This window comes from Xenopus laevis, chromosome 7S, assembly GCF_017654675.1.
Source record: "Xenopus laevis strain J_2021 chromosome 7S, Xenopus_laevis_v10.1, whole genome shotgun sequence".
Lineage (NCBI taxonomy): Eukaryota > Metazoa > Chordata > Amphibia > Anura > Pipidae > Xenopus > Xenopus laevis.
In genome coordinates, this window is record NC_054384.1 from 92,363,612 (window position 1) to 92,435,700 (window position 72,089).

Consider the following 72,089-nt stretch of genomic DNA (forward strand, 5'->3'; position numbering starts at 1 on the left):
GGAGCTTATTTTTGAATTCCAGGCTTGGAGGCAATTTTGGTTGTATAAAACCAGGTGCACTGCCAAACACAGTCTCCTATAAGCTGCCAGTCCACATAGGGGCTACCAAATAACCAATCAAAGCCCTTATTATATATTTTTTTAAATACTTGTGTTGCTCCCCAAGTCTTTTTACATCTGAATGTGGTTCATGGTCATGGGAATTTTTTCCCCCAAAACACATCAGTTAATAGTGCTGCTCCAGCACAATTCTGCACTTTTCTCAAAAGAGCAAACAGTTTTTTTGGGGCTAGATATATTGTCAGTTTCCCAGCTGCCCCCAGTCATGTGACTTGTGCTCTGATAAACTTAAAAAATACACTTGCTGGTTCAGGAATGAAACGTTATATTGTAGAATGAATAATTTGCAGTGTAGACAGTGTAATTTAGAAATAAAAACATCATAATGTGCTTAGAATAGGACTCTCGTCAGTTTTACATCCACTTGTTTTAAAGGTTTACTTATCCATTAAGCTTCCAAGACTAAGCACATATGGACAAATTCTGCAGCACGCCAAAGTGAGCTTGTGTACTATATAATATATACTGAGCCAGGCCAGGAATTAACATGCCTCTATGCAGCAGTTGCACAGGGACTGTGTTGTGCTGGCAAGAGATACCCTCAAACAGTCACGTTTGGCATCAGATTGCAGGCCAAAGGCACCAAGACTTGCTGTCTCTGTTTTTTATGTGGGCACACGAGTCTATGCATTATCTTATTTTATTTTCTTCTACGCATCTTTTTTTCTATTAGTTTCTGTTTTATTCTCATTCTACTTTTTCTCTTCTTCTCACTGCTCTCCTTTGCTGTTTTTCTTCCTTCTTCCAGCCTTTTCTCCTTCCATTTCTTTCTTTAACATTTTTTCCTCTTCTTTCTTATTCATCCCCTTAGTTTCTGCCTTTTACATTCCACTCTCCCCTTTCTCTTCCCCAGTTTATTATCATTTTCTCTGTTGTTCTCCCTTTATTATCCCCCTTTTCCAATTTCATATGCTGTCCTTGTTTCATCAACCCAGGCCTTTTCTGCTATTCCATCCTCCTGTTTCTTTGGCATCTTGATTTTGTATTCATGTGTATTAGTTATTGTAATGGCCCTATTTGTTCTATTAATATATTGTTCTACTGTATAGTGCCGCATACATAAGTAGCGCTATATAAATACAAATAAAATACTTGTGTGTGCATTCACAGTACCATGTACTTGAGTGAACAAATGCCAAACAGGATTTATATTCTTTGTGAGACGGGCAAACTATAATGTGTCCACCTCCATTTGTTTTGTACAGAATAAGACTCCCATTTGTTATACCTTTATAACAGGGTTGGACTGGGCCGGCGGAACAACAGGAAAAAACCTGGTAGGCCCTGGCTCTTGTGGGACCTGCCGGCCCGCGCTCCCTGGATAAAATTAAAACAAAACAAACGCATGGAGCGTAAAAAATGGGGCGCGTCATGCAGAAAAACCCGGAGGTGGATTAAAAAATGCGCATGCACGGCGGGGGGCCCTGGAACAGCAGCACCGTTGGCCCCTGGGCCCCCCAGTCTGACCCTGCCTTTAAGCTGCAATCAGAATCACTCATTTATTGATTGTTTTTTGAGGACGTAACCCCCCCCATTAACACCCAGATAGAAAAATGATAATGACTCATAATTTTTAATTTTTTTATTGTTTCTTTACAATTGTAAACAGCTTTTAAAAATCTCCATTAAAACAGAAAAAGAAAATAAATGGACATACATACCAGATTGGTATTTTTCTGTTTTTTTTTTCTTCTCAAGCATATTGGGAATATTGATTTTCAAAAAATACAATTTTTAGAATACTATCCAGTTTAAATGGGAGAGCTGTGCTTAAAGAACTACAACAGCCAGGCAACGGTGTTGGACACAAAGGTAAAATAGCCAGAGTACAAAAATGTAGCAAGATACTGTATAGAAGGTACAAATAAAAGGAAATCAAACATCCACTTTTATTCACTTATATTGTGCGAAACCCGTTTATGATCAGTGGATTCAAGCTGACAAATCCTGTACAACCACAATCTAAACATCATATGGGGCAGTTGCTCTGTACCAAAAATATACTCTGTAAAAAAAATTTGAAAGAAATTTTTTTGGAAATTTCTTAAATTGTTGGTTCTCTTCATCATGACAATATTTGATCATTTTTAAAAACATCCCTGCTTAGATACGGCCACCCTACATATTCGGCTGCTAATTCGTGGCAATTTTAGGCACAACATGGGTGGGCAAGAAGAGAATTTTCAAAAAAATTGACATGCTCTCGGTTGATTATTGGAATCTTGCTACAGGTATTGGACCTGTTATCCATAATGATCGGGGGCCTGGTGTTTTTCAGATAAGGGATCTTTCCATTATTTGGATCTCCATACTTAAAAATAATTTAAAGATAAAGTAAACCTAATAGGGTTGTTTTGTATCCGGTAACAATTAATTATATTTTAGTTGGAATTGCTTTATTATTACAGAGAAAAAGGAAATCATTTTTAAAAATATTATTTTATTAAAATGGAGTCTGTGGGAGACGGCCTTCCTGTAATTCAGAGCTTTATGGATAACCGGTTTCCAGATAATGGATCCCATACCTGAATTTGTGTTCTCTTCCCAGTAAAGCACTAGGGAATAAACATTGTCCGTCAATGCTGGTGCTGTGAGCCACAAAACCATTAGCCAGACTGGTATATAAAAAGCCTCCTTACATATGCAGTTTGGGGCTCATTTATAAACACTGGGCAAATTTGCCCATGGGCAGTAGCCCATAGCAACCAGTGATTGGCCTTTTTTTTAGTAAGCTGCTGGTTAAACAACGAATGCAAGCATTGTATTGGTTGCCGTGGGTTACTGCCAGGGACTAATTATTAACATGTTTAGATATTGATTTATTTTTTGGGTGGTTTTCAGATGCCTGCCCTCTTGCTGGGACAAGATGCCCACCCTTGTTGTACAGTTATGTATCACCTTGTCTATAACGTTCAACATAACACAATACACAGGGGAAGTAAGAATTTGTTTCGGAGCTGCCAGCACTCATTCAGTTTATATGTTCTCAATGGTCTCCACCTGTGTATGTGACATCATTGCTGTCATGACATCAGGACTATGTGTCAGTTAAAGCATCACATACCTTGCTATGAGATTAAACCCTTGTTTACTGGATGTTTAGCACTGAATGAGGCCTGGGAAGATCACTATGGGTCAAAATAGCTTAAAATAACCCTAGAGGCACTTGTTCATACTCAGTATTGTATTTAGTGCCAAAATGGTGGAAATATTCGACATAACAAAAGAAAATGACAATTCGATCAATGGGTACATGGAGCCGAGTCTTCCCGGAAGAGAAGGACACATGGTTATCTCAAAAGCAGGTTTTGAAGTTCAAGGACATCGTATTTTATTTCTTATTTTCGTAAAATAGATCATAGACCACATGTGACAAAATATTTACTTTTACAGATTCATCAAAATAGAATTTCAGATTTACAAAATATTCCCTAAAAGACATACAATGTATCCCTACCTGCCAAATGTCTCTACTGGGGTAGCCCAAGTACCCAAGAGGGGGTAGAGTAAGGTTCTCAAGCATTGGGCTATGGCCTGAGTCGATCTGGGATTTGTGCTACAACTGGGACAGTTAACAGGCATGTGTGGCCTAATGATAATGAAGGCAGAGCCTAAACAGGAGATTTGTTTTTTTTTCCCAATACAATAAAATGTTGTTTCTTTATTTGGATCCTGTACATATAAATCTGTGCTGTTATGGCATGTGGCAGATTATTTGTAGTAAATTAATCTGGTCTCCCTAAATGATGGGAAATTCCTTATTTTACAAACTTAATACCAATTTTTAATCTAGAAATGGAACATATTTACAAAAATGTGTCTACAGATGCCAAAGCCAAAGCAGACACTACAGATAATCTTGATATCGCCATTCAAGTGCCATTAAAGGGTAAGTTACGAACATCAACATATTTCTCTGTATTAGGCAGTTTGCAACAGTCTGTCCTGATTCGCTTTGTGATTAACATTTCCTTCCGTACAAAAATAAAACATTCTTACATTTCTCGCTAAGCTGAGCCTATACCGCTCACCCAAAGTGCCGTAGAGTGCAAAACTTGCAAAATATATTAGTTTTCTTTCCAAAAACAAATAAACCTATTATATCTCTCTCTCATATATTTTCTCTGTCCCATGGATCCACATGGCCTTTAACCCTCTTGGCATCAGACTGGTCTTTGTAACAAGACCTTTCTACAAGAAGAGGGTTTGTAGTGATTGTCATTTTTATAAGGAAATACATCAAAAATTATAGTTCCCCCCCACATCACAACAAAAGTGTCATTCAGTTTGGTAAGCGCCTTCAAAATCCAACTTTTAATTAATTATTGCAGTAGATTTTGTTTCCCCAATGGCATAGGTACAGAGGTTGGGAAGATGATTCCTAGGGGGTCCATGTACACAAACAAATAGATATAGAGGATATAGAATGGACATGGGTGACATGGGTATATTGCAGAGTTTTGCCCTAGTCGGGGTCCTGCAACCACACAAGCACCGGGACCCACTGGCCTTTAGTTATGGCCCTATGTTTACCCACTGGCACCTTTGCAAAATCAACTGGAATGCTGCACAAATCAAGTGAACCCCAATAAGACAGCAGTAATCAATTTATGCTTTGCGGGAGAAAATCAGATTTTCAAGAATTTTTCGGACTTTTTGATCTGATTTTCACCCCCGAAAACTTCGGGGTATTGGCCAAAACCCAGCGCATGTCAAAAAAATCACTGAGAATGCTCCCATTGACTTTTATGAAACCTCGACAGGTCTGAGATGCCGGATTTTCAGATTTGGACTTTTCTATCCTCTGGGTTTAATAAATTCCAAAAAATTCGTGATTTTTTATGTCAAATTTTCTAAAAAAAAAAAAAAAAATCACGACTTTTAAAAAATGTTTTTAAACTTTAATTGTCAATACATTAAACTGTTTTGGTTCCCATTAGGACCTTTCTCAAGGATAATACAATGCCATTTCACCAAACTTTAAATACCATTATCCTCTGCCATTTCACCAAACTTTAAATACCATTATCCTCTGCCATTTCACCAAACTTTAAATACCATTATCCTCTGCCATTTCACCAAATTTTAAATACCATTATGGTATTTAAAGTTTGGTGAAATGGCATTGCATTATCCTCGAGAAAGGTCCTAATGAGAACAGAAACATTGGACTTAATGTATATGTTCATAACAGAATAGGTTTTAGGCATATTTCTGACTGCTAGGGATTGCTGATTATACACTGCACAATAATTGAGAATGGAAGCCAACACTGAAGAATTAAATGTAGTATATTTTACAGTGGAAAGGTATAAAATATAAATTTAAAAATACAAGAATGCCAACCAAATGAGGAAATACAGTTTCCACCATCTAAAAAATAATATCCAGCCACCCTTTCCTCCCCAGTCAGCAACTCATTTGAATTTGTTGCATGCTGGAAGTTGTGCATTAATATCCCAGTTCATTTTTAAGCACCCCCTTTAAATAACTAAATCAGGCCAGTTGGTCAACTTGAGACTTTTTCCGGGGACATAATTTTCGTCCGACAGGGTAAAAAATAGGCCCCTGGAAATCAACCAACTCTGAGCATGATGCCCATTAATACCAAGGGTAACAAGATCTAGGTGTAACCTTTATTGCTTACAAACATAAGCTCTGGACCATAAAATAAATATATTAAACATCTTTCTATAGTATATAATATATGTTTATATATTGTTTTTTTTCTCTACATATATATATTCTCTTGTGCTGAATATAACCTTAGTTTGGCAGCGTTAGAAAAAAAAAGGAAAGACACATATATATATTTAGAGATACCATAACACATTCATTCAGTTCTCAGCATTTCCCACCAGCAGAGGGCTGCTGAGTATTCTTGTTCTACAACAGCTGGATTGCCAACGGCCGTCTATTGTTGCTATGCCTTTATCAGCAATGGGCCTAATGTGCTTAAGGATGTGCAGTGACTGTAAGTCTTGGAGTCACTGTTGGATATAATAGGTGTCTGTTTTATTATAATGGGTATATCAGTCATCCTACCTGTATCGTAGGCACCCAGGAGTATCAGTTGTGGCAGAAAACCGACCTGCGCCCTTTTACACAAAAATAAAATTTACAGTACACCTGCACTTTGCCCTGTACTAGAGGAAATCATTTTTCTTACCCTTTATTTTTTATAGTGCTGAAATATTCTTCAGCATTGTAAAGACATCATACACCATTCACACCAGTCACTGCCCCAGCAGAGCTTACAATTAAAGAGGCCAGCCCTATCACATCATATTTAGAAAGGAGCCCTCTATAATCTCCTTGCAGACAGTGCCTTGGACAATGTGCCAAATAAGTCTAACATAATCTGCAACAGGATTTCTATGCCCATAACGATTATCCACAAAAAGTTACTCCCGGTATAAATGGGGGAAAAAAAAGAAAAAAACGACTACATTTGTCCAGTGGTGATTCAATGACTGTGTCAAGTGACACCTTGTGGCCAAAATACATATTAAAAAGTGCATTCAGTGTAACCTGCTGGAAGTGTTCAGTGAATCCCACTGCATTACAAAGTGCTACATGCAAAACAGATTTCTCTATAGGGTCACAGATTTGTAGAAAACATGAATAAAACAAGGGGTCATTCAAATGATACAAAATAAAAACCTAAGCTATGGCTTCTCGCTTGTAAGGTTAAAATTACAGATCGTGATCCTCATTTGCCAATGAGACAAGAGAGGAAGAGAATGGCCTTTTAGGATGTAGAATAAAATAGAATGATTAGCTTCATAGATACAACGCCTTCACATAATGCCATTGCATATGATTTTAATGCAGCATGATCCAATCAAAAAGAAAAAACTGACTGATTGCACGAAAACCTATAACGGTTGGATGCAATGCCCAGAGTGACCCCGTTAAAACTGAACACACTGTAAGCACACACTAAATATTTGACAATTGATAAACTGTATATGCATTTTGCATGGCTGCACTGAAACTATGCAAGGTGCGTCCAGTTTTGCAGGGATGGCAATGTTGGGTTTGATTGGTTGGATCAGACCAAAACATTAATGTGCACAAGACTGGTTTTAAATGGAAAACTGAAAAAGTAGAAGAGGCAATTAGCTGCATATTTCAAGGCTTTGTAGTTAGGCGCCATTTCTTCCCTAATTGGCAGGGCCGGATTTACATAGTGGGCGCCCCTAGGCCAACTACCGTTCGTCGCCCCTGTCCCCTCCAGGGGGACAGGAGCAATGGGGATTGGTGCATGGGGAATTTAAAAAATGACTGTATCTCCTGTGCATCCCCAGTGTTTTTGAACCAATATGGGTGTGGTTGGGCAGCATGCCGCCCCCTAAAATCCTGCCGCCATAGGCCCGGGCCTAGGTGGCCTTTCCACAAATCCAGGCCTGCTAATTGGAAAACAAAAAAGGGTGCATGCAAAAAAAAGCCTAGCTCTTGGGAACTGAGATGCTAGGCAGCTTGACACTTCCATCCATAGAGCATGGGCACTAGCACCAGGGACACAAAGGCACCTTTCAAACATATAGAAATATATATTCTCTTGCGAGTACACAGGGGAGTTAAAGAAATAGCTACACCATTTCCCCTTCCAGCAAGCACACAATGGGATTGGCAAAAGTGCAGTTAGCTGAAAACTAGAGCTAAAGTGTTCATTTATGCCATAAAATCTTTTCAGAGCCAGGTTTGTAAATCAGCCCCAATATATTGGATTGTTTCATACAACTTTAGAAATGGTTTGCAAGTTATTGTAAAGATCTGTAGGATTATTGTAGCAGTACATTCAGTCTAGAAGAGGCTTGACATTTGCTGTGATAGGTTCTTCTTGTGGAACCCACATCTTGTAAAGCTGGTATTCAGTTTCAAAAGAAACATGGGCCAATATTTACCTATGTGGGAAATCTAAAAGTTCTCTACCTGACCAAGGCCAGCTGTAGGAAGGGTGTTTCTCTTTCAAAAAATAAAGAAGAGGCTGCAGACAATTTTCTCCTTGGAAGAAACGTGGTAGTCAAAACGCTGAAGGTGACAGGCCTAAAAGAAGATATATACAAGGATAGGACAGACACTGAAAAGTAAATCAAAGCCCTATAGTTCATATGTAAGAACTTGTCATCTAGAACATCTAGTAAAGATATAGGGAAGGTGAGAGGAGACTCGTAATGCCCCCAAATCAGCGATTTACCCAGAGAATATCCGGAAGATGACGCAGTCTCCTCCAGTAGTACCGTATGAATTCAATTATGTTTCTTCTTAATGAATGAAAGCTCTCCATCTAGTTCTGTGCCTTTTCTCTATAAGTGGATTATTCTAAGCCATCCTAAGTCATAAATCATCTAAAAAGTTATTTAATTCCCCTGTATACGGCACGTGCCATTTGCAAATTCAAAATAGAATTGTAACAGTTCAGAAAAGGTTCTGGGACCAGTTGATGCTTATAAAACAGAGTTTCCAAAAGAATATGGGTGCTACCAATCCCCTTTAGCAGGAGGTTATGGTGTTTCCTTAAGAGAGAGGTATAGATTTTGGCCTATATGACATTAAGAATATAAATACAATATTAATAAATTCTTACAACCCCCAACCTGTCTATCTATAGACTGTAATGGATGCCTTATGAAGTTGATTCATTTCAAATGACAGAGTCTCTCTTTTAAATTATCAAAAGTTATATATATATATATATATATAGAAATATACATTTTTTCAAACAATGAATTGGTGTCTGTACCATTGGGTTGCACACTCAACACTTTTGTCCTCAAAACAAAAACCCAAGAAGTGAAATCTAAAGAAAGAAAATGCTACCAGAGAGTCGAGTGCAAGGAATATTTGATACCAGGTAAAGAACCTTGACGTGCTCGCTGGTGTATTGGTTAGTGCTTGTGTACAATATGGCAGAATCAGCTTTTGGCTTCCCCTTTCCAGTTAAATGTTCTCTTTTCTTCAAGCTGCTGGTGATACCCCATGTAGCAAATTAGTTCAACAAAGCACCCTCTTCCTTGGAAAGCAGGAAGTCCTGACGGAATGCTGAAATTCAAAGGAAGTAAAGCAGAACAAAGTGCTAAACATCAGTTGTTTTCCACATGTCCATTATGCCCTCTGTCTCTTCTTTAATAGTCAATGAAAAAAAGGGCAAATCTTGGGGAGACAATGTATGGGATGATGGGGGAAGATTCTTGTGAAGTTGTGTTAGTCCGTGCAACCACGTGGAACAGCTACACAATAACTCACATCTTTACAAGGCTCCATGCTGTGACTCATATTTGGAAAGGATGTTCCGGTAACGTGAGAGTTCTTGACGGATTCTGGACACCTCTTGACGCAACACTGAATTCTCCTTCTCCAAGAAGGCAGCCCGCACTGTGATCTGGTTCTCTTTCAGTCGGCGAGCATCACGAGAGCGCTTGGCAGCCTCGTTGTTTTTGTACCTTCTGTTCCAATATTTTTCATCCTGTGGGTTTAATAAGGTATGGATCAAGGTTAGAAGACATCTAGGTCAGTAAAACATAATGCCAATTATGAAGCCTCATTTATTAAAAAAATGTAAAACCAGAGCACTGAAGCAACTATGTGAAATCTAAAGTCCTTGTCCAGTTTTGCTAATGAGCAAAACATTTACATAGAGACAGTTTACAGGACCCATACATCTCCACAGTTTTGCACATCTGGTCACCACCCTTTTTGGGCATTCCCAAATAGAAGCCATGCAACATCCAGTACCTTTTCTGTGCATATGCATTTAAAACAAGGGGTGCAGAATATGGGTTTATTTATAATTTAGGTGTGAGAGGAAAACATACTGGCTACAATGCTGTTTGTGGGTATAGCATACCACTTAATGGTCCTTTCTAAACTCTTTCCTGTTCCAGCTGACTGTTTTGCTTTAATCTAATTGGACACCAGCTCCTTTGTCTTCCCAATAAGTTACGATTAGAAATAATATTGGCAGAGAAGAAACTATGAACTAGGGTAAATTCTGACCCACAACAGTTCAGGGCCCAAGATGCTATTAAAGGAGAAACCAACCCTTAATAAAAAAAAACCCTACCCCCCCTACCGTACATATTCCTTGACATATAAGGCTTCATGGTGTTAAATGGTCTTAGAGCCAATTGGCCAACCAGAAATTTAGAATCTATGAAGCTGGCACTATGATACTTTGGAACCAGCCCTGTAAACTCTACCCAGCACTTAAAGAGTTAATTAAAGGTTTTCTGAATTGTATCTGCTTTAGATCATTTCCCCGCTCCTACCTTCTGTTCGTGCGGCACCTGGATCTTTTTTGCTTTTTTCATAATCGGTTGCGGTTTTAGGTCTTCTTCAGAAAATCGATGCTTTCTGGGGTCAAAGGTCTCATGTCCAGGCACACTTGACAAAGCGAGATCGGCAGGATCTAGATCAAACTTCGAAATTACTTCTATCGATTCTGGATCCACAGGACTGGGGCTGTCTCTGGACACAGGAGTCATCTCACCTTCAGTGCAAAATAGATTCGGTTAGCAACAAGGTACAACAGAGTATCAATGTTAGAACATAGAGAAGAGAGCAAAACCATCTTAATTATTCTCCAGTGATAGTCTTACCAACATAGTAGAAATCTAAAACTACCCATATGGATAAAAGTTAGTGAATACCTAATAAATCTGCATAGTTTCACAGTAACTAGCACTCTACCACTGCTAAGTGCCTCCCTAGGTGGGTCAACTCATAACCTAAGATATGGGGACACAGGAATTGTCTGTGGATGTTAAATAGATATTTTACAATTACAGTGACCCACATTTGATAGTCTATCATATAATATTGCCCCTGATTCCCAGCCATAGCAGTCAGGAAGCATTAAAAATGCCAAGTCAGAGAGAGGAAGAACAGCAATGTAAATTATTGAAAAACCATAGAAAAACAAAGACCAAATGCACAGCTGTATCTTGATGATCATTATAATTTCCTGCCATAAAGTCTAGAGCAATAAAAGTACAGAACTGTTCTATATTGCTACGGGTTTTATATCTTTTACCACTCAAAGCAGTTGCACAAAACAGATACAATAACAAGGTTTTTAGCAATAACCTACCTACCTACCTCAACTGCAGAAGCACTATGATCATGTGTGTTAGTAACGGCGTCACATTTAGTTATGAAAAGGTAATATTTAACATAGAACATTGCTAAGGTCAGCAAGCATATACCTGGGATAACTTAAGCTAGCCATAGATGTAAAGATTTTTTAAAAGATCTTTTCGTTATCTTTAGACCAAGCTTATCTTGAAACGATCGTCCATCAACTAAAAAGACCATTTCAAGCGATATTGTCTAGTTGAAGCCAGGAAAACTGAGGGGAGCTGCCTGCTTGGCCCTGCAAACAATTGGACAATAGATTTCACTGTGACCGATGAAAATGTTCTAAACTGCCCGATGAATTTACTGACCGATGTCGGGCGAAATATCGTTAGATGCACGATCGTTCGATTCCCACTAACCTCACGACGGCTTGGTTGGATTGCACTAAAATCGGTCGTTCATCAAAGAAAAATCTTTGCGTCTATGGGGGCCTTTACACGCAAAATCTTGCAATACTTGTGATACACAGCAAGTATAAAAGCAATTCAAGTGTGCAAATTGAGAAGATGGACGGCAGGTCTATTTTTACTTCCAGCTTCCTTGCTTAAAGCCGAGCACTCCCACGCCACAGCACTGGAGAGCCGTATGTGATGAAGCTTCAGTCTTGAATATATAAATACTGTCACATTCGCTTCCACCCACCAGCCCACTGCCTCCCTAGTAAGCACTTCAATGTTCTCAATGTCCATTCCCCCAATTAACTTGGAAGTGCCACTGTTTTTGTTGGTCTAAGCAGTGGCAAAGTTTGGCCCCACAGAACAGTAGTTCTGTGTAAAATCTAAATCTTGACCCTGTGAACTTCTCTGCCTATAATAGTCATAGGGATAATAGTCTCTGGGAAGGGAGTGTGACTGTGGGATAGCAGGTATAGTAGGGAGAGATGGTGTCTATAGTAACAGTGGGATAATAGACTCTGGGAAGGGAGTGTGACTGTGGGATAGCAGGTATAGTAGGGAGAGATGGTGTCTATAGTAACAGTGGATAATAGTCTCTGGGAAGGGAGTGTGACTGTGGGATAGCAGGTATAGTAGGGAGAGATGGTGCCTACAGTAACAGTGGGATAATAGTCTCTGGGAAGGGAGTGTGACTGTGGGATAGCAGGTATAGTAGGGAGAGATGGTGCCTTTAGTAACAGTGGGATAATAGTCTCTGGGAAGGGAGTGTGACTGTGGGATAGCAGGTATAGTAGGAAGAGATGGTGCCTATAGTAACAGTTGGATAATAGTCTCTGGGAAGCGAGTGTGGCTGTGGGATAGCAAGTATAGTAGGGAGAGATGGTGCCTATAGTAACAGTGGGATAATAGTCTCTGGGAAGGGAGTGTGACTGTGGGATAGCAGGTATAGTAGGGTTAGATGGTGCCTATATTAGCAGTGGGGATAATAACATCTAGGACAGGAGTGCCCATACTTTTCTAATGCGTTGTCTACATTTAGTGATGTTGTCCCATTAGGATCTACTTACATAAAAATATTGTTAGTATTCTGTTCCATGGAAAATATTACTTAAATATTTATTGATGGGAAATTGTATATTGCTATAATTAACAAACAACTATTTCTTATGTAACCGTAACATAATAAATATCAGAATGAAAATCATGAAACAGGAGGGTGATTTAGACAAGCTGTTTGTTGACAGTGTCTTGAGATCTACTGATCACCAGCTAAAGGTCTACTGGCAGATCCTGATTTACCTTTTGGGCACCCCTGATCTAAGAAGTAAACGTGGTTGTCAATTAGCACATACAGCCCAAGATTGACAGCAGAATGCTTAAAATGTGGCATAGATGTACAACAGAAATACAGCATTTAAAGAGTGCTGGAATTTGTTATACTCTCCCACATTGACCAAAGTCACTAAACTTTTACCCTGATCTGGTGCTCCAGCCAGTGATACTTTGCTTCATAGCAGTCTCAGGTGTTTCTTGTAGCAGCTTGGCCAGTACTGTGCTTGTGCCAAGGCCAGGTTTCCAAATTAGTGACTTTTGACATGGGGGGTGGGGGTGGGGGTGGGCTTGAATAAGAAATTGGCACACACAATTTACTTTACTTGTCATTTAAGAACATACTAATCACAATGATAAGGGAGTGGGAGTGGAAGAGAAGCCCACTGATGCCTGCCATCGAATCCTGCAAGTGCACTTAATCTGCCTAGCAACTCGGACAGTGATGGCAATTCAACCCTACGTTTCATGAACCTCCATCCCTTGCTTGGCTGGCATCCCACAGTTACTCCGTAATATGACTGCACATTTGAAATTCTCTGTACCTTAAAAATACAGTCAAGTGTAAAAAAAGATATGTATAACAAAGGTGTGCATCTTTTTAATGCCATAACTGGTTCTAGAACGTCACCTAAAAACCTAAAGATACCTAAACACAGTTAGATATTGATGTTGGCAGTTTCCAGGCCCACCCCCAGAGCCGAATTGATGATCTCCTCAACTGACAACTCATGGAAGTTAATTCAGATCACAGGTCTATATGCCCCCACCTATGCTGGACTTGGATTTAAAATAGGCCCTGGCTTTTCAAGAACACAGGAGGCCTGAACAGCCTCCACCAGCCCACTAAATAGTGACTTTCTATGGCATCTTACAGCAGTCTCTGGCATTTGCTACAATACTCAGATTTCCATCCATCCATTATGTGTTATCTGATTGCTGCCCAACTGGATTAGCCCATTTGGCCCGCCATTTACATTATCAAACCTTGCCAAAAAAGCATCATTCTATGACTATATTCTGTTTAATTCAAAGTCAACCCACCCCCTCCAAGAAACTATGTCGAATGAGTGACCTGTGCTATAAATAGGGCAGAAAACGCACTGGGAACACCGGAGGGACAAGGCTCTGGAATAACTTCTCTATAAACAGTTCCTGGAGATGCTGCAAAAATCCATTTACCTTAGAAAAGGCTCCTAGATTTTATCCTAGCCAGATGCACAAAAGCTCATGAAAATATATTCTTTTTATTAAAATTGCTGAGAACCACCGCAGGGAATGATCCATCTCCAGCGTGCGGTGGTTAATGCCGGAATAACAGCGAGTTCCATTGCTATTTCCCTGGTGATTGGCTGGGCTGCAGAAGGCAGAGGAACAGCTGGGCTGCTGTCAGATTAGTAGCAGACATGGGAATGCACGTGTGTGGGAGGGGATCAATTGCTGCACGAGCAGGCACACACACACACACACACAGTAAGGATGAGATGATCTCCTGCCGTCCTACCTCAACTTCTAATCCATAGACACCCATAAACAAGGGATGTCCCGTGCTCTAATGCTGCACATGTTCCACACATCCCCTGGAATTCCTGCAGTCACCAACACAATTGCATATGTCAAACAAATCCACAACTTTGTTTCCTTCCTTCCTAATAACATATCAGGGTAGAAGGCATGGGCCACTGAGGGGAAGGAAAATGTGAACTGAAACTCACAGTCAGTCCTTCTATTCAGGCCCTCTCCTATTCATATTCCAGTCTCTTATTCAAATCAGGGCATGGTTGCTAGGGTCATTTGGGCCCTAGTTACCAAACTGCTTAAAATGCAAATTGAAGAGCTGCAAATTATCTCAGAATATCAGTCTTTACATCATACTAAAAGTTATCTCAAAGGTGAACAACCCCTTTAACACAGTAAATATTTTATCTCAAAGTAAAACTGACTCCTGTGCTTATATCCTTTCAGTATTTGAAGAAAAATTTACTTTATCAAATTTCCCTGATTTTACACAATTTTTTCCTGGTCCCCTGAAAAATGTAAAATGGGGGTTCTACTGTTTTGCTGGGCCTAGGGTTGCCACCTGCCCGGTTTTGACCCGGACAGCCGTTTTTTGAAGGGCTGCCCGGGTCAAAACTGCCTTCCCTGGTTTTCCAAATTAGGAAAACCGGGCAGGATTTCCTATGATTGACGCGGCGACCGGCAAATTGCAGTTTGCCGCGTCACAGCCCTGTCCCTGACATCACCGTCATGCCCCGCCGCATCACTGTCACAAACCCCTGCCCGGAATCCACCGGGGCGAAGCGCTGGCAATTCTAGCTGGGCCCCATATCAGATTATTTTTCAGACCCCCAGGTTGACTAGGGTTGCCAACTTTTCTGGAAAAAAATACTGCTCTTTCTATATATTTATCTTTTTCCAGAAAATTGTTCGGGATACAAGGAAAAACTCACAAATAACTTCAGGTGAAATACAAAAAATACTGGGGGAAAATTTGCCCAGAAGCTGCTCATGGGACGTAGTTGGACATTCCAACATGACAATGATCCAAAACACGAGGCCAAGTCGACCTGTCATTGGCTACAGCAAAATAAAGTGAAGGTTCTGCAGTGGCCTTCTCAGTCTCCTGACCTCAATATCATTGAGTCACTCTGGGGAGATCTCAAACGTGTTCATGCCAGACAGCCCAAGAATTTACAGGAACTGGAGGCTTTTTGGCAGGAAGAACAGGCAGCTTAACCATCTGAGAAGATAAAGACTACCACAGAAGACTTCAAGCTGTCATTGATGTTAAAGGTGGGCAATACACGGTATTAAGAACTGGGGTATGTAAACTTTTGATCAGGGTCATGTGGGCAGTTTGTGTAGCGATTATAATTTAAAAAGAGTACACACAGTTGTTTGACAATAAATGGCTTCAGCTATGAGTGAAAGAAACGTTTTTGTGTTATCATTCATATTCTCTGAAAAATGGTTAAGAAATCATAAATTCTGCCAGGGTATGTAAACTTATGAGCACAACTGTATATGCATAGAAGAGCTCTGCTAAGGTGCATAGGACATGTCACTGGCCTTTGTGGGATAGTGGGACATTTCAAGCACTTTATTACCCATGATTCCGTGCGGCACTGAAACAGCGCTTCCATTTAACCTGAAGGGGGAGGGAGCAATGAGCGTGGCACTGCACGAGCCTGGCTGCTCTAATCTGCTCTCGTGTCTCTGCTCCTGCAGTAGCCCAGCCCCTACTCGCACATGTACAGCTCCCGCTGCCTGTGAGTGGATTTCCCCGGCTGGGAGGAGGGAGGGAAGCGAGGAGCACATGGCGCAGGAGTGTGAGCGGGCCCCGGGGAAGGGAAGGGCGGTGCAAGGGAGAAGACTTGCACAAAGGGATCAGGCTGAGCGATGCTAATTGATGTGAAATCCTAAATTCCTTAGGGGACAGGGCCGACTGGATGCAGCATATCCGAGCTGCTCAGTGCATTTGTGGCTGAAGCTGTGCTGCCAATAGGGCCTTCCTATATATTTATCTTTTTTCCCTATTAATAACATTGGGATCAACCGTCATTTTTACCGGCCAGGTCGATAAAATACCGGCCAGGTGGCAACCCGAGCTGCCAATTGCCAAATAGACGGTTAGTTACACAAACACATTGTCCACCTTTTAGTCACAGGGACATAAAACGCTTCCCAGCATCCTCAGCGAAGATGATGCGTCTCGCAAGTAGCACGATCAATTTCTGAGCGATTTCTTGCTGTATGCCTGTACCTCATGTAAAAAACACTAATATTTAGGCTTTAGATTGATCCCCAACCTTTTTTTTTACCTGGGAGCCACATTTAAATGTAAATAAAAGTTGGGGAGCAACACAAGCATGCAAAAAGTTCCTGGGGGTGCCAAATATGGGCTGTGATTGGCTATTGGTAGCCCTTATGTGGACTGTCAGCCATCAGGAGGCTCTGTTTCTTTAAGCCAGGAATCGCAAAATAATCACCTGCTTTAAAAGTCACTGGGAGCGATATTCAATGGGTTGGTGAGCAACAAGCTGCTCCGAGCAAATAGTTGGGGTCCCCTGATTTAGATGTAGAGTACATGGCAGCATGGAGACCAGCAGGGCCTGCAGCTAGGGTTGCCACCTTTTCTTAAAAAAAATACTGGCCTTTCTATATTTTTATGCATTTTCCATATTAATAACATTGGGATCAAGCTTATTTTTTTTACTGGCCAGGCCGGTAAAATACCTGGCAGGTGGCAACCCTACCTGCAGCATGACTAATGCACAGTGCGAGGAGGGGGGCAATGGCAGGCAGTTTAGGGGGGCTTTTAGTATGAGGGGGGTTTAATTCTCCTTTAAGGGGTAAGGTAGAACACATAGTAAGAGCCTCATCACAACTTCTAGCAACCTTAGGCAATGGATGGTGGGGCCTATGTGTTTTCTGCTTTTTCTACCCTTCCTCGTGCCCTAAAGAAAGATCTGGTATCAGTATCTCTTTGGGCCCCAGTCTAATGTTCCTATCACAAACATATATTGTGGTCAAAAACATCAGGAGCCAATTAAATGTCTGTATGTATCTGGAATGTGAGAGGAAATCCTCACAGAGAAGAAAGGGGTTAAGGTTAGTAAATAGCACAGAGAAACAGCCTTGGAATGAACCGTACTGCGGTTTGGGGTCTGTTCCAGTTTCTAAGCATTTCTTTCTGCAGGCAATCAAGTCACAGGCAGCTGTTTGTCTTTAATAAAAAAAAAACACAGCACAAAGTATGAGAATCTAAGGCAATTGCTGCCATCGTCATGCCAAAAAGTGCCCACTATTGCATGGAAACTGGGACCCAGGTTGGTCTCTGCAGCAGAACTGCTGAACAGCACAGGCGCCATAAGATGTTAATCAGGGTCAATATAAGGCAGCATTAAATACCAAGGCAAGGCATCCCATAATCTAACCTATGGACTTGTACAGAGTAAGTAACCTATGAACCTATGGAGTAAGTCACATCAGAATTAGTCAGGTCTTTATAAAGTAAAACGTTGGCTTGTGGGCTATGTGCCCAACTACCACATAAATCAGTCAACTGCTCTTGAGCAGCCAATTGCTGTGAAACAGGATCAAAAGCCTGTGCACTTCTGTGTCTCATTCAGTTGATTTAAGGTGACATTGAGCATGACATGTACCCTGAGATATTATTTTTTAAACGGACTGCCATATAAAATTGTTCCAAGAGTGTAAATGCTTCAGTGTCTTTAATGAAATGTTCATTTTGGCTGCCAAATTCTTGCTATACATAAGATCCAAACTCGACCCACCAACCCGCATCTGAAGGTCTAACCCTCTGGTTGTCTGCTCTTCTTTTGGGTAACCCACAGGTATCCAACCCATTGTAGGACTCAGCGGCATCAGTATCAGCCTGATAAGCACACTAAAAAATATCATCTTACAATTGTACAATGAGCACTTTCACTGCAAATAATATGGATTAGAGTCCTGCACAGTAGAGTCCTGCAGCGGGCCACCCCAAAAGTCCTCCTACCCACACCCAAATAGTTAACTCACCTTCTGACTCAGTACCCACAAAACCAGAAGTGACATCATAGTGGAATGGAAGTGATGTCACTCCAGTGCCAGATCAGAAAGGCAAGGGAAAAAAACATGCTGTATTCTCAGGAGACAGTGGGAGGGCTCAATCTGGCGCCCACAAACTGCCTACATGGGCAGGGAATCAAGGACTTGACCGTTTTGCATGTATTCAGTGGGTACGCAACCCAATGCAGGACTCTATTATGGATATTTTTGTGCTACAGCTTGATCCTGTAATATAATCCATATTATATTACGTATATAAGTGTATTGCTGTGATCACACCTTTGTTTGCTATAGTCTAATACAGTGATCCCCAACCAGTAGCTTGTGAGCAATGTGTTGCTCTCCAACCCCTTGGATGTTGCTCTCGGGGTTCTCAAAGCAGGTGCTTGAAAGCAAGTTTTAATTGCATAAAAATTAAGTATAGTGCCAAGTAGAGTCTCCTTATAGGCTGCCAGTCCACATAGGGGCTACCAAAAAGCCAATCACAGCCCTTATTTGGCACCCCAAGGGACTTTTTCATGCTTGTGTTGCTCCCCAACTCTGTTTACATTTGAATGTGGCTCATGGGTTAAAAAGGTTGGGGACTAATACATCAGGCTAGCCACACACCATATACCATTGAGCTTCACAGACTGGAAAACGTTTATCTGTCCGTCCCTCCTGCCTTTGCACAGGTATTGTAACTTAGGTCAACTCAGACCTGGACAGTACAAAGTGTGGCAGCTCAAGGGACACAGGGCTGGCAGTTTAGGGAAACCTATTGACCCCCCTGACCCCAAATTTGCCATCTAGTCACCACTTGTTGGGAGAGCCTTCTTGCAGTGCACAAACCCATTAATTTGGGCAACAATGTAGCTGCTTTGAGAATTAGAGGAAAAGCATGGTTTTATATGTAGTCAACCAAACACTGACCCCAAAAGTGTTACACCCTTAGGTTCCCTGTACATGGGCAAATTATCCATTTAATACATTATTGGATGCATTGGAATAGAATGAAAATGGAGCCCAAAATATCCCATTCAGAAATGGACAAGATGGAGAGCCCCAGGCCCCTTGCTATTGTATTCATGTATATACACATTTGCTCATGGGCACATTTATCTCTTCTCTGGATAAAAACCTGTACAAAAAAATCCTCACTGTTAAATCTGCTTTTCTTTGAATTTTGTAACTGGATAACTGTGGGTTGTAGACAAAGTGCAAAAACAAACGGTGTGTGTGTGATTAACTGCACTTTGTATAAGGATCCTGTGGGATGGACAAGATTCTTGAGCAAAGGGACACTTGAGTGCCAACAGAAAGAGAACATTTACTTGGGTGCCAAATAAATGACATGGCACAAATGCAGGTATTATTTGAGAGCTCACTGCCACAGAGACAAACAGCTCAGCTCATTGCTTCACATAACAAGATTGTGCCATGTGTTCCCTCTTACAGTTCTCTACAGCGGACTATTATACTATTGTGCAAAGAAATGTTGCCATGGTAAAGCTGGCCAGAGACGCAAAGATATAGTCAAACAAATCAAAGTTTTGTACGATTTTCGGGCTGTGTGTGGATTGTCCCCACATTTTTCTTACCATGGCAATCGATCATTTAGTCATTGGAACAGGTTAAAAGATTTCTGTCGGCTAATGATAATTTCTCATTTGACGATATCAACAGGCGACTGTCACTACTATTTGTTGGACATAACTTTTGCACGATTGTTGTCACGGGCAGAACATTGTCTGATTTATTCTTTTACTACTTTATTTAATCTGAATGGTTAGTGGCAGGTTGGAAGATTGTTCGTCCGATACAAGGGTGAAATCTGTACGTCTATGGCCTGCTTGAGGGGTTCTATCCCATGGTTAGGCGATAACTTGGTTATTAGTTTAATAGGCTGTATGACTATGGCATTATACTTGAAAATGCTTCATTGAGGGGGCAACATGCACTGGATTTTATAACTTTGTGCACAGCACTGGATAGTACATGAGCCCTGTTATCCCACAGCCACAGTATCTTTTAAAGACTATTATACTCACTTCTACTATAGGTACTGTAGTACTGAATTTTGGATATTCAACAATAAGCCCATACACGCAATGGGTTAACAGATATTTGCCTTTCCATCAATGGCAACTGTGAAGGTGCAAGCCTGGACAACAGTCATCCTGCCATAAAACAATCCTTGTAGCTACAGTAATGTCCATATCAAAGAGATGCAAATAACTGGACATACTGGTGTGGGTGCAGGGATAGCAAGAGTTCCCATGGGAATGACACTCTGCTGGATCAACAAAGGGACACCTGGAGCATTGGGTTATGGGATTTCTTTCACAGTGCATCCTAACTTGATTTCAGTCCCTTGTCTATCTAAGAAGAGATGAACCATCTTCAAGAAAAGCTAACATCGACCTGATTGGCTGGGACTGTCTTTTGGGTGTGGCTGTTTTGGAAACAGGGTAGTATGTTTGTTTGAATGGTCTTCCTTATGTGTATATAAAGAGCGTTGTAAATACTTTATTAGTCAGTCACTTTCCACTCCCTTACATTGCATCCTTCCCTATCCCTTTCTACCTCCCTCCATGTTAGTTAGTTCCCTTTTTATGTTATACCTTTTAGTTCCTTTGTAAATAAATACCACTTATTTAAAGATCAGTCTGTCTCAAGTCATTAGCCTGGCACCTCAAAATAGAGCAGATCCAACATATTGGCACCCCAGATTTGACGATTTCAACTAAACCCATCATCGTAAGGAAAAGGAATCTGCTTGGCTGAGAAGATTTGAGAAGCCTGAGACTGATGCGTTAAAGGTCTGACCAGAAAAGAAAGCCTGGAGCCTAACACAGGTAAGTATATGTTTCTTTTATCTAATTTTAACTGAAGTTATTGTATTAGAAACGTTTCTGTTTTTTTTAGTGGAAAGAAGTTAAGGAACACTTTAAGTAAGGTAGTAAGGTCAGTTATTGTGTAGAAACTAAGGTATAGTTTGTTGTTGTTGTGAAGTTTAGTGTTTGTTTGTGTAAGTAATTGTTTGTAGTGTGTATTGTTTTGTTGTAAACATGGAATTTGTTGAAAGATATGTAAACAAATATGCTTCAGCTGATTACAATTCATGTGCAGATGAGTCTTTGACACATCAGTTTAAAAGTCTACTGACACAGTGTCAAAGTTACAACAATAAAGTAAAATGTAATCATCTTGCAAAAATGGTAAAGAAAATTAAAATGGCCAATGAAATATTAGCATTATTAAAGATGAAAGTTATTGCTGAGAATAAGGCAGAACAGTGGAGAAATGAGAAGGTCCAGTTTAGAGAAGACTTGGAAAAGTTTGGTGAGTCACTTATTGTAGCAGCTAGCACTTCAGAAGAGCATATTTCAGAATTAGAAGAACTGAGGGAGAAGGTAGAACTGTTAGCTAAACAGAATGATTTGTTAGAAGAAAAGTTGAAGGATTGTGAGGAGAGGTGCAGGCTCAGAGAACAAGAGGTGATATCTTTAGAAAGCAAGGCTGGATATGAACTAAATGTCCCAGTAAGTGTCTGCCCTGTTACTGAGCAAGAGATAAAAGATGGAGAACAAGGTATAAGACCACAAACATTACCTAGTCCAACTCTCTTTAGCCCCCAATCAGAATGTGCTAGACAACGGATCAATAATACATATGTGCCAACTGATAATAATATTCATTCAAACTCAGCAGCACTGAAATACAAGAGGTTATAAGTTTGACCCAGATATTGGGAACGTTTGACACTAATTTATCCCCTACTAGCCTTTCCAATAAATTGGAAGCTGTGGTCAAACAATATAACCTTGGAAATAAAGATGCATGTGCCTTGCTTAGAGCATGGCTCCCATATCAGTTGGCTGCAGAACTTAGGCCTCCGGTTGGTAAGCACATTGGACATTGTCCAATATCAATGAAAATTGGGGAAGTACCCACTGAAAGGTTAAGAGAGTTGCAAAGGATTTTGGGTGGGCGAGATATAAGAGGTACAAATGCATTGGAGAATGCAAGGTATAGGAAAGGAGATGATCCAATGTTATTTTGCACTGATTATCTCTCCCTATATAAAGTTGTATTCAACTGCCCTGATATGTTGCCAGATGAGCCCAATTTCCTCTACTCAATGGCAAATAAATGTAATGTTGATTACAACACAAGAACTGCCCTTAGGTATGCCACCTCATACAACAACTTTATAAATACACTTAGGGATTGGTCTCAGGAGTCTTTTGAATTCGAGAGACATATTTCTGTTGCTTCTAAAACAACCAAAGCAGGAGATTTCCACGGAAATGTTACAGTTGTGGTAAGTATGGTCATATTGCTCGATTTTGCAGAACTTCTGCCAATCAGCATGATACTTACCCAATCCATTCAATACAGAGACAAGAGGGGGGATGCACAGGAAATCTAAATGATTATCTCCTAGACCATAGCCCTCCCTCAGAGCCTGAAACTGTTGTCTCCTCTGATAACATAGACACAGGTTCCAATAGTGCAGGAGATCAAAAAGAGAGCCAAAATGAGCCCAAAGGGAATTTCACACACTTCCCTGTAAAACAGGAAAAGAAGGGACAACTGCCCCACCCTTTATGCCTTGGGTGAACATTCCACTGTGGCTTTACAGCAGTTGGTCTCACATTGCTATGCAAATGCTAATGGCCAACTTAGCACAGTTGCCCAGGGTGTACCAAACACAAATATGCCTGTTTTCTAATGACAAGGAATGTGATGGAATTAAACTAGATATGGCCATGACCACTGTATAATGGATATGTACTATGTATTTGTAATGTTATGTATATTAATTATATGTATGTTTCTTTTTCAGAGTACTAGTGGAAGAACGATTGTCCATTTATCCTGTAAAATGAAGAAGATACTGTGATTTTAAAATTGATTTTTGTTTCAACAGGTTGTAGATTTGTTTTAGCACCTGATGACTTTGTGTCTTACACTAAATAACCCTGATTAACTGGATAACTGTTTTAAAACCACGTGTACAATCAATGAGCTCAATAGTAAAATAATTGTTTGCAAACAATTTAAAAAACAATATTTAAACTCAATAACATCTCTTCACAATACTGGTGTCCTTGGTATATTATTAACTTTATTGTCCACAGGTATTTGTTTTTGTTCATGTACAGTATTTGTGTTGTTAAATGTAAATGTGTTTATCTTTGTTTTACATGTTGTCTCTGTTTAGTGTTTTGTGTTAGTTTGTATACAGTTAATCAAAACACTGCTAAAAATAGCAGACCGTGTAATTTTGAATTTTTTTTTCCAATTTTTTTTTTTTTTGCTCTCTACTTGAATAATGGTACCTACGTTTTTCGGTACCAAATGGGGGGTGATCATAGTTTTTCTTTCCTAAAGCCCACCAAAAGATACATGAAAATGTTTTTACAATTTTTATTGTTATTTTTGTTTTTTTTGCAGCTCTCATTTTATGTTATTTTTTTTAAACAGAATGTATTGAACAGATAATAATGCTACGCATATGGTCCTGCTCTTGCTCTTTTATTTAGAGGATCCATGAAACTACATAGAAAAAATTTGGGCCCTGGATCAACTGAGTTTGGTTATATTTTGAAAGGCAAATGTGTTTAGAACTTTTGAATTTTATTAAAACAGGTTTCAGAACAACATTACTCACACATTGTTTAGGTTAAATGGAAAACATAGGGTACAACTTTCGTCATAGAATAAGTATGTTTATGTGTATATATATATATATCACTATAAGTATGTTATTAATATTTATGTTTTTAGTTAATGATGTGGTTCGTTGTTTTTACATAGAAGTGAATTTAAATATAAAGTTAGAAGGCATTATGTGGATAAAAATAACATTAATATAAGAATATGCAGACTAGCGAACAAATGTCTGTAGTATATAAAGTTTAATTTGATGTTATGCTACATGAAATGCATGTGTATATGTCATGTGCAATGTTTGGTGGTATTGAAAACCGATGTTATTGCCATATCTTATCATGTGTGATTGTGAGTGAATGGTGTATTGTTGTATGTCCCCTGCCCATTGCATAATACACCGAGAGAGCCACAGGTCCGAAGAGGATTTGCCACAACTTGCGAAGAGGATTTGCCACGACAGTAATTATGTTTGTTTTCATAGAATATCCAAAAGTATGTTTGTCATTCTGACACACAAAAAAAAAAAGTGGGGAATGTAGTACTGAATTTTGGATATTCAACAATAAGCCCATACACGCAATGGGTTAACAGATATTTGCCTTTCCATCAATGGCAACTGTGAAGGTGCAAGCCTGGACAACAGTCATCCTGCCATAAAACAATCCTTGTAGCTACAGTAATGTCCATATCAAAGAGATGCAAATAACTGGACATACTGGTGTGGGTGCAGGGATAGCAAGAGTTCCCATGGGAATGACACTCTGCTGGATCAACAAAGGGACACCTGGAGCATTGGGTTATGGGATTTTCTTTCCACAGTGCATCCTAACTTGATTTCAGTCCCTTGTCTATCTAAGAAGAGATGAACCATCTTCAAGAAAAGCTAACATCGACCTGATTGGCTGGGACTGTCTTTTGGGTGTGGCTGTTTTGGAAACAGGGTAGTATGTTTGTTTGAATGGTCTTCCTTATGTGTATATAAAGAGCGTTGTAAATACTTTATTAGTCAGTCACTTTCCACTCCCTTACATTGCATCCTTCCCTATCCCTTTCTACCTCCCTCCATGTTAGTTAGTTCCCTTTTTATGTTATACCTTTTAGTTCCTTTGTAAATAAATACCACTTATTTAAAGATCAGTCTGTCTCAAGTCATTAGCCTGGCACCTCAAAATAGAGCAGATCCAACAGGTACCATCTCTCCCTACTATACCTGCTATCCCACAGTCACAGTCTCTTCCCAGAGAATATTATCCACTGTTACTATAGGTACCATCTCTCCCTACTATACCTGCTATCCCACAATCACAGTCCCTTCCCAGAGACTATTATCCACTGTTACTATAGGCACCATCTCTCCCTACTATACCTGCTATCCCACAGTCACACTCCCTTCCCAGAGACTATTATCCACTGTTACTATAGGCACCATCTCTCCCTACTATACCTGCTATCCCACAGTCACACTCACTTCCCAGAGACTATTATCCCCCTGTTACTATAGGCACCATCTCTCCCTACTATACCTGCTATCCCACAGTCACACTCCCTTCCCAGAGACTATTATCCACTGTTACTATAGGCACCATCTCTCCCTACTATACCTGCTATCCCACAGTCACACTCCCTTCCCAGAGACTATTATCCACTGTTACTATAGACACCATCTCTCCCTACTATACCTGCTATCCCACAGCCACACTCCCTTCCCAGAGACTATTATCCCACTGTTACTATAGGTACCATCTCTCCCTACTATACCTGCTATCCCACAGCCACAGTCCCTTCCCAGAGACTATTATTCCACTGCTACTATAGGCACGATCTCTCCCTACTATACCTGCTATGGCACAGCCAAAGTCCCTTCTCAAAGGCTATTATATCACGGCTACTATAGGTACAATCTCTCCCTACTATACCTGCAGTCACATTCCTTGTCCAGAGGCTACTATAGGCAAACTGGTGGCGTGTTTCTTCCCCATATAGCAGTTGCTCCTTGTTGGACCCTCTCAAGTTCTGCCCTTTCCTTGTAAACTCAGTTTTAGTGCTAATAAACTGTGGATGCAATGGTTATTATATGTACTGCAGCTCATCTAAAAATGACTGGCCAGTCCAGATTAAGCAAGGTCATACAAAAATAATTTTAATTGCTTGTCTGGGTCTATTTGCTTGTGGCCTCTGTCAGTGCCCCTTTCTTAACCTATGCTTGCGCTCATCTTTCTCTTGTTGAGTGAAGTTGGCTAACTAAACAGAAGAGGCTGCCAAATCCCAAGCCAAGACGAAGAGCAGAAAGATTTAAATGTCATATCATCTCCTCTACAAACTGGAGTAGAACAGACATAATGTGCTGGACACATAGTCAATATTTTTCTGCCCAGGACAATAAAACGGCTTATAGGAAATATTATTAATCAGAGAGAAAAATAATAGCTAGGAAGGTGGATATTTTTTCCAGAAAGAATTACCAGTTTTTTGTTAAATTATAATCCAGAGCATTTGTTTACATACCAGCATATTTGGATAAATCAGTTTACATGATAGTCTCATCATACAACCTGTCTGGACATCTCAACTCCTACCAACTTCTACAGCGGCCTGTTTATTGGCATAACTTTGGAACCCCCACACAGAACTGCCTCTAGCACATCCAGCTCTACTAACTACTTGCTCAGCTACATTTTTGTATGCAAGACAGTGAATGGGTGAAAAGGCCTCTAACACCTGATTGTATACCAGTAAATCACTTATACTATATTTTAGTCTGACTGTAACGAGCCCTAATTACACTTACAGAACTTACTTTACATCCTATCTTGGTGCCCTACCTGGACTAAGTCTAAGGTACAACAGAGAGACACCTTAAAGGTGCAAAGTTTGCTCAGGTCTAGTACCCACCGCAACCAATGATTTTTGTTTTTAAAATGTTGAAAAGTAAATGCTATCTGCTGATTGGTTGCTGTGGGTTACTATTCAGGTAGCAAAGTTTGCAACCTTTGTTCCACGGCCACTATTGGCTCCCCAGTGACTCAATAAGGGAATGCTTAACTGACTGTTTGAACCTGACATATTATAGATATATTACCTATTATTAGATAAGAATCCTGCTACAGTTATTTTGATACCTGCTAGAGAATATTGTGTATTTTAATAGATATTGCCAAGCTTCACATGCTTTTTTGACTGTTGTTTTAATAAAACAAACCCCTTTTTATAATCCTACCTTTCTACACTACAGTGCATGTACTGCAGTCTTCATGTTCTCCCTGTTTTTAGGCCTACAAAAAAATACCGTCTGCTTTCTTCTGGCCTGGACTTTTCCTATGGGGGCTAATGCAGCAAAAGAGGAGACTGAGACCTGGGGTTACCAAGTAAATAGCTATCAGCCAGCAAGAGGAGAGTCGTAGCCGGCAAGTTGAGCAGGCAGTTGTTTGTATTGACCTGCTGCAGTGTTGAGTAATATATACTAACAGACCACGAACCATCACGTTGGACTGCCATAATACATACTTTCCGACTGTGTATACAAAAATAGCAAAGTCAATGAGTGGTGGTTTCTAGGTCAGACTTGTGCAGAGGCTGGAAAGCTAATGCAGCAAAATGGTTAGGATACAACAATACTGTTGTTTGGATGCACCAACCAAACATAATAAGCAATATTAATTACAGAATAGATGCTAAAGTATTGCAGACATTTCTTTTATACAAGAGTATTTTGGCACTGACTTATTACTTGGCCTCAGAGGTTTGTGCCGCACACAAGCCTGTATAATGCCAGCGTGATGGCTGGGGGCATGGGGTTAGTGGCAGTTTTAACATAGAACACTGGTTTAAAAACAAATGCTAGTGACATCTCTGTAGCTGACCACTACATAAACGTCATTCGATTTCTGTTATAACCAAACCTACAGCTCCACAGGAAAATAATGACCAGTAATAAGTTGTCTTTCTAGTCACCAAACCTGGCTGGTTCAACTCAGTGCTAAACTGCATCATAAATCCCCAACTGTCCCATTCTATGCGGGACAGTCCCGATTTTGACAGCTTAGCCCGCAGTGCCTGAGTTTCACTTCGATCTCCTGAACTGACGCTGGATAGAGATACAAGGTTTCAGTAACTTAATTAAATAAGGATTTTTGGCAGAAAGCCAGAATAATCAGTACCTGCATTCAGCGCCATTTCTGTGTACATTGCCGCCTGAGGCGGCTCCAGTAATGCCTCTCCCCCCCAGCTGATTCCATTTCCGCAGGAAGGCAGCAACGCTAGTGCAGAGAGCACAATTGCGCTCTTCGCCCTAGTAAAGCCGAATTTCCAGTTTAAAAAACGGAAATTCGGCTCTTAATGACAACAGGAGCGGCTTTTTGCCGCCCCTGGAAACCTAGCTCGCGCTGCCGCCGGAGGCGAACTCGTTGGCGGATCGCCCCTGCCTGCATTTAGATACAATTGTAACAAGTAAGTCTCTTTTTCAGTTCAGTTGTTTTTAGATTGTTTACCATAAACAATGACTTTTTTCAATTGCTTTCTATTTTTTTATTGTTTTTCCTATATTAAAGTCTTAAGGTTAATATTTCTGTCTCTGGTGTTTCAGTCTGGTAGCTCAGTGATCCAGCTGCAGACTCTGAACTGTAACAATTTGATACATTTAGTTGCTACATTACTTGATATATTTCACAACACTGTCTTTGGAACATTGGCAACTATTGTATCAATTCTAACAGCTGCCTTTAATGAAATTCAGTAGGGACAGAGATAAGAAATGTAACTAAATGTATCAATTTAGAACAGTTGAAGAGTCGGCGACCCCCCCCTCCAAGAGCTGCTTTAGAAGGTGAAATATGAAACATTATACTTCAATATTAGAAAAATGATCACAAATACAAAATAAAAAGTAAATGCAAAAAGTGAACAATCTGACAACAACTAAACTGGAAAAATTGTTTGAAGGTGAACCCCATTAAAGTGACGCACGCTTTGGCTGAGATGTCCATGTTTCACATTATCACTGTATTTAGCTGTTCCAGTACATAAGTAAAGAAAACTTCCTTAGCCTGAAATAGATACTACGCTCTGTATTATATAACAGGAAATACACTCCCAAACTAAGTTCCTTGTGTAATATGTAAATTGCAGGTACTTTTCTCTTCTCACAGTTGACCAAACAGGCTTAACCCCATGTCTGAGAGGTATAAGGGTTCATTTACAAATGGAATTTTAGGGAACAAATTTGCATTTTTTAACAGTTATGCTGTTTTTTGTCCCCATTATTGCTGTTTTCCCCCTTCCCATCCCTAATTTGCATATGCAAATTAGGGTTCGGATTCGGTTCGGTATTCGGGGGTTCGGCCGAATCCAAAAAAGTGGATTCGGTGCATCCCTACATGTTATATATGCCTAAATAAACACAAATATCATTTTCTTAAGCAGAATAACCAAATGCTCCTTATGCCTTAATAAACAATGATGATTTCAAATTTAAAGTGAATGTAAAATACTTAAAAACAAACGTTAAGCCTGAAATATGCATCAGCCAGTGGAATCCAATGAAGTTATTGAAAATAATAAAATGAAAAGGTTGGAGGATGTAAATTCCTCAGACCTCAAATGAAATTATAAGCTACCTGAAACCTTGCCTGAATGAATCTCTCTTGTTTGACTTAGTTATAGTAAACAGATTGTGTCTCCTGTAACACGAGACAAGTCCATGTGGCATAATTACAGATAAACAGAGTAATCTGGAGCAGGTGGAGTGCGTATTAGGGAAGATACAGCGTGTTCGGCCACTTGAGAAGCACTAGAGTAGCTGTAGATAATGGTGAGTCGGCAGTACAGTGATATACATGCCCAAAAATCGACATATCTTCCCACAGTCCACTTGGGAATACTATACAAGATACTTACTTGGAATTAAACTAAAAACTTCCTGCTGTGCAAAATCCCGCAAAAAAAAATCCTTACAACCAAACATGGTTTTTCTATGACCATGAAAAGAAACCAAGTTTCCATATGCTTCCCACACTTCCCACATACAAACTCATGGACAAGGCTCAATTTGAGATGCAATTTAATTCAGAAAAATGTATCTCTCTCTCTGTTTATCATGTGGATACTCTACTGAAATCAATGGGGAAAAAATGGAATTATTCTTGGAGAAGTTTTTTCTCCTGGAATTTAATTCTGTCCACGAGTTTTCACGTAATAAACCGAGAACTTTTTCTCACTGAATTGAACTTGGCCTATTATGGGATATGCCCCCCCTCCTTTTTGTTGACATTCCTGACCCCCCCCCCAACCACCTCTGCCAGGAATCCAAGTGCCCGAACACCTTTTGCAAGACTCTTTAGGGTCTGGGATGGGGGGTGTTGAGGAATAAGTGGAAACCTAAATCCACTTATAGTTCTAGGTCCTCATTATAGTAAAGGAAATCAATTTAAGTTCTACATTTTTTTTAGTCACCTCGGGCCTACAGGTTGCATCATTAAAATGGAGTCCCTAAGGGAACAGGGAGTAGGGCATTAACTTTTGAGCACTATTATTCCCACTGTTACTATAGGCACCATCTCTCCCTACTATACCTGCTATCCCACAGTCACACTCCCTTCCCAGAGACTATTATCCGACTGCTACTATAGGCACCATCTCTCCCTACTATACCTGCTATCCCACAGTCACTCTCCCTTCCCAGATACTATTACCCCACTGCTACTATAGGCACCATCTCTCCCTACTATACCTGCTATCCCACAGTCACAGTCCCTTCCCAGAGACTATTATCCCACTGTTACTATAGGCACCATCTCTCCCTACTATACCTGCTATCCCACAGTCACACTCCCTTCCCAGAGACTATTATCCCACTGTTACTATAGGCACCATCTCTCCCTACTATACCTGCTATTCCACAGTCACACTCCCTTCCCAGAGACTATTATCCCCACTGTTACTATATGCACCATCTTTCCCTACTATACCTGCTATCCCACAGTCACACTCCCTTCCCAGAGACTATTATCCCACTGTTACTATAGGCACCATCTCTCCCTACTATACCTGCTATCCCACAGTCACACTCCCTTCCCAGAGACTATTATCCCACTGTTACTATAGGCACCATCTCTCCCTACTATACCTGCTATCCCACAGTCACAGTCCCTTCCCAGAGACTATTATCCCACTGCTACTATAGGTAGCTATCTCACAGGCAAACCTTTATGCAAGCTTTTGGCAATGGTGCTCACACATTTCAGCACTTCAGTGCATGAAAATAAATGATATCTCTACATGGGCTTTTCATTGTTCCTAGTGCCTTCTGATCTCCATAACCCAAACTCATGTTCCCCTCAAACTATAACTTTTAGCTGAAGGGTTACTTGATACTTTACAAGATTAAAATGTGTTCCTGCTGCCCTCCTCATCCAGGCATGTACTTGTGTCTTCTGACATCTATTCCTGCCAGCTCACCCTGTATCACCTCTGCAGGAATATTAAGATTTTTTGGCTACTGCCAGAGAAGCTGTTGGCACTGGGTAAACTTCTTCTTGGTATGTAGATACACCTAGGCAGTCATGCAGGGGCACATCAATGCTTTGTTCTAAATACACTTTCTGTGAGAGAATACAAGGCAGCCGCACACACAAGTGCTCACACATCCACGCGGCACTAAGCCTCTAGCCATCTGTTCCACCCTAGAGTTTGGACTAAAAATGCAGCCTGTAATTCAGAGTTGCATCATGAGTATGAGAACTGGAGAGGCACGTGGACTGAGCACTACTTTTGGCACCAAGGCAACTACTTATTTTGTCTCACGTTTTCGACACGGACACAGGGAGGGGCTAACTCAAAGGGTTGGACATTCTTTTCAAAATAATAATTAATGCTTGCAATTAGCAGAGCAAAATAAAAATCTGCTTAAGCAATACAACCTGCTGCGTGCAAGGAATACATGTTTAGACCAATAAAATCAGCTTGTTTATCTCTCAACATAATAATCCTGTGCAAACTGTATGAGCATGGCCTTCTGTATTGATCAGTGTTTCTGTATAAATTGTACATTTGATGTATACACGGTTCAGCACAAGCCCTATTTATTGAGCTAGGATTGAACTGCCCTTTTAAGCAGGGGGTGTAGTTTTATTGGTGCCTATTGTAATATACCTAATACTTATAGGTTATTTATAAATACATATTTATATTACTTATAGGTTATTTATAAGTACAGTTATGGGTTTCCTTATTCATTATGGGAAGGATATTGCCTTGCCGACTTGCACTCTGCTTCCCCAGCGCAGGTAAGAGAGCGGCTGGGAAAGTAGACCGCAAGTCGGCACAGAGCGGAGACAGATGGGGAGTGGGTGGGATCCGGGTGGAGTCAGGGTGGGAGCAGAAAGTGGGCAGAAGGATGGGGATCGGAGTGCGCTGAGCCCCTCTGAAGATTTTTTTGGAGGGGGGCCCGGCGCACTCTAGTTACGCCACCGAGCTGGAGTGCAGCAATTCAAAAATAGCTTATATATATAGACTGAGTTAAGAGCAGGCCAACATTGGCATGTACCAAACATTTATCACAATGGAGCTTAAAATTTAATGCAAGATGGCACAAACCCCATCTGCTGCTGATAATACAACAGAATAGGTCTCTTGTTCATGTTCCTGCTCAGGCCTCAAGATCTGATCTTCCTGCACACAAACGTTGTCATTTCTGGCTAATATAACACGGCAAACCGGTTGCGTGTTTGTGGTTGGGGCGGGTTTCCTTCAGTTCAACTCAAAATAAGACACAAGCTTGGCCTTTCTCCCTATACATATAATTGCCAGAGGAGTAGATACGCACAGCAGTTTTCTCCAGACTTTGAAGCTGGATGTGATTAATGGTAATCATGCAGTTATTTTACTAGGGATGTATCGCATCCACAAACACTGCAGGAATTAATTTAATGAGATTCTAGAATACAACGGAATATCTTTACTGGTCCACAAATACGTCTATAAATGTGGTTATAGTGGTGTTTTTAGACTTTGATAGAACTGATAATACAAATGAGCTCACCACAGTTGTAGGAGTCAGGGGCGTAGCTACAGAAAAACCATCCCTGTGACTGCAGGGGCGACCAGGCAGTATAGGGGCCCCATGATGCCCCATATACCTCATGAGGCCCTAATTCATATACAAGGTGTAGACATTTTGGGGGCCTGAAAAATTATTTTCTGTTGGGCCCGGTAATATCTAGTTATGCCACTGGTAGGAGTGATCACCAACTTCTTTGTGAACCACCTTAAAGTTCACATATACATTTGTACAGGTATGGGACCTACTATCCAGAATGTTCGGGGCCTAGGGCTTTTCACGTAATCTTGATCTCCATAAGCGCGGAAACCCATTTACCAACATTCTCATTTTAATGGTTTTAAAACCACAAATAAACTAATTTTCTGTAAAACAACAAATGCCACGTTATTTATTATTAAAAAGCACAAATGAAAAAAAAATACCGAATGATGCTCTAAAACACAAATTTCAGACAATTATTAGCTAAAAAAAAAAAATCAGAAAACCTCTAAAAGTCATAATGGCTAAAAGAAGGTCCAATCGGATCAGTGTAACTCTCCATTAACTTCTATGAGACCTCAACTGCTTTTATTTTTTTTAGTTTTTTTGTGGTTTTTAACACGCAGGGGCCGATTCACTAAGGGTCGAATATCAAGGGTTAATTAACCCTCGATATTCGACTAGGAATTAAAATCCTTCGACTTCGAATATCAAAGTCGAAGGATTTAGTGCAGATAGTTCGATCGAACGATCAAAGGATAATTCCTTCGATCGAACGATTAAATCCTTCGAATCGAATGATCCAAAGGATTTAAATCCAACGATCGAAGGAATATCCTTCAATCAAAAAAAGTTAGCCAAGCCTATGGGGACCTTCCCCATAGGCTAACATTGACTTCGGTAGCTTTTAGATGGCGAACTAGGGGGTCGAAGTTCTTTTTAAAGAGACAGTACTTCGACTATCGAATGGTCAAATAGTCGAACGATTTTTAGTTCGAATCCTTCGATTCGTAGTCGTAGTCGAAGGTCGAAGTAGCCCATTCGATGGTCGGAGTAGCCCAAAAAAAACTTCGAAATTCAAAGTTTTTTAACTTCGAATCCTTCACTCGAAGTTAGTGAATCGGCCTCTTAACGTGTCTTTGCTGTAAGAGTAGAGACAAGCTATTAAAAGCAGTCCCTGCGGTGGCCTCAGTTCAACTTCAGCAGATAGCGTAAACCATTACTTCCCAACTCTTCCTAATCTCTGGGAAATCAAATCCTCATTGAATAGGCATCTGGCTTAAAGAGGAATTGATTCCTGATGCTGCTAGGGGAAAGCCTGTGTTGTATTGAATGATAAATCAGGCAGATTGTGCTGGTTTCTAACTAGTTATCTAAGGACACTACACTGATTCTACTGTATAAATATGCTAAGTTAAATAAATAAATAAGTATAAATAAATAAGTTGCTGCCTTTAAAGGGGAAACATTGATTAGCAATGCTGTATTTTATACACCAAGGTTATGCAATATAAGGCACTAAGTTTGCCTATGGGCAGTAACCCATAACAACTGATCAGCAGGTAGAATTTACTAGTCACCTGTTACAATGCAAGCAGCTTATTGGTTGCCATGGGTTACTGCTCCTGGGCAAAATTAGTGCCTCATATTATATATGAGGGTAAATGTATCGCGTCAGCCAGTGGTATAACCTGTAAAAGCCAGGTATTCCCATGAAAAAAAACTTTGTGGGCCTGGCAAGAAATGTCACCCCCATCTTTGCCACTTCTACTGGCTGATAGCCCATTTGAGCTGGACAGCACAAATAGAAAGATTCCCATGCAGCAGACCCAGCAGGCCAGGGACCCCCCTCGAAGTTTTGGTGTCTGTTGTATTGTAGCTACACCACCAGTATCAGCCCAGAGTTACTTGGCGTTATACCTGTAATGATTCAAGTTATACACAGCAGCTCCTCATTTTTTGATCTTGTTAGACCATCTTTTTTGAGTGTCAGTGGCACTGCACATGCTCAGTGTATTATTATAACTATTATTGGTTGCTATTGGTTACTGTTCTTGGGCAAATGTAGTGCCTTTTATTACATATAGGGGTAAATATATACAGGTATGGGACCTGTTATCCAGAATGCTCGGGACCTGGGGTTTTCCGGATAACTGATCTTTCTGTAATTTGGATCTTCATACCTTAAATCTACTGGAAAATCATGTAAACATTAAATAAACCCAATAAGCTGGTTTTGCCTTCAATAGGGATTAATTATATCTGAGTAAGGATCAAGTACAAGCTACTGTTTTATTATTACAAAGAAAAAGGAAGTAATTTTCAATCATTTGGTTATTATGGAGTCTATGGGCGATGGCCTTTCGTAATTCGGAGATTTATGGATAATGGGTTTACGGATATATATTGTATATATTGTATTATATATTGGCCCCTAAGCTGATGTAAATGAGAACTGAAAAAGATGGAGAACTGGGGGCATCTTTGAAGGCACAGATCTTCATTTACTGGTCATCTGTTTAAAAGCAAATATAATAATACTAAATTATTATTATAACTATTATTGGTTGCTATAGGTTACTGATCTTGGGAAAAGTTAGTGTCTTTTATTACATATAGGGGTAAAAATATATTATATATTGGCCCCTAAGCTGACACCAGAACTGAAAAAGATGGAGAACCGGGGGCATCTTTGAAGGCACAGATCTTCACCGGTAAAGGGCTGTGGCGTCCTTGGGCTAGTACAGAAGCCCAAACTGCAAGAGTACCAGGTTTTATTGAGCTTTAGTTCTTCTTTAAAGGGATACTACAGCTATAAACTGTCTCTCTCCGTGTCTCTCCCCACTACCAGTCTGCTGGAGATGGCTAGAAATTTTGGCAAACACGGCTAGGTGACAGCAGAATTTCACCTACTGAAATGCAACACAGTGATGCAGTGATGTGCATTTGGAAAGTATAGAAGGTGAAAAAGTGCAGACATAGCACATAAAAAAGGCTGTACCTGCGTTGCTGCTTGGATATTCACTGTCCACCATGCTTTGCACAGGAGAAGAACAGGCAGAGGTAGAAGAGGCGCAGGAGGCCGGCCGACTAAGATCGAACACTGACTGGTTAGATGGAGGTGGCGTCAGATTTGCTGGTGAGAAGGGTTGGTGAGGTGGGCTTGATGGGAGGCCATTCTCCCGTAGGAACTCATCCAGATCCACATACTCAATTTCATTATATGGCACTGTGCGTTCCCACACTAGGGACCCCAGGAACGCACAGTGATTGGGACGAGGACCAGTCATGTCATCTTCTAGTTTCCTCTCCTTGTCCTTCATTATACCTTTGGGAGAGAAAGGAAGATGTTAGAAGAGAAATGCTTTCCTCGTGTTTCAGTTCTGACATCATATTTTAAGCAAATGGGTCACTTACTAAATTAAATCCAAATCCATAAGCACTTTTGTTTCTTAAAACAGATTTCTCTTCATAAGAGTTTACTCTGCACATTTCATTGGTGCTTTAATATATGTATATTAATGGTGGGGGATGAAAGCTTGTTACCCTTTAGATATTGCTGAACTTCTAACTCCCAGAACAACCTGATCCCTGAAATCTCCCACCCTCGCACACAATTATTCCTTTAGGACACCATCCAGTTACAAAGCAACAGCCTCGTGGAATTGCAAGCTGCAAAAAAGTAATTAAATAACAGTCTCTTTGGGTCTGCAAGGGATAATTCACACTTCATATGTAGATTCTCCAAACCCAGCCATAAATTTCGCTAATAGCCTGAAATTTCCTCCACATTTAAACCACCCAATACAAGGAGCGGTAACATTTGTCCTCCAGCTGTTGAAGAACAACAACTTCCAGCATCCTCCAAAAACATGTAGCATCAGTTGCTATGCCAATGCCTAATCAGGGATCTAGTACTAAAAAATGTAAGGGGATCCTGACCCATCTCTCCGAGCAATTAAGGCCACATATTACAGTAGGTTTGATATCTCTTCTGGAAAAAAAACCCTGAATGGGCTGTAAATGTTTGGCCAGATGGCAACCCCACATTTTGCCAAATAAACATAAATACAGGTATGGGAGCTGTTATCCAGAATTCTCGGGACTTGTTTTCCGGAGAACGGATCTTTCTGTAATTCCTTCATACCTTACTTAGTCTACTAAACATTACAATTTTGCTTCCAATAAGGATTCATTATATCTTAGTTTGGATCAAGTACAAGATACTGTTTTAATAATTCAAGGAAATCATTTTTAAAAATTTTAAATAAAAGTGATAATAATGGAGTCTATGGGAGACGGCCTTTCTGTAATTCGGAGCTTTCTGGATAATACATACCTCCCAACTGTCCTGTTTTTAGAGGGACAGTCCCTCTTTTGACAGCTCAACCCACAATCCCTCGTTTGTACTAGAAAGTCCCGTTTTTCTCTGCACTGAACAGCCAGAAAAAGAGACAAAGTTTCTAACTTAATTGGCTTTTTAGAACCAGAACAGCCACAGCTGCAGATAAGATACTTTTGTAACAATTTCGAGATAGGCAAATAAGTAATTGTAAAAATATAAGATAACAGGTCCCTTGGGAAAAGTTAGACCCACAGCTTAAAGGGCAATTCACCTTCATTAGCAAAACTGTAATAACTGAAAAAAAAAACACAGAAATATGTTCCAACTTTCATAACCTGCCAGATTTTGTAAAATGAACATGGTAATTAGGGGGTGTGGTCACGAAAATGGGCATGGTCAAAAAATTTGCCATGTGTTGTGTGCCAACTTTTTGTCAATCTTTTTATTTCCAAAATGTTGGTTGGTATGATAATGGTTTTCCGGATAATGGATGCCACACCTGTACTACAAAAGGGTTTTTGAGGGAATGGAAACTTTCAAATATAAAGAATTGTATGCAGAACATGCACGCATGAGCATTTTGTTCATGAGAAATGATTACATTTTATTTATATAGTCAATGTTATATGATATTTTTTTGGAACATTGGTGGAAACCAGAGAGCCAAACTTTTTTGCCAATGTCATACAAAGAAAGCTATGTAGTAGCTACAGTAGGCCATCTTGCCTGCAGGCCTTCAGTTAGACATACTAGGCCTTAGCCTTCACTGATAATGTTCTTTTAAAGGAGAAATAAACCATTTACCAAAAAAAACCCTACCCCCCACCCCACGTAGACCCCTCTCCCTCCTCCCCCCCCCTAGCTACTACGTGGGTGTAGGGATTTTTTTGGTAAGGGGTTTGTTGCTCCTTTAAGAGTTAAAGCCACAGATAGAGCCGATAAACACAATTATTAATACCTCTTTCTGGGTGCTTAATATATGCTAATGCTTTTTTTACTGTCACTGTACAAGAACTTTCAGCCAGATATTGATCGGGGAAGCCCGTCAGAGAGCCCCATAAACGGGCCAATAAGCTGCCGACTGGGTCTGTCAGCAGCTTTTATCAGCCCGTGTATGACCACCTTAATATTTTACATATTTAAAAATTGTGTATTAAAAATCTGCCATAGCAATTACTGGGTGAGCAGCTAGAATAGAATATTGTCATGTGTCAATATATAGAGCTGGGAAGCTTCTAGATTTCCAGAACCCCTTCCTGCAGGATGATGGTAGCATTAGAGAAAGTTGTACTTAGTCATGACGCTGCTCACATTCAGCCCTATGTGACTTGGTAACTGGATAATTAGCCATGCCATATTACTGATTACACCATTTTATGCCGACTTTAATGACCAAGGGTAATTATTTTTAGTTTTTATATTGTGATTTATATTTACATGGCTCATTACAGACCAGTCACTGCATCTCTCAATGAACTTTCATCCTTGAATAAACCACCACATGGACTTGTCAGCAAACAGACAATACTACACGTGTGTCTCCCAGTCATCAAGTCAGGTGTCACACAGGGTGGATCCAACTCTAAACACTAACATCCTCTCTTACCTGAAATGAACCTTCCCTACGCCCTGCCTGCACTGCTCCATGGTATTATGCCTTCCAATGAACATTAAGACTGGCACAGCTAGACTTGCACACGATTAATGGACAGAAAGGTCTCGGCCGGGTAGGAGTGCCACACATGGGCGCTTCTGTGTAAACTTCCATTATAGCAGCTCGAGAAGGAAGCATATCATTATACTTGTATAAAAGAGAATGTTTCGCAGCAAAAAAAAATTATAGAAGGAATTCCTAGGTGTATATCTTACCAATTTAATAGACTCAGTAATTATGTGGTGCTTAATGCTTGAATAATAACTGTGCATTAAAAGCCCTCTAAATGAAAAAAGAAAAAGAAAACAAACAATCCTGAATCTAGCAGCAATTAAAAGGGTATTATACTGAGTGTTCATGGATTTAGAAATCAATCAAAAACACTCAACCGTTTTTCAAGAATATCTGGCGCACGTTTGACTATTAAATGTTCTGATTGAGGAAGCCATTATAACAGCTTCCACAGCAATAAAAAAAAGAAGACACTTATATATAGATAAATAAGGTCCTTTATGAATGGGGAATAGCTTATACCAACATTTTTTAATTAATGTTCATAGCAGTTTTTAACCCTCTTCTCTGGGGACCCATATTAAAGAAACAGTAACATCAAAAAATGGAAGTGTTTTAAAGTAATAAAAATATAATGCAGTGTTGCCCTGCACTTGTAAAAAACCTGTGTTTGCATAAGAAACACTACTACTTGTTTATATAAAAAAGCTGCTGTGTAGCAATGGGGGCAGCCATTCAAAGGAGAAAAGGCTCAGGTTACACAGCAGATAAGCTCTGTAGAACATAATGGTGTTATCTTTTATCCACAATTTAACCTGGGCCGTATAGTCTTTTTTTTTCAATTTCCACCATTGCTACACAGCAGTTTGTTTTTATGAACTATATTAGTGTTTCTGAAGCAAACACATCAGTTTTACCAGTACAGGGCACAGTACATGATATTTTCATTACTTTAAAACATTTTCACGTTTTGGTGTTACTATTCCTTTAAGAGATAATTTACTAGAGATTAGCTTTAAAAATTCAAAGTAAATTGAGTTGTTATTCTCTGCAAAATGTGGTGCTTTGTATGTGCACCCATAACGCTCCAAGCTACCCCTTTATTTGTCCAATCTATTAATAGGGATCATGAAGACCCATGTTAAATCTTCGACTGGGATCGGTCACAATAACCTGATATAGCTGATATAGCTGCCTTCACACCAATATTACAGAAAAAAATACATTTGTTGGTTCAGGAATAAAATTGTATATGGGAGAGTGAATTATATGTAATGTAAACAGTGTTATTTACAAATGAAACGACACTAACGACTAGGCAATGAATTATAGCAGGTATCAGGTATAAGTAGGATACAGTGTTTCCATCAATCCAAGTTCTTATTGGTTCTGACATATTGCAGGCTATGGTATGGTGTTCCCATCAATATTGGCTTTAACATAAATCAAGATAAGGAACAGCATTTCTACCATTCCAAGTCCTTCATGGTTTTGACATATAACAGACTAGGGTATGATGGATTGAGTATGATGAAAAAAAAAACATGCTCAGACCCATCACGCTCACCTTCATCCTAAGATTGTGGCACGAAGGCCTGTCTCAAATGTTATAGTTTTTTTAAGTTGCTTGGAAAAGTAAAAGAAGAGCTTAGAGGTTGGGGTATGACATGGGCCAGGCATACGCCACTTCACCTTAAAGGGGTTGTTCGCCTTCAAACAACTAGTTGTTTTCCGATCACCAGAAATAAAAACATTTTCCAATTACTATGTCATTTCTACTAGTCACGGTTTTTCTAATATTGAATTGTAAAGTGTCTTTTTTCACCTTCTAAAGCAGCCCTGGGAGGGGGGGGGGGGTCGCCGACCCTGTAAACTGTTCTAAATTGATACATTTAGTTGATTCTTTGTCCCTGCTGAGCAGAATCTCTGGGTTTCATTACAGGCAGCTGTTAGAATTGATACAATAGTTACTAATACTCCAGAGATGCTTTTGAGAAATGTATCAACTAAATGTTGCAAAATTGTAACAGTTTAGAGTCTGTGGCTGAATTACTGAGCTGCCAGACTCAAACGCCAGAGACAGGAACATTCAACTGTGGAAAAAAACTGTAAAAAATAAATAATGGAAAGTAATTGAAAAAAAATCTTAATTTCTGGAATCTGAAAAAAACTGAACTGAAAAAAGTGTTTGTAAGGTGAACAACCCTTTTAAAGGAACAGAATACTCACTAATTCAACATGGGTTCAATAAATAAGCCCACGATTGAAAATTGTGTAGGCGACAAAACACCAAGGGGGTTATGTAATAAAAGGCACTAAGTTTGCCCAGGTGCAGTAACCCATAGCAACCAATCAGCAGGAAGCATTTACTCGTCACCTGTTCAAAAGCAAACGTCTTATAGGTTGCTTTGGGTTACTGCTCCTGGGCAAGCTTAGTGCCTTTTATTACATGTGGGGGCAATTGTCTTGAGTGCCACTGCCCTAAGGAAGTTTGTAAATGCAAAGCAATTTTTTCAAACACAGGGTACACAGTAGAGAACACATAAGTTCTGAAGAATCCCATTGTATGCTACAGAGCTTATCTGTTATTTGCTGTGTATCCTGTGCTTTTTCTCCTTTTTCAGCTTTGAATGGCTGCCTCTATGGCTACACAGTGGCTTGTATATAGAATATCAAAACAATGATCTATTAGTGCTTTATAACAGAGAAACATTGAAAATAGTAAAAGTAATACAATAGACAGAATACATACATATTCAGCAAACATCCTTTTTATTCATGTACAGAGGTGTTTTCTACCCAGGCCCGGACTGGCGATCTGTGGGTTCTGGCAAATGCCAGAGGGGCTGCTATAATGTGCCATAGAAAGTCAGTATTTAGTGGGCTGGTGGGGGGCTGTTTGGGCCTCTATGTGGGCTGATTGGGCCTCTGTGTACCTGAAATGCCAGGGCCTATTTTAATTCTCAGTCCGGACCTGTTTCTACCCCTTGTAATAACCATACGGAGAGCTTGTGGGCTGTAATATTGCTTTCCACGTGCAGACCACAGCTTTTCCATGGGCTACAATCACTTAGTCCTCTGTAGGCTACTTCAGGAAAAGTACAATTGTAATGTGTGTATATGATTGTTTCTATGTTTTGATGCATGTATCACAGATGTGGCAAACACAAAAACACACATACACACACAGTTTACAGGGTGGCACAATAAACAGTTTAACCTTGCAGTTTTTTCATCCAATTAGGAAATGTTTGAATCAAAGATTCACCTAACAAAAAAGAAGTCTGCCAGAACTGAGATTGTTTGAGAGTAATCCTGCCACACAATACGGACATTGATGTGTCCTTATGTTACCCCTGCAACACACAGGTTCTGCACTTTGCATTCCCTGCAGTTAAACAACCTAACAACACGGCTGCTCTGAGCTGATTCTGCAGTGAGAGCAGAAAAAATAGGAATAAACTAAAGCAATCTGAACATTTTCATCCATTCCAAGTGTAACATTACAGAATCACCATGGATAAAGTAATTATTGCAGCTGCAGCATATACACCTTGTCCAAGGTAAAAGCTTCATCAACATAAGCTCCCAGCAACCCTGATAATCACCTGTACAGCAACCCAAGGTGCAACAATGGGCTATTTCTTATACAGGTATGGGATTTCGTTATCTGGAAACCCTGTTATACAAAAAGCTCCAAATTACGGAATAGACTCCATTTTATCCAAATAATCCAGACTTTTTAAAAATGATTTCCTTTTTCTCTGTAATAATAAAACAGTAGCTTGTACTTGATCCAAACTAAGACATAATGAATCCTTATTGGAAGCAAAACCAGCCTTTGATGTTTACACGATTTTTTAGTAGAAATTACGGAATGATCCGTTATCCAGAAAACCCCAGGCCCAAGCATTCTGGATAACAGGTCCCATACCTTTAATGCGCAATTATTTGTATAGTATGGAACAAAGGCACGCCAAATTCTTGCCATGTTTTTATTAATTAAACAGAATATTTATTACAAGAATGAGTAGTGGCGAGCAGAGCAGCCCAGAATCCCAAGAGGTTCTGCAGTAGCTGCAGTAATCTAGTTTAATGTAAACCTCCATGCAGATGACTGACAATCGAACAGCTGCTCACAGTTGTATCTAAATATGGTTTTTGCAAACAACACTTGGGTCACCTTGTTGGTGAGAAAGCACCTGGTTAAAGGAACAGTAACACCAACATATTAGAATTACTGAAAATATATTGGACATTTGCTCTGCGCTGGTCCAGCTGGTCTGTTTGCTTAGGAAACTCTTCTATAGTTTTTATATATACAAGCCATAGAGGCAGCCATTCAAAGCTGAAAAAGGAGAAAAAGCACAGGATACAAAGCAGATAACAGATAAGCTCTGTAGCATACAATGGGGTTCTCAAGAACATATGTGTTCTCTGCTGTGTACCCTGTGTTTGAATGGCTGCCCCCATGGCTACACAGTAGCTTGTTTACATAAACACTAGTTGAGTTTGTAAAGCAAACAAACACATTTAACCAGCGCAGTGGAACGGTACATTAAATTATCATTCCTTAAACCACCATTTTTTATGTTACCATTGCTTTAATTGTTGCACCCACAGGTACAACTTTGGAAGTGCAATGCAGAATGCTATACCCTGAGATATACAATAACTGCTGTTGTGCAGGAATTGGCTGATCACTGAGCAAAAATACTCTGTGTAACAATACTACCTCAAATCATACAAAATGATCATCCACTGTGTACTGCCTGGATCTGTCTAAGCAGGAATTGCATTTCCAACACAGTTCATCAGAAGGCATTGCCCAACCTTTCATGGCACAAGTGAGACTGTAGTGGCACAGAATGTTCCTATCACACAACAGTGGTGCTGAGACAAATGGAGAAATAAAGCAATCTGAATATGTTCAGTTTGCTGGGGGCATCAATCACTTTAGAATGAGTTGAGTCTGTGGGGTGTTCAAACATTATGCAGAGTGATAGAGGGATACAGGCCTGATCTTGAGAAAATGGGGCCCATCCAATGTTGGAAATATGGTAAGTGCTAGACTGAGCTAAATAAGATAAGGATGATCATTCTCCTGCTCTCCAGCTAGAACTGCATTTCTACAGCCCCTTAAAAAACTAGTTACTGAACAATGCAAAATGTAATAATAACAATGTTCCCAGGCAGGTAATGAGGTCTCTTATCTGGGTAATTATGGGGGGTGGATGCTTGTGGTACTGGTGTTGAAGGCCCTGTTATTGCTGTTGGTCATTGCAAATCAATATTTTGCATGGATTCTTATGTTATGCCAGGGTGGGGGTAAATAATACACTTGCTCCTGGCCCCAGAGGAAAAACTGGAGATGGCTCTAGTCCCCTTGCTGAGGATTATGGGGGACCGTTCTGTTTTCCCTAAAACTAATCCTGGGTGCAGAATCATTCCAGCTGATCCTCTAATACCAGGTAGAAATACAGAATCACCATGGATCTGATTGAAGGCAAAGCAAATGGCTGTCAGCACAGCGTAGGGAACACAGCTACTGTAGAGGGGGAACCGCTTAGCGGCAGGGGGGCACATAGTTCTTATTACAGGGGGGCACATAGTTCTTATTATAGTGCTTATATTATACTGCCTATGTTATATTTCAGAAGCATGGGCAGAATTAAAGAAGGAAAGCTACGGAGGCATTTTATTGCCAATAGATTAGCTGCAATAGTCCAAGGTATAAGACTAAATTAATTCTGTAGAATGTATTACCATACCTGAGTAAACAGCTCTAGAAGCTCTCTGTTTGTTTAGGATAGCAACTGCCATATTAGCTTGTTGTGACATCACTTCCTGCCTGAGTCCCTCCTTGCTCACTTTTAGCTCTGGGCTCAGATTACAGCAGAGAAGGGGAGGGGAAGAGGAACAAACAAGCAGGTTTAAGCTGAAAGAAGGAAGACTGATATAGAAGCCCATGTGTACATAATAGAAGGAAAGAAATGTGGTGTTTCTTTTGACAGAGGACTTTGAGGCGTTTGAAGCATTACTTTGAGGGTTTACTGGTGTATTTATATAGACCTTTTCTGATAAGGCTTACTTAGTTTTAGCCTTTCCTTCTCCTTTAACTCTCCTGCTTATGCAGATCAAATTAGGCAAGCACAACTGTCAGTTGCCATTGTGTGTCACCTTGCCCAGGTATTGTAGGGTGCTGAAAGCAGGTGTGCTAGCTTCACTGCCAAGCTGTTCTGCAGCAGACTTTCCGTGATGCATAAAGGTTTTACAGATATCCAGATCCCTTTTTATATCTTCCCTATGATGCATGCATAGAATTCTGCCCCTGTCCCCCCATCCAACACCAGAGTTAGAGAAATAGAGGCCCTTGCCAAATGCATGAAGGCTGGGGGCGACTATTTCTCCCTGAACTGCCTCCTCTGCCTTCCCGCTGGCAATTTACATTCTAGCTGGTGGGAAGGCAGGGGAGTTAGTTCAGGGAGAAGAGTAGCCCCGAAGAAGAGGAGATTTGTTACCGGGCGATTTATCTCCACGAATCAAAGCGTGTGTCTCTGCCCTTAAGGGGAACATATAATGTAAATTGTCGACAGGATGGCACTCAGAGCGCTTTGTTTTCCGAAGGTTGCCCAGTTTCCTCATGAGGCAACGTCGTGCGACTTCAGAAAACGAAGCCATCCAAGTGCCATCCCACCAGCGATTTACATTTTTAGCCGGCGGGAGGCAGCTTGGGGAGAATAGTCGCCCCGAAGAAGAGGAGATTTGTCGCCGGCCGACTAATCCACCCGAATCGCAGTGTATCTATGCCCTTAACATTGCTGTAGGACAGCATGATATGTATGGATTGCTGGGGCTCCATCTAACCTGTAGCACACACTATAGCCTTTGGGATGGATGCAGCATGCTGGGAGTTGCAGCTAAAGGGCTGCAGTTTTTTTGTACTTGAATCTACATTTAACCCATGGGGTGTCCAGGAGCAACTGTCATCTGTAGCCCACACCCCGCCTGCTGCTACTTACTATTAGACAGCTCTCTCGTTCTGCGATCCGGACCCTTTATGGACCCTTGCAGCAGGCTCTTTAAGCTCACCATCCCGGGCCCAGGGAGCCCAAGGGGAGGCGTCTGGTGCAGCTGATGCCCCTGTAGCTTCTCGCAGGTAGTCAGCTGGGTAGTTGGCCGAGACATATCCTTGGCAGATGCACAGTCAATAACAGAAGCGAGCAGCACCAATACCCGATCTCTCCTGCAGATTGGTAACGATCTGATCGATATCGAACCAGGGGAGAGAACTATATCCGAGTATAAATGCAGAAAGTGTCAGTGATTGAATGCTGACAGCTCAGTCCCTTTATTCAGGGTCCCTGCAGGTACTGGAGGCACAAGATCCAAGTTTCCCCATTTCCCGATCACTGCAATAACGTTGTCCTTTTTCCCTTATGCTCCTCTGTTGCAAGAAGATCAAGCAGAAGATGAAAAGAGGAGGAGCCTGCAGAAAGCCCAGATATGAAACGAGTCTTCTCAGCAGCCAATCAGACTCGCGCGCCCCCCTCCACGTTCTATTTATTTATTTACACGACTATTTCGTGTTAATATCCCAGCAGGAAGCGCGCAGCGTGCGAGAGCTCGAAGCCTGTCTGCCTCTGTTTGTGTTTTCCAAGTTTCTCTGGGATAGTCATGTGCCGGTGACATGAGGAGAGGCAGGTGGGACCCTGACCTATTTTTAACCAATCACGCAGTCACCGGGAGGGGCTTGACCTAGTTATGGCCAATCGGCCGCGAGTAGGGGGTGTGGTCTGATGCGAGGTACACATGGACGGGCATGTGTCACCTGGCAGTGCTATTAGAGGCGCTTATGTGAGTGTGTGTATGAGTACTGAGCGGCTGCTGGCCTTAAAGGGACACTGACTCAGCCACTGGGAGACACACGGCTTAGGGTCACGTGGACACGTTGCTGGGATGCCTGCTCGGAAAATGAATTAGAGAAGCAGAGGGATGTCACTCGTGCCGCCGAAGGATTACTCATTATAACCGGGCTGCCTAGAACAGCTCTTTAGTATTAAACAACTGAGCTGACTTAGTCGCACGGGCTGTTGCTAAATAGTTGGGGATGACCGTGGAGAAGCAGCATGCTGCCGGCTGCACTGGTTTCTGTGCAGGAAGGGCCAAGGAATGGGTGACTAGTGCTGGTGCAGCAGATCCCTAGAAGGGTTTTTATAGGGATGCACCGAATCCAAGTTCGGGATTTAGCCGAATCCGTGTGCCTTGCCTTACCGAATCCTAATCCTAATTTGCATATGTATATTGGAGGCGGGTAGTAGTGATGTGCGGGCCGGGTGGGTTCGGTTCAACCTTGCAGTGCTCCTCGCAGGCTCTCCCTGCCCGCCACCTTCAAATGCCGGCGTCCGACTTTCGGGTTCCGGTTTTATAGTGTCGCGTCTGCTCGCCCAGCCCCTTTTGTGACATTATTGTGACATCATCGGCGGGACGGGTCTATAAAAGGACCCATGGAAGCGGGTGCGGGTATTAGCAGGGCGGATTAGGGAAACCCTGACCCACACATCACTAGCGGGTAGGGAAATCACGTGATTTTTTTTGTCACAAAAGAAGATTTTTTTCCACATTTTCCCCTTTCCTGCCCCTGATTTGCATATGCAAATTATGATTTGATTCGGTATTTCACCCAAATAGTGGATTCGGTGCATCGATAGAATTTTATCACAGTTAGAACTCACAAGGGTCACATAGGAAGGGTCATTATATCAGGCCTGGATCTGTAGCAGTGTCGTACTGGCCCACTGGGATACCATGAAAACTCCCGGTGGGCCCTCTTGCTTCTAACCATTTGGCCTATATCATGGTCATTCCCTATTTCTTTTTAGGAAAAAAGAGGCTAAATAATGGAACAATAGAGTATAGTAAGCAGATATAAAAGACTAGGAGAATAAAGAGGTTAAGTGAGTAGAGGAGGAATAATAGTTTGGAAAGTGGGCCCACAGTCTAAGGTTTTCTGGTGGGCCCCTCGCATCCCAGTCCGACACTGATTTGTGGAAAGGCCTAGGGATTCTAGTTGGTGGAATGCTCCCCAACCACACCCACATTAGGTCAGATACACTGGGGATGCGCAGGAGATACAAGAGTTTTTTAAATTTCCCGTGCGCCGATCTCCATTGCTTCAGTTCCAATTATGTATATTTGTACGGATAAAGGGGCGGGAACTGGGGGCGACTAATGGCAGCGGACCTAAGGGCGTCTGTTATGTAAATCCGGCCCTGGTCGTTATATCAGGAATAGCAGCCTGCAGAGAAAAGCTCGTTGGTGATACTATAGGGCTGCTGCTGACACTCACATATCAGTGAAGGTTGTTATAGGATGCAGGGGGGGCCATAAGCAGGAATTAGATGTGCGCATCTGAAAGAATAGAAGTAGCAGAAGTGGCATAGCCAGTGTTATTTAAAGGGAAACTATAATGAAAATGTAATATTAACTTCAGCATACTGAGTTTATATTCACCATCTTGGGTATATAGAATTTAATTAAAAGTAGGAAGGGGTGTGTGTGTGGATGCTGGGTTTTCATTTGGAGGGGTTGAACTTGATGGACTTTGTCTTTTTCAACCCAATTTAACTGTGTAACTATCCCTCTCTCAGCATCTGTTTCTCTTCATTCTGTCTTCATTCAGGAGTTGGGTGTCAGATGAATGAGCCAATATATCTTGTAGGGGGGCTCCTTTTGCCTAGAAGGCAAGAAAATCACCACAAATCCTGTCTCTATACATGCAGAATTTGTGCAAAAGGCAGTTATTTTGTTTGTACTGGAATCAGTTATTTGAGTGAGCTTTAATACATCTGCTAGGAAAGGGAGCCCCTCTATAAGATCAGTGGCGTAACTAGCGGGGGAGCAGGGGGTGCGATTGGGCCAGGACCTTCACCCCCTCAGGGCCCCCCGGCAGCTCGCACGCCACTGACTCGCGCAGAAAAAAAAGCATACGGAGGGGGGCCCGGCTGCACGACCTGCGCCAGGGTCTGCCCCCCTCTAGTTACTGTAAAGATATATTGGATCTTTCATCTGAGCTCCAACTGCTGCATGAAGACAGAATGAAGAGAAACAGATGTTGAGAGAAGGATAGTGAACATAAACTTGATTATTTCAGAACAATGCAGAATTTTTAATTTATTCTATTTAGAAAGTTTCTTATTTCAGTATGAGGAAGCGTATATTACATTTTCATTTTTGAACTTTTAAGGTTCCAGCTAGGACAAAGATCTCAGTGGTGGAGTCCTTCATGAGGAGCCCCTAGGCTACGCTTTCTACAGGCTCAGCTGAGCACATCGGTGATGTCATTGGACTCTACGAGAGCTCAGGTGCACATGTGCTTGTATCGAGGGCCGTATTTATTTTAAGGCCCCGAGGGGTTTTGAAGTTCCTATTATTTAAGTTTTTGTTTGATTTTTTTAACCCCCCCCCCCGCCCTCCTCCACGAATTTCCGTGACGGAGCTGAGGGGGTGAGGGGTAAGGGGACAAGGAAGCACGCGGAAATGACGTCACGCGCACAGAGAGCTGACGTCAATTCCACTGAATACAGTGTGTGACATCACACGCACTGCGCACTGACATCATATGCACGGCGTGGCAACATCATGCGCACAACGTAAGGGTGTGTTTAGGTCAGATGTCTACGGCGACATAGGACCTAAATTCAATCCTGCCTGTAAATCCGGGCACATGCAAATGACTTCCATGCCTTTTTCTCCTAGGTGCCCCCAACCAGACCCAGTACAAATAAAAATGAAGGGGTCGTAAACCCACCGGGCCCCCTATTTTTTTTTGTAGAAGTTCCTGAGAACCATAATGACAGATGCAAGGCATTTCACCAATGAGAATTCTGCTGATCAAAAAAACTTCATTATAATTGCAAAATAACTGACCAATAAGAATACTGATTCCCAGCACTATGTCATCCATATTACTGTTATTTTACCTATAGAGATATTTGTGAGCTCTCTGCACTTAAAGTTACCAGGAGCGACTTTTTGCTTTGATTTTAATTGGTCTTCATTATTTATTTTTTTATAGATTTTTAAAATGATTTGCCTTTTCTGACTTGTTCCCAGTTTTCAAATGGGGGTCACTGACCCCCATCTAAAAACAAATGGTCTGTAAGGCTACAGATTTATTGTTATTGCTACTTTTTAGAATTCATCTTTCTATTCAGGCCCTCTCTTATTCATATTCTAGACTCTCATTTAAATCAGTGCATGGTTGCTAGGGTAATTTGGATCCTAGCAACCTGATTGCTGAAATTGGAGAGCTGCTGAATAAAAAGCTAAATAACTCAAAAATCACAAATAACAAAAAAGTAAAACTAATTGGAAATTGTCTCAGAATATAACTCTATACATCATACTTAAAGTTAACTCAAAGGTTAGCAACCCCTGTAATTTAATATGATAAAATTATGAATGACAGAATTTCTGGTTCACAAAGATTCTTTTGGTACAGTTTATTTCATGCTCACACCTCTTTTACACCATCATTTTACACACAATCACATTATACATAAACCAAAAATTGTTACATAAAAGGAAGTGCTGTCATAACCTGAACATTATCCTGCAATTTTACAGTTGTGACATAATAGTTATTAATGTATAAGATTAATGATACTTATGTATCTATAGGAAAACTACTCAGTGATCCAGTGACCTATATAACACCGTACAGTCTTTTGTCAAAGGCAGTAGGGCAAATCAGAGGCTTCTCATAATCCCTTACTTTAGTACAGGGTTGGACTGGGATGGCGGGACACCGGGAAAAACCTGGTGGGTCCCGGTTCTTTTGGGCCCCTCCGGCCCAGACCCTCTCCCTGCACTCCCTCCCCTTACTTCCCCCGGTTGTGCTGACGCACCATAAAAAGTATGCACGAGTGGGGCGTGGCGTCATCAGAGAGGACTTTACGGAAAGATTCGGCCGAATCCGAATCCTAATTTGCCAAATGCAAATTAGGTGTGGACAGGGCCGGATTTATATAGCGGGCGCCCCTAGGCCCACTGCCATTCGTCGCCCCTGTCCCCTCCCCTTTATTCATGCAAATTGTCATGGAGATTGTATCTCCTGTGCATCTCCAGTGTTTTTGAACCAATGTGGGTGTGGTTGGGCAGCATGCCGCCCCCTTAAATCCTGCTGCCCTAGGCCCGGGCCTAGATGGCCTTTCCACAAATCCGGGCCTGGGTGTGGAAAGGGGCAAACATTTTTTACTTCTTTGTTTTATGACAAAAAGTCACGTGATTCCCCTTGCATATGCAAATTAGGTTTCTAATTCAGTTTGGCCAGGCAGAATGATTCGCCCAAATCCTGCTGAAAAAAGGCCGAATCCAGGTGAATCCCGAACTGAATCCTGGATTCAGTGCATCCCTAGTTTTCACATATAGGAGTTTGTTACTCTCAATGGGGTTCTCCTTACCCACCTATGTGTAGGAGCTTGTAAGGTTGATGATTGAGTCTAGGTGGGTATAAAAGCAATGGTGGCTCTTAAAACCACAATTATAACAAAATATTGACCCCAGGGGTTTCTTTCTGTGATTTTAGGGCATGTTCTAGCAGAGACTGGGGTGGCATTGGGGCTGGGCCAGGCCGGCCGGGGGCGCATTAGACAGCCCGGCCGGCAAGCTCCACCCGCGCGTGTGTGCGCATGCTCGAGACGGAGGGGTTATCGACGGAGGGAGGGGTGAGCCATGGAGGGGAGGGTGTCAGGAGGGACAGCAACGGAGGGGAGTACGACTGAGAGGTGCAGACTAGGGCCCAGCGTCCCCCTATTATTGTGCCCTAGGCAGCTGCCTCTTCTTCTTATTTAAAATAAGTATATTAAGAGGTTGTTCACCTTTAAAAAAAACTTTAAGTATGATGTAAAGAGTAATATTCTGAGACAAATTGCAATTTGCAAATTTTTTTTTTATATTTAAGAGGACCATGTTGTTTGGTTTCTGATGATGCTTTATATTTTTTTCTAACCAGTGGCCAATTAATTATAGTTGATGTACTGTACATCTCCCAGAACCCTCTGACAGTACAAGGCTGTGGTTGACTGCAGCCGAAGATACAAAGAGTGGATTCTGTTTTATGTCCTTGTCCATATACATCCTGATGAAGGGAGGTTTATCCCCCCGAAACGTTGATCACGAGGTGATATAATAAAGAGGGGTGTCCCCCCAACTGCTGATCATAGCGTGTGTGCGGATCCGTTTCTTGTTTGCTCTTGTCCATATACTGCCATAGGGTCTACAGAAGGAGCCTTGTACATAATCGAACCTGCTTCTGAGTGTATGATATACGAATAGATGTATAAATGATGCCAAGCTTAGAGCTTTATTGCAAGTTTTACTTTTCAGCAGTCTGGGATAAAAGCTTTCCTTCTGCTCTAATTATTTATTGGCTGAGTGACTCTTAGCTGCCTTGGCAATAAACTGCAGGAAGCGAGGCGCACCAGGAAAAAAAGCTTCCCCGCACACGCATTATCATATAGCTCCCCTTCTGTAAAATACTGGAAACTTTCAGATAAATGTTTATGAATGTGGCAGCAAGATATTTAACATAAACATCTATTTCAGCTGTAGTTAAAATGAAAACAGTAAAATGGAATTACGCACCAAGGAATACTTACGAAAAGAGAAAATATTATGTCATGTATATAATAATTTTCATCTCCAATGCTCCAAGGAAACAGCAGACTGCACAATATTAAATGCCGGCTAGTGAGCCCATTACATTAGGACCCACTATTGAGATGCCCACTACCCTGCCTGCGTCTCAAAAGCACAGCTAATGTGGCTGTGGAAAATGCAAGGGAGGGGGATTGCTGTGGCTCACATGTCATTGAATATTTCTTTTTTTCCCCTTACTTCCTTACCTAAAAATAGTAGACACAAAACAAATGCAAACGGAAAAAAATGTTTAATGAGAAGCAGCTCAGATACCCAGCACTTGCATTCTGCAATAATATAATCAGCCACATATGCTCTTCGGTGTTGTGCAAAACAAGAACCAGAAGATCCAGGGGCACTTTGCCAATGATGCAATTTGAGAAACTAGCCTCGGGGGTGAATTACCCCCACTGGTTACCAGGGGCGATAAAAATGCTGCTCCTGGTAAATTTAAGAGCCGAATTTCCAGTTTGCAAACCAGAAATTTGGTTCTTCTAGCACAGAGAGTGCAGCCTGGCCCCCTACAGCGTTGCTAGGGTTGCCACCTTTTCCGTTTGGGGAAACCGGGCTAGGGGGCAGGGTGGATGACGTCAGGGGGCAGGACTGTGACAATGGGGGTGGGCCAGTGACATCAGAGTTGGGGCTGATGATGGCAGGGACGGGGCTGGTGACGTGGCGATCAGATGTTGGCGGATCTCCATGCCAGTAACTTCCTAATTTGGAAATCCGGACAGGCACTTTTCAGCGGGACAGCCCTTCCAAAAACCAGGCTGTCTGGGTGAAATCTGGACTCATGGCAACCCTACCCGGTGCCAGTAAGGTGAAACAGGCGGCAGAGGGGCCAGGATCACCCCTAAGAAGATCTACCTGTAGGCCACAGTCTGGGAAAATTCCCATTAGCCCTTTCTTATTTTGACCAAAAGCTCATATGACCTCTATACTATTAAGCACTGCCTCCCTCTAACTGTTGCGTGAATGGACCCTGGATTTCAGGGTCTCTGGTGTGATCTAGGAGGCCCTGTCTGACACTTAATAAGAAAAACTCATGAAGCCGTTATCTTAGGCTGTAACTTGCAAACACCCATGGTTTCCCAGACATACTTATTAACATGACAAGCTGGAACTGCCACTTCCATAGCAGAGTCTTCAGATTCACCTTTTGAAGGAGAAGCTATAATATCATAACCAATGAGTAATTGTTATGGCTAATACCAAAGAGTTTGCTCTGTTATTGCATTTAAGTACTTCAACTTCACCAGCTTGAGGAGTTCCAAAATATTTGGGGCAGAGGAGGAGATGAATTCAATGCCTATAACTAATAACCTCTTCTGACACCTCCTGTGTCAGAAGAAAACCAAGTGGCCAAAGATAAATGGATTTTCTGTTGCCTGCTATGAGCAGTAAATGTGTCACGGTTGGCACCCTAAATCTAGAACCGATGCCAAGCACCCTGGTCTCGGCTCGTGCTTCTGCCTGTACCAGTCGCCTTTGGTCTTGGGAGGAGCCTTCAGCTACTCAGATGCCGCCAGGTCTTATAACGAGAGGTGCAAGGCGAGGGGTTCTGGACAAGCAGAGGGGCACAACTGAAAAGCAGAGTCTTTGGGCAGAAGGTTCTGGTACACGGCGTTTAGGCAAAAGAGTAGTCAGATCAGGCTGGGTCGAGGTAGGCAGAGAATAAACGTAGTCAGGCAGGCAAGGATCAAACCAGGAAGTCAATCAGAAGGGTTAAGCAGAATCGAAGTTGGTTATCAGTAGGGATGCACCGAATCCACTATTTTGGATTCGGCCGAACCCCCAAATCCTTCGCAAAAGAATCGTCCGAATACCTTCCCATCGCGTGACAAGGAAGTAAAAAATGTTTTCCCCTTCCCACCCCTAATTTGGAAGGGGAAAACATTTTTTACTTCCTTGTCACACGATTTCCCTCCAACCCCTAATTTGCATATACAAATTAGGATTCAGATTCGATTCGGCTGGACAGAAGGATTCGACCGAATCCGAATCCTGCTGAAAAAGGCCGAATCCTGGATTCGGTGCATACCTAGTTATCAGGCAAGGGTCAGGTTTCAGAAGGTAGAATCATCAAAAGCCAGGCAAGGGTCAAAACAGGAATCAGAATCAGAATAACAGATAGCTCAAAGCTCAAAACACCACCAGGATAAACCTATAACGGGGAATGATCACAAGCCTAATTGTGCCTTAAATAGTGTTTGAATTTCGTGCAAATTTAATGACGCCAGCGCGACTGAGCCTATAATTTTCACAGAGGCGCACCCGCACGCCCTAGGGGACCGGCGTTTGCGGCCTAACAGCGGTGCGGGCAGAACGACGCAGCGGGCATCCCCGCCGAGGGGGCGGCAGCCATCCCTCCCGTCCCCCCACTAGACCACCAGGTAAGGTTGTTACAAAATGTTAACAAGTCCATGAAAAATATCTCAAGGGCTATGGCAGAGCTGAAAGTCAAAGTGGAGAGATTGTGTATTCCCTGTATAAATAGAGACATGTTGCAAGGTGTCTGTTAAATTGCTACAGCAAACCCAATCACCATGCTTCTTTAACTCTATGATGGGATTGAAAAGCTTCATCTTAAAAAACCATGAGTTGGGTGAAACAGTACCTGAAACTGGGAAACTAGGACAGATTCAGTTTTTTTTTTCCATGAATTGATCCTCCTTATCTTGCACCCATCTTCAGCAATGTCCAATATTTATCCCTTTGTTATTATCATTCTGTATGTACTCTCAGTCTACCACTGTCCCTAAGAGTCCAGAAATCTCCTTACACCTATAACACTGACAGAATCTGGAGCACTCAGCACGTCTTTTCGAATAAGGAAAATAAAAAGCTCTGAGACTTTTGACTGTTGACCACAGACTAGATGACCTTCTGCTGAAATCATAAAACTAATGGAAGATAGTAGGATATTAAATATTGTAGAATACTAGAATCGCTTCTCTCCAGATGCATCAGTCACACTGGGTCAGGGCCGGAACTAGGGGTAGGCAGAGTAGGCACGTGCCTAGGGCGCAAAGCTGAGGGGGCACCAGGCACGTACCTGCTCTGTCGCCTACCCCATGTCTGGTCCTGTCTCTCCCCGGCCGCTGCTGTAATTTTAGTGCATAAATGCGCTGCTGCGCATGTCCGCACGAGCACAGTGTCCGTCTCTCCCCGGCCGCTGCTTTAATTCCTGTGAGTAAATGCGCATGCGCGCAAGGGTGCAGTTTTGCGGATGCACAACGGAACGAGCGGTCAACCGGCGCCGTGGCCGGCCAGGTAGCCTAGGGCGCCTGGCTGGGTTGGCCCTGCTTTGCACTGGGTATACACATGCATTCCTTTAAATCAAGTGAGATTCAACTGGAGCAATATGTCCTTTCCTTAGCATCTTTCCAAGGCAGGTGTTATGTACAGGACTCCCCTGTGCCTAGTGCCTAATGCATAAAAGTACACTGGCAAAAGGTGCTAATGTTGAAAGGTATTTTAATGTGCACAGTTCTGTGTCCATTTTAGCACCTTGCAATGTGCTAAGAGATCATAAATAAACCCTAATAACATTTACCTTAAGCACAAGGTTGCAAGTTGGATTTTTGCCCTAGGCTCAGCAAATATGAGATATGTCTCATGCTAATAAAAGTGTTACACAGCTATTTGCATACAATAAAGTTAAGTTTGAACTGGGTGTCTAAAGTAAACTTCTGCCCCAGTCAAAAGTGCACAAATACTGTAAGTTCATAGAAATACATGTAGCCACTGTTTCAGTATTGATTCTTGGTAATGGAATAAAGTAGAATAAAGTAGTACTAACATCTGAGCAGGTCCATGTTACAGTAGGCTCATTATTATTGTGAAAATCCTTGGGCAGGGGTGAAGAATAGAAATATATTTGTGGAATGATCTGCACTCACAGAGCAGAAAGAGAAGGGCTGAAGGGGGTATATTGTCCCTATTACTGTATATGTGATAATGATGAATCACCAACTCCCTCTCTTCCTAACCCTTAGGGGGAACCCATGCAATAGGGGGCTACACGCTTGTCTCCTGAGGAAAGGGTCGAAGGCTATCCCTGGGTCTATGCATATATTGTGGGGATAAGGGTAATTTCCTTAAAAATTGTCCCAAGAGGCCAGGAAAACCTCAAAATCTAAATGGAGAAGGGGAGCTCCATTTGGGTAGAGAGATTTCCTCTCCCCAAGTCCCCAATTCGCCTCAAAAAACTTTTTATATGGAGTCTTCTCTCTAACTACTCAGAAATAACACATATTAATTCAGACCATTAGGCATAGAAATAATAGAATCCATCACTCTGGAGGGAGTAAGATCCTCCCTCTATCTGCCCCTCATGATAGTAGAGGCACATGCACAAATTCTTTGCATTGAATGGAAGCCAATGGGGGTTTTGCTTCCATAAAATGTTTTGGCAAATTAATATCTGCTTTCACAGGCATTAATGCATCTCTAATAAATGTGTGATGATTTGTCTTCTTTAGTGATGGGCGAATAAATTCGCCAGACATGAATTCGCGGAGAATTCCTGTGTTTCTCCGCCGGCAAATAAATTTGCAAATCTCTTGCAAAATAAAAAAGATTTAACAAACTGGGTAATCTACCGGAATCCATCAAAAGTATTTGAATAACAAGCTGAATCATGTCAGGCTACATTTCCTCTCTCATTTATAAAGCCTGGTCTGGTGGGTCAGACAAAGTGCAAGGAAAACCAGACAAGCTTTCGGGGTGTCCCACAACTTCCGGGTGATTTGCCAATGCAGAGACATAATATTATGGCTTTGGTGAACCTTGCAAATTGTGGTTCACATTTTTATAACAGTGTTTTCTTTAGTAATTCCCTGTGTTTCATTTCCACTGGTTGCAATAGGCAGTGTACTTTCCATTCAGATTAGTTTGAGACTGTAGTGGTCTATGGGGTATATTCACAAAATTACAAAATATGAAGGGGCCGATTCACTAAATTCGAGTGAAGGATTTGAAGTAAAAAAACTTCGAATTTCCCAGTATTTTTTGGGCTACTTCGACCATCGAATGGGCTACTTCGACCTTCGACTACGACTTCGAATCGAAGGATCCGAACTAAAAAACGTTCGACTATTCGACCATTTGATAGTCGAAGTACTGTCTCTTTAAAAAAAACTTCGACCCCCTACTTCGGCAGCTAAAAGCTACCGAAGTCAATGTTAGCCTATAGGGAAGGTCCCCATAGGCTTTCCTAAGTTTTTTTGATCGAAGGATATTCCTTAGATTGTTGGATTAAAATCCTTCGAATCATTTGATTCGAAGGATTTAATCGTTCGATCGAAGGAATAATCCTTCCATCGTACGATCGCAGTATTTGCGCTAAATCCTTCGACTTCGATATTTCGAAGTTGAAGGATTTTAATTCCTAGTCGAATATCGAGAGGTTAATTAACCCTCGATATTCGACCCTTAGTGAATCAGCCCCGAAATGTGATGTTTTTTCACCATAAAACAAAAAAATTGCCATGACATTGGTAATTTTCTAAAACATGACTATGGTAAGTTTTGTTATAATAACTTCGCTTTGGCCAACATTTGTCTTTTTGCAAAAAATATGCCAAATTATCAATAGCATTTTTTTCTCCAGGTCAAGGCTGACAATATCATATCATATGTTAATCATCATTCAATACATAAACGATTTATGGTATTCATCCGCAATTTCCCAAGTGCAATTAAGCAGGGAGATGCCAGCCTATGAAAAATATGACCTAGTTTGGAGCACCATATAGGCTTTCCCTTGATGGTGGCTGAGCAATGCTATGATTATACTGTTATACTCTAAAACATTTTGTATTTTTGTCAATTGACAGAGTTTCTGATGGTGACAGTGTTTTGACTTATAGAGCTGAGGTGTGTCTCATTAAAGATTCTATGGCATCTCAATTCACCATTCCTTGTTTTTTGTAAGTGAATAGAAGGACCTTGTCTGACAGCTTAACGAATCTCATGTTGCTGGTTTGGTAACTCTTGTGTTTTGTTGTTTAGGCACATTCAACTTGGGTGATGTCACAATTACATAATACCATGAGCATTTATGCAATAACTGAATATCAGTATACTGTAAATGTTAATGAACATCCCAAGCCACAAGGTTACAGCTTACAGTTCCATATGTCATAGTTTAAAAAAACCCAAAGCTTATTCAATGTTTTGTAGATGGATACAATGCTGAGTAATATTTACTTGTATTGGTGTAAAAAAAGGCAAATAAAATCTTGCTATGTTTGTTATATGCGCTGCACAATACAAATTAAGATGAATTTCAGCGTTAAACACACGATGTTGGTATAGGGTACAGTTAGGGGCGATTTATCAAGGGTCGAATTTCGAAGATAAAAATACTTCGCCCATTGAATTAAAATACTTTGAATTCGAATATCGAATTCGAAGTTTTTTCAGCGAATTTGGGTATCCTGCGGTCTAGGTCTAAGTAAAAAAGGATTAGAAGGATTTTAGCAATCGATCGAACGATATTTCTTTGACTTAAAAAAACTTAGAAAACTGCTCTAAAAGGTCCCCATAGACTAACATAGCACTTCGTCAGGTTTAATTTGGCAAAGTATTGAATTCAAAGAGACAGTACTTCGATTATCGAATGGTCGAATATTCAAACTATTTTACTTCGAATCGAATTCGAAGTCGAAGTCAAAGTCGTAGTATCCTATTCGATGGTCGAAGTATCCCAAAAAATTATTTCGAATTTTTTTACTTCTAAAATTCCCTTGAATTCACTTCGCCCCTTATAAATCTGCCCCTTAGTATTTTTTGAATTATTGATTCTGTGGAGTGAATTTTTCGGAGAAGCGAAACGGCACAGATTCACCCATCACTAGTAACTACTTACTTTGATAAAAGTGTCCATAAACTTTTGGGAATGTTTTAGAATTATTTGTAGCTCTTCACCTTCCTATATGAAATATTAAGGTATTAAAAGTTCCTAAACTGTATTGATAGTAAGAGTTCCCAGACAACCAGCAACCACACCCATGATCCCAAACTGCACCCACTTTTTTTTTTTAAATTAAGCAGTTAATAGTGCTGCTACAGCAGAATTCTGCACTGAAATCCATTTCTCAAAAGAGCAAACAGATTTTTTTATATTCAATTTTGAAATCCGACATGGGGCTAGACATACTGTCAATTTCCCAGCTGCCCCAAGTCATGTGACTAGTGCTCTGATAAACTTCAATCACTCTTTACTGCTGTACTGCAAGTTGGAGTGACATCACCCCCTCCCTTTTCCCCCAGAGCAGCCAAACAAAAGAACAATGGGAAGGTAACCAGATAACAGCTCCCTAACACAAGATAACAGCTCTAGAACAGCACTCAATAGTAAAAACCCATGTCCCACTGAGACACATTCAGTTACATTGAGAAGGAAAAACAGCAGCCTGCCAGAAAGCATTTCTCTCCTAAAGTGCAGGCACATGACCAGGGGCAGCTGGGAAATTGACAAAATGTCTAGCCCTATGTCAGATTTCAAAATTGAATATAAAAAAATCTGTTTGCTCTTTTGAGAAATGGATTTCAGTGCAGAATTCTGCTGGAGTAGCACTATTAACTGATGCGTTTTGAAAAACACATGTTGTCCGATGACAGGATCCCTTTAACCAGGATATATGGGTAGTTGAGCAGTATAGAATAGTAGCATATAAGCATAAATTTCTTTTTTGCAAAATTGGGAGGCTACTTTATTAAAGATCAAATTTTAGTGGTATTAGAACTTTTTGAAGCCACAATTAAACTCTTCTCTTAAACCACAAATGCCATGAAGGTTATTAAAAGATCTGAATATAAAAAGTACAAATGGAAAAAAGTGATGAGCGACCAAAAAAAAAAAATAGAGACAATTACAAGCAAAAACAAAATTCCCAAAACCTCTAAAAAATTGAATAGTAATAAAAAATGGTCCAACAGAGTGCAGCTTCCATTTACTTCTATGGAACATTTAACTTGAAGAAGTTTTCTATTTGAGTTTTCCATGATTTTTACATGGGTCAATAAATCTTGAAATTTTAGAGTTCAAGATTAAAAAGTCAAAATTTTCAGAGAAAAAAATACGATTTGGAAAAAGGAAATCTGAAATAAACAGTGAGCTAACCTCTGCAAACCATCTATGTTTGAAATGTCCACATTCAATATATTCAAATTCCACTCCCAAATTTAGTTTTTATGACGCTCATTTAGGGGCCGATTCACTAACTTCGAGTGAAGGATTCAAAGTAAAAAAACTTCAAATTTCGAAGTGTTTTTTGGGCTACTTCGACCTTCGACTACGACTTTGACTTCGAATCGAAGGATTCGAACTAAAAATCGCTCGACTATTCGACCATTCGATAATCGAAGTACTGTCTCTTTAAAAAAAACTTCGACCCCCTAGTTCGCCATCTAAATCCTACCGAACTCAATGTTAGCCTATGGGGAAGGTCCCCATAGGCTTTCCTAATTTTTTTGATCGAAGGATATTCCTTCGATTATTGGATTAAAATCCTTTGAATCAAACGAATCGAAGGATTTAATCGTTCGATCGAAGGAATAATCCTGCGATCGTTCGATTGTACTATCTGCGCTAAATCCTTCGACTTCGATATTCGAAGTCGAAGGATTTTAATTCCCAGCCGAATATCGAGGATTAATTAACCCTCGATATTCGACCCTTGGTGAATCTGCCCCTTAATGTGCCCTAGTGCAGTAACCTATGGTATCCACTCATATTTTTGCTTTAATTATTCTTTCTGTATCTGTCTGAACAAAGCTAATCATAGACTGGATGCTATACAAAATAAGCCGCGCTTTCTTTATAATACGTGTCCAATTACCAGTAGGATGACCCTAGGATACAACATTACCCATTCTGACCTGTACATTTTTGCTAATGGTGCTTAAAAAAATTATATTTATACTGCATTTTATATCCCATATGTCCTTAGGTACAAAAAATCTGTATCTAAAGTTGAATGTCACAAATCTTTTGAATAATTTGAAACCCTATAAATAGGATTACCGATTAATTGGCATAGACCCCCAAAGTTGAAATAGTAAATACAACATTTCATGGCTTTCATCTCTGCCAATACACACACAACACAAACACACACATACTGCCTGTGTTTTATGTGTGGTTAAAACCCCCCCAAACAGTCAGTTAACCCCAGAACACCATTTATTTTTACAATGTACCCATTGGGAAAAAATTATTCTCCAAACGACTCAACTGCAAACATTGCTAAAGCTAATCATGTATAAAATGTACAATGTACATCTCTCTCTTTGCACAAACAGCCATGCCACATTCATAGGATACCCAAAGTATGAAGATCAGAATATATATATATATATATATAACTATTGATATACAGTATTTCCTTTCTATAGACTATAGATATACAGTATTTTCCATTTCCACCCATGGGAAGTTTCTCACCGCTATCTCCAGTGCCTCTAACAATAAGGTTACCCTATATACTACAGGTATGGTATCAAATACAAGAGTCCTCTGCACTCAACCCATTATCAATATATTAAAGACCGAGACATTTTGTGCATACTGCTACTGAAAAATGCCTTACCCTTTAAACAAAACAGGGATTATTTGTCCATATATTACAATATATTTAAGATGGCCAACTACGTCAAAGTCATCCCATATCTGGAACCCATAGACTCCATTATAATCCAATATTTAACATTTTATTAAAAATTCTTTTCTTTTTCTTTGTAATTATTAAACAGTACCTTGTACTTGATCCCAAATAAGATTTACTTAATCCTTATTGGAAACAAACCCAGCTTATTTCGTTTACTTAATGTTTACATGGTTTTCTAAGAGACTTAAGGGATGAAGATCCGTTACCTGGAAAACCCCAGGTCCCAAGCATTCTGGATAACAGATCTCATATCTGTACCTGTATTTAATATATGCTCCTAGTAAAATAACTTCAGTCAATAAACTAAGTGATCGCACAGATTGATAAAGGTTCAAAATGCCTCATCAACAAGTGACACCGGTTTAACTGACAAAATCATTCAATGAACCACAATGCAGGAATACAAATGCAATAAAATCATTACACGTGTAATAAAATATAAACAGTTGATCAGACAATGTGATTAGAGGTCAAAATACCTTATCCTTATCATGTGGCAATGTAAACAGTTTTTAGAGCCAAAAAACTATTTTGTGTGTGTGCACATGTATATATAATTGTGTGGAAGTTTAAAAAAGTATGCAAAAAAAGTGAATTTTTTTTTACAAATGTATGTATTTTACATGTTTGCAAATCTGTAACTGAAGTTTCAAGTGCTTGGGAAGAATGGGGTGCTTGGTTTGTGGCTGCTATTTTGAAAAATGATGTTGGTGTACATGGCACTAGTACATCATTAGATACCAGCTGTCTCTCCGGCTCAGCAGTAAGCTTTTACAACTGGAAATAAGCCAAGCCAATGGATTACAGTCAAAGGGATCATGGTGGATCATGGTAGCCTTCCAGGCTTAACACGTGTTCCAGAGTTAAAAGAGGGGAGGAAACTGGTAAGACTGGACCACCAGAATACTGTGAAATATTATGGTGTGCCCTGATCCTGTTGGATGTCACCAGTTCCAACTTGGGAAATTAAAATCAAATTGGAATGCTTTATCATATTTAATTTCCCCCCTGGTGTTTCTCTCTAGCTAGGTTTGCCTCCTGGCTGGTATTTTTACCTGCCTGGCCAGTAAAAATGATGCTGTATGTCAGTATTATTTATATAGAAGAAAGTTACAAACATGCAAAGGACATTTTTCAGAAAAGGTGGCAACTCTACCTACGGCCTGATAGATAGCAAAACAATTAGTGGAGCTGGAACACGGCCCTTGACTTGGGTATCTAGTGGGCTTTGGGTACTCCAGTCCAACTCTGGATACCTCCTTTAAAAAGAACCTTCTTTAATATGGATTCAAATCTTTATGAGGGTGTCCTTGTCAAACTCTCCATTCTTGGTCGATAAAACTTTCATTAGGTGGCTTAATATTATGCAACAGTGAGAAAACTCCAAGACAATCGTCTAAAACCTATAAGTGTAAAGACAAAAGAGTATGGGGCAGATTTACTAAGGGTCGAATATCGAGGGTTAATTAACCCTCGATATTCGACTAGGAACTAAAATCGTTCGACTTCAAATATTGAAGTCGAACGATTTAGCGCTAATCCTACGATCGAACGATCGAAGGATTATTTGTTCGATCGAACGATTAAATCCTTCGAATCGAACGATTCGAAGGATTTTAATACAACGATCGAAGGAATATCCTTCAATCAAAAAATCACAGGCAAGCCTATGGGGACCTTCCCCATAGGCTAACATTGAGTTCGGTAGCTTTTAGCTGCCGAACTAGGGGGTCGAAGTTTTTCTTAAAGAGACAGTACTTTGATTATCGAATGGTCGAATAGTCGAACGATTTTTAGTTCGAATCGTTCGATTCGTAGTCGAAGTCGTAGTCGAAGGTCGAACTAGCCCATTCGATGGTCGAAGTAGCCCAAAAAACACTTCGAAATTCGAAGTTTTTTTAATTCGAATCCTTCACTTGAGCTTTGTAAATGTGCCCCTAAGTGTCTAAAGGATACTACAGATCTTCTGTGCAGATTAGAGAAAATTGGTCCACTCCCAGATGGAGTATTGATATGCGGAATAGACATACAAAGCTTATACACCTCCATTCCTCATAATGAAGGTATCACATGCATAGAAGAGACAGTATTAGAAACAAACCTGCAGAATGAAAATATCTTTTTTATCCTTGACTGCCTCAATCTAGTCCTGACCAAGAATTACTTTGCTTTCGAAAATTTGTTTTTTTGGCAGACACAAGGTACGTCAATGGGTGCTACGGTAGCACCCGCTTATGCTAATTTGTTTGTACATGACCTGGAAAAAAAGCTTTTCCTAAAAAAGGAACCCTATTGTAAATCAATAATAGGTTATTACAGTTTTGTGGACAATATTCTCGTGTTTTGGAATGGGACATTGGAACTTTTTGAAACTATGATGAAAGAAGCTAACGAGAGCCACAATACCATAAAGTTCAATTATGAACATTCACAAACTGAACTTAACTTTTTTGAAGTCAAAATCAGTCTTGATGGAGGTAAAATATATACTGACATATAGGAAATCAGTGGATAAGAATAATCTCCTCCATGTCTTCTGGGAGATCCCGATCTATGTTTTGCGCACCCCTGTCGGACTTGGACACCGGGAGTTTTCATGGTATCCTGGTGGGCCAGTCCAACATTGCCCCTGTTATATGTGATACAGGAGCAGCAGCTTATTGCCCAGGCATGTTAGGAATTATTATATATGGCACATAGGCTTTTAAAGAAAAAATAACTCAGACAAAGGTTATTCGCAAAGATTGAATATGACAATTTTTACATAATTTTTACATAACCGATCTTTTTCACACAATTTAGTCCATGGTCTGTTAAGAAGCCCTTGTCTGTACCTGCCCCCACATTAATTTATATCAGGCTGCTAGACTGTGCCTAATGATACTGTATGCTTGTGTTAATCAGTTATCTCTCTGCTTGACTCTTTCCTTCTGAACTTGAGCTCCTTATTTCTCACTGTTATTTAGGGCAGTGCATTTGCTCAGAGGTGTGCTCGTCTATATGGGTTACTAGACTAGGGGCAGAGGTTAAATTATATATTGATCAGACAGTAAAGGTGGCCATAGATGTAGAGATCCTCTTGTTTGGTGATGTCGCCATCACGGGACCGCATAAACGCACAGATGCGGCCACGATTCAACTGGATTTTTTAACCTGCCCAATCGAGATCGGGGAAGCCTGCTGTTTGGCTCATAAGCCAATAAGCTGCTGGCTTCGTCTGTCGGCAGCTTTTATCGGCCCGTGTATGGGGGCCTTAAGCTAAGGCTACATCTGCCAAATGAATTAGACCTTCAGATGAATAAATAATAAAGCACTGTGGTTGTGTTTTAACCTTTATTAATCGAAATCTCGGCCTAGAACAAGAAACACAAGAAACCACCCTGCCTAATTACCCACCGTTACTTTAAAGGGTTTGCTCACCTTCGAGTTAACTTTTAGTATAATGTAGAGAGTGATATTCTGAGACAATTTGCAATTGCTTTTAATTTTTTATTATTTGTGTTTTTTGAGTCATTTAGCTTTTTATTCAGAAACTCTCCAGTTTGCAATTTCAGAAGTCTGGTTACTAGTATCCAAATTCCCCTAGCAACCATGCACTGATTTGAATAAGAGACTAGAACATGAAAAGGAGAGGCCTGACTAGAAAGATGAGTCATAACAAGTAGCAATAACAATACATTTGTAGCATTACAGAGCATTTGCTTATTAGATGGGGCCAGTGACCCCCAATTGAATGCTGGAAAGAGTCAGAAGAAGTAGGCAAATAATTCAAAAAGTCTAAAAAATAAATAATAAAAGACCAGTTAAAAAGTTGGTTAGAATTGGCCATTCTATAACATACTAGAAGTTAAACTAAAGGTGAGCCACTCATTTAAGATAACACCTTTAAAATCCCCATGCTGTAGGGTTGCTATGCTCTCATGCTTTCTGCAGAGGACATGCACGAGGCAACTCTGTGCTCCTTACCTCCTGAGGCAGCTTTCTCAATGTCACCCACTCAGGGCCGGATTTACATAGCGGATGCCCATAGGCCTGCTGTCGTTCATCGCCCCTGTCCCTTCCCTTTTATTCACTCAAATTTTCAGCATTGGGACTAGAGAGATTGGTGCACGGAAAATTTAAAGAACCATTGTATCTCCTGTGCATCCCCAGTGTTTCTGAACCAATGTGGGTGTGGTTGGGCATCATGCCGCCCCTAAATTCCTACTGCCCTAGGCCCGGGCCTTGGTGCCCTCTCCACAAATCCATGACTGAACCCACTCTCAACCCATGAGTTTACCTTATTTTCCACAATCAATAGAAGTGGAGGCCACATTTCCTCTTAGGGTTAGGCCACACAGGGTGTTTTGGGGAGATTTGGTCGCCTGGCGACTAATCGTCTCATCTTTGCGGCGACCAATCTCCCCAAATGCCTTCCCTGACTCTGCGCCGGCTAAAATGAAAAAAAAAACGCCGGCGCTAATCGCATGCGGCGATTCCTTTTCTGAAGTCGCCCGAAGTTGCCTCACGAGGAAGCTTTAAAGTACTCTGGGAATCAACTTTGCATTTGGGCACTATCTTGAAAATCATTTGCTATCAAATTTGTCTCTTCCAAAGCTCTTGAAACCTCCTTAACATATAAAGCACTGGTATAGTATAGAAAGCACATCGCTGTGATTTATTAATTTTTTTTTAAATAGAATCATTTAATGCTACTACACATTTCATTCATACGTTTTGTAAAATAGAAATAATTTAATTTGAAATATTCTTAATATTCCAATTCTGAAATATTTAAATATTGGAAATATTCTTAATATCCTTAAAACTTTAGTGAGACTTAATATCCCTAAAAAAACTATATGTTTATGCCAACGGAGACAAAAAGACTTGTTTTACTTGATGGATAAGGCATGCTTACTCACAGAGCAGTGGTTTATAAATATATAGGAATATTTCTCTCATTATAGACTCGATGAGTATGTATTTATTTGCTACGCCCTGCTTCCAAAGCAAACAGCAATCTGATAATGACTCAGGGCTAGAAAATGTATAGTAGGTCTGCCTTGGCAAATGCCCTTATTTGTTACATAAGAGAATGTGTATTACACATATTTTTTTATGTCACACTCTTTTGAATGTGAAATACTTATCACTGAATATTTAAGATACTTGACACTTACATGGATATATGGCGGAAGTGTAATGATTGTGCTTGCCAGTGTTGTGCTGTTTTTGATCTATATACATTGTATGCAAAAAGACTACAGAAGCAAATCTTTGCTCCCTCCCTCCTAAAAATTTACGTTTATACCTTTTTGTATCTACTGAAATTCACCAGAAGTGGCCCACGGCAATCCATTGTTTTCTGACAACATTTGAAAACCTTCGAACACGTCAGTGATCAAAATTCCTTGTGGTCCATGAGATTGGGATTAGAGATGAGATTAGAGTTCTGTTTTAGTGCCTTTACACATTTCAGATGTACCTGGTTGTTCCTATAACAAAGGGATGAACAGAGATAGGCTACTGGGTCATCAAAAGCTGATGCTTTAATTGCCATTTTTAGCTCCTTGGCTTTTAGACAATGCATTGTGAAAATAACATTACTCTGCAGTACTTTTTGGAATGTAGATTATATTATTAAGTGCTTGTGTAGTCTTGACAAAAAACCCAATAAAAGAGACTAAACAGGATATATTAAAGCAGCCTGTGGATATTTCAAATCATATATGAATTCTTGTTAACTGTGGATAATTGAATAAGTGCCCTAAAAAGTAGATTATGCATAAATTACACTTTCTTTCATAGGCAAAGTTAATTTGATGAATGCCTCCCCCCTAATCATAAGGTAAATTGAAGTCAGGGTCATATTATATTATGCATATGATTAGTGCAGATGGAAATACTTGCATTTTACATTGAGCTTTAGAATGTTGATTAAGTAATCTCTTTGCAGTCATGATAAAGGCCATTAAATATTTCCAGTAGGCAATGATTCATACATTCCACTGCAATCCAGTCTTTTTAAACACCCAGAACTCTTCTTCCATTTATGTCATTTGAGTCAGGTAGTGTGCATTTGACTTCCTGGTATTGACAATTCTAGCCTCAGTGCCAACCTGTGGCAGCCTTCCTCATGTTACCCCCCTTGACCCCTTGCGCTTAAATTTTAAGACTCTGACTGGGTCGAGTGGAGGGGGGCATATCACTAGTCTAGAGAGCACGGCTTTGACTCTTAAAATTACCAGGATTGGCTTTTTGCCAGGAAGATTCTCAACTTGCCTCATTGCTTCCAGACAACTACCAGCTCCTGTGGAACACACTGAAACAATATAAAACAAAGCTCATTTACAGGTAATGGGGAGCAAGTGTAGTTTCTAGAATGGAGCACAAAGAGTTAGGTAACCCCCTGTCTTCATGCAGCACATGGACATGCCCTAAAAAGCCCAAGCTTGTGCATTATTTAGACTGTGCAAGCTTAGGAGTGCCAGATGGTGTAAGGCAGTGATCTCCAATCAGTGGCTCATGAGCATCATGTTGCTCTCCACCCCAGTGGCCTCAAAGCATGTGCTTCTTTTTTTACTTAAAAGTAAACTTTAGTTGCATAAAACCATGTGTACTGCCAAATAGAGCTTCTTGATGGCTGCAAGTTCACATATGAACTACCAGTTGTATTGCTCTCCAACATTGTTACATATGAATGTGGCTCACAGGTAAAAAAAAGATTGGGGACTTCTGATGTAAGTTATTGGGGAGCCCTGCACTTAATGGCTTCCATAGGATCCTTAGGCTCATGTTTCCTCCTGGTTTCCCCCATCTGTCTCACCGAAACTTCTTTCTATTTCTCCTTACTGTCCTTATAATTACTGTGATATTTTCTCTCTGCACCCACCTTCCTCATGTTCTCTTTCCTTTTATCTCCTCAACTTCTCTTTTCAATTTAGAGGCTTATGCCAATATCAACTGAGCAACCAAATAAATGCTATGGATGAAGGGACATTAGTGCGTCCAGTGTTTAAATTTGGCAGCTGTTCAGTTTTGACCTGAACAGTTTGGTTTATCTTAGGACTGTTCAGGTCTCACCTTTCTGTTGGGTGTTCAGCTTTGTGAAACCTGAACAATAATTTGGCTAATAAAGTAAAAACATCAAAATATTATAATGCTCACAGCAAAGCTCAACATGACTTAATTATTATCAGGTACAGTTTTCTATTATTACAGAAAGAAAAAGCAAATCAGACAAAAATGAGCAATTGGCATTGCTATATTTCAGAGCTTTTTAGATAATTGGTTTCTGTAGAATATATCCCATGCTTTTAAATTAAAGCATTGGGTTTACTCATCAGGCAGAATAGACACAGCTAGGTTTGCCACCTGTCCAGTTTTGAACCAGACATCCCAGATATTGAAAGGACTGTCCAGGGAAAAACTTTCTGTGCAGTTCAAAACATTAAGAAAACTATATAGAAATCCAGCCAATTGCATCTAAGTGATGCAATAACCCCAGCATCATAGCCCTCACCCAACATCATTGTGCCTGTCCTTGACGTCATCATCATGCCCACCCCACCCATGCCCACCCCAGCATCACTGCCCCACCCCAATGTCATCAGCTCTGCCCTCTTTGTTCAGGTTTAGTCACCAGAAAAGGTGGCAACCCTAGTTTAAATAGGGTTTTAGCTTGAGAATGGGCACCTTAGTAATGCGTCAGGGAAGAGGACACAAAGGCACCAGTATAAGCAGCAGGATATATTTATGTCCTTTAAAGGAATAGTAACACCAAAAAAAATAAAAGCTTCTTAAAGTAATGAAAATATAATATACGGTTGCCCTGTGGCGGTAAAACTGGTGGTAAAACTCTTCTAAAGTTCATATAAACAAGCTGTTATGTAGCCATGGGGGCAGCCATTCAAAACTGAAAAAAGGAGAAAAGGCAAATGATATACAACAGATAACAGATAAGCTCTGTAGGATACAATGGTATTCTTCAGAACATATCTGTTATCTACTGTGTATCCTGAATGGCTGCCTCCCTAGCTACACAGCAGTTTGCTTCAATAAATGATCATGTTTTTTCTGAGCAAATACACCAGTTTTACCAGTGCAGGACAACCGCATATCATATTGCCATTCCTTTAAAACACTTTCATTTTTTTTGATGTTACTAACATCTAAACAAAACTAAACTTTTGTCTGTTATCCTGCCCTGCATGAGTTACTTTGATACTCTCTCTACTCTCAGGGAAAGGGGCAGCTTTACTGTTAATAATCCCTGATATCTACAAGTCTCATTATGGGCAAACCGACTCCTGTCTGTACTTTATATATTATTATGCAAGTGGGCATGACAACCAAGACATTAATCTCAATGTTGTAATGTTACACTCCTAATATAGAAAGTACATGCATTAAAAATCAGTAATTGCTGGATACCAACAGCTTTTCACGGCCTGCTTTGTTGCTATAGAGACTGAAGCATCTTTAATTGCTGCGGTTGAAATGGATTCAGCCTGAAATCTAGAAAAATGTTTCTATGGGAACGCCAGGGCTTTCTGAAGTGAACGATTGGTATATTCATTTTCAAATTTCGGGCATTCTATATACATCCAAATGTATGGTTCTATAACATTATAGAGGGAATAATGTTAAATCTAAGAATATCAAAAGTCACAGAATTCGATGGCCATATAAAAAGCACCAGGTATCAGGCTAAGTGCTGTAATACAGGACATATAACTTACAGGTGACACCAAAAAACGTAGAAAGTGAATATATGAGATGTGGCTTATTTAGAAGCATAATATACTGTATATATCCCCTTGACTGATTTTGTATTTTTGTCTTTTTATCCCCCTCAATAAGAAATGCAACCAGGTGCAACTATTTTACTTTGTATGGAGCTTTGTTCTTAAGATAATATTTTGATTGGAAAGTAAATATGTTGCAAGAGATCTATGAATACACAGTTAAATACAGTACAGTGCTTCTTTATGCTGTTATGTTTCCTTGTCTGTTTCAGTCCTTCCTCAAACAGTTATGTAGAATAAAACCATGAACAAAACATGACCATTGTCTCTTAGCGAGTCTCATTGTGGAGATGAATAGACAGGGTCGGACTGGAGCCATAGGGGCCCACCGGCGCTGCAAAACAAGGGCCCTCCTTGCAGTCTCCTGGGGCCTCTTCTCAACTTCAAAACTCACAGCGTATGTATATAATAGATGCACTGCATGCACGCAGCGGCGGCACTGTTTGTCCTTATGGGGCACCTGGGAGAGCAAGCCAGGGAGCAGGCCTGGGCCAGCAGAGGCCCACCAGCTTTTTCCCAGTGTCCCGCCAGGCCAGTCCGACCCTGGGGATAAACATATTTGTTCATTATTACTGAGTTCATTAAAGAGGTTTCTCGCCTTTTAAATGAACTTTTAGTATGGGGAAGAGAGTGATATCCTGAGACAATTTTTGCAA

General features: G+C 40.6%; 1 protein-coding gene, 1 long non-coding RNA gene and 1 pseudogene across 2 annotated transcripts; 2 read left to right on the forward strand and 1 right to left on the reverse strand.

Moving 5' to 3' along the window:
* Positions 1-7,455: 7,455 nt before the first annotated feature.
* LOC108697746 (D site-binding protein) lies at positions 7,456-46,990 on the reverse strand. Its single transcript, XM_018228082.2, has 4 exons — positions 46,289-46,990; positions 36,257-36,583; positions 10,395-10,615; positions 7,456-9,592 (listed from the first exon to the last, which is right to left on the reverse strand). Exons 1-4 carry the CDS (start codon positions 46,452-46,454, stop codon positions 9,377-9,379), a joined length of 930 nt encoding a protein of 309 aa, XP_018083571.1. The 5' UTR covers positions 46,455-46,990; the 3' UTR covers positions 7,456-9,376.
* On the forward strand, positions 21,142-24,778 carry LOC121396533. Its single transcript, XR_005963081.1, has 2 exons — positions 21,142-21,397; positions 23,392-24,778. It is a non-coding gene; the product is annotated as an uncharacterized LOC121396533 (long non-coding RNA).
* LOC121396532 lies at positions 21,584-24,778 on the forward strand (annotated as a pseudogene).
* Positions 46,991-72,089: the final 25,099 nt, after the last annotated feature.

Excerpts from the sequence above, each read along its gene's own strand:
- LOC108697746 (XM_018228082.2), bottom strand. The coding sequence starts at position 46,454 with ATGTCTCGGCCAACTACCCAGCTGACTACCTGCGAGAAGCTACAGGGG. Across the intron at positions 10,616-36,256 it reads ATATCCAAGCAGCAACGCAG|GTGAGATGACTCCTGTGTCC; the intron begins GTACAGCCTTTT and ends TTTGCACTGAAG. Across the intron at positions 9,593-10,394 it reads AGGTGCCGCACGAACAGAAG|GATGAAAAATATTGGAACAG; the intron begins GTAGGAGCGGGG and ends TTAAACCCACAG.